This window comes from Malania oleifera, chromosome 9 (assembly GCF_029873635.1).
Source record: "Malania oleifera isolate guangnan ecotype guangnan chromosome 9, ASM2987363v1, whole genome shotgun sequence".
Classification (NCBI taxonomy): domain Eukaryota; kingdom Viridiplantae; phylum Streptophyta; class Magnoliopsida; order Santalales; family Ximeniaceae; genus Malania; species Malania oleifera.
This window is the reverse complement of record NC_080425.1, coordinates 35031508-35097617: the sequence shown is the minus strand read 5'-3', so window position 1 is coordinate 35097617 and position 66110 is coordinate 35031508. Positions and strand designations below refer to the sequence as shown.

At 37.3% G+C, this 66110-nt stretch overlaps 2 protein-coding genes across 2 annotated transcripts; one reads left to right on the top strand and one right to left on the bottom strand.

The window, feature by feature from the left end:
• The first annotated feature begins 14069 nt into the window (after positions 1 to 14069).
• Positions 14070 to 15327, top strand: LOC131163423 (3-ketoacyl-CoA synthase 7). Its single transcript, XM_058120010.1, has one exon. The coding sequence runs from the start codon at positions 14260 to 14262 to the stop codon at positions 15325 to 15327; it is 1068 nt and encodes a 355-aa protein (XP_057975993.1). The 5' UTR covers positions 14070 to 14259.
• Positions 15328 to 16691: 1364 nt separating this feature from the next.
• LOC131164715 (pentatricopeptide repeat-containing protein At1g10910, chloroplastic) lies at positions 16692 to 57054 on the bottom strand. The gene is made up of 11 exons (XM_058122133.1): positions 56986 to 57054; positions 56599 to 56863; positions 51992 to 52076; positions 50280 to 50543; positions 49116 to 49418; positions 35773 to 35877; positions 34865 to 34964; positions 33970 to 34289; positions 18096 to 18272; positions 17881 to 18009; positions 16692 to 17245 (listed from the first exon to the last, which is right to left on the bottom strand). Exons 2-11 carry the CDS (start codon positions 56853 to 56855, stop codon positions 17015 to 17017), a joined length of 1971 nt encoding a protein of 656 aa, XP_057978116.1. The 5' UTR covers positions 56856 to 56863; positions 56986 to 57054; the 3' UTR covers positions 16692 to 17014.
• Positions 57055 to 66110: the final 9056 nt, after the last annotated feature.

Here is a 66110-nt window from a genome sequence, read left to right as displayed (position 1 = left end):
TTGGTCTCCTTCATGGCACTAGAAAGGACTAAGAAATTACTTATGAGAGTAATGGCCAAAATAAGGTAGAGAAAGAGAGACATAAAGCAAGAGATATAAGTAAAGAGAAGTTTCCCATACTGACCTTGGGCCAACCTTGGAGGTCTCAAAATAACTGGTTCCACTTCATACTATTTTTAGAGAATAAATGGGGAGAAAACACGAAGAAAAGCATGGGAGTATAGAAGAAGGAAGAGGAAAATGAAGAAAGATGAGAGGAGAAAAATGAGAGAAGCTAGAGAAACTGATCATGGGATAACTCTGGATGGCCCTAGCCACGTTACTACACTGCATATTGCCTCTCCATAGTGAAACAGAGAGAATTTAGAACATAAAGAAAAGGCCAAAAAGGATGAAAACAGAGGAAGATAGAGAAGAAGAGATAATTAAAAAAGAGATAGATCTCTCAATACAAACTCAAGGTTGATCCCAAGCAACTAAATCACCTTGATTCACCTTCAATCATTATCAAAGGACTAAAAGAGAACAAAAAATGAACGAGTTATGAGAAAAATATGAGACATAAAGGAGAGTTCATGGAAACTGAGGTTTCTTAGGAATGATTCCAAGTACTCATATGGAAGTATTCCTCAACATGAAATTTAGAATCCACTAATTGAAAGATCTTAAATTAAGCTTTGGACCCTATGGCAATTGTTGTGGGATAAAAATGGTGATGATCTGCGACATTGCTCTCCGACTTTCAATGACCTAAAAAGGATGAAAACAAAGCAGGCTTAGAGGACCCGGGGTGTACTCTGCGGGATCACTCTGATGCCTAAGTAAGGGAACACTTTGAAGAGGTTGAATGCAACAGTAAGATTGAATTAAAAGTAAGTTACATTTACTTGTTTTCATTACCCCTCTTTATAGTGGCGAGGTTTGACCCTTGGGGTGATCCATCATTATGATGCGGGGGCATGGATCGCTCAAGAGGTTTAAAGTGCCAGCGTGGATAACTCTAGGCGTTTAAAGTGCCAACGCGGATCTCTCCTTTCATTATTAGACTAGAGCTAATTGCTCCTACTAGAACATTTAAGCTGGATAATGATTGCTGGGTTTTGACTTCCTTTTATAAGTTGATATATTTAGGGCATATCAGTTGTCCCCCCTTAGTTTCGAATTTTCAAAACTTATTCTTGAAATTTTGAGCTGGTGTCCTATCTCCTTTTTCTTTTCTTTTTTTTAGGTTGGCTAGTCTAAGCCAATTGGATTCCCGTTCGGCTCTACCGTGCTGATTCGCATGTCGGGTTGCATTTTGTCGAGCCAATGCCACCGAGGGGGGGGGGTTCGACTGAGTTGGTTATGTCAAGCCAATGTCACTGGGGGTTCGACTAAGTTAGTTTTGCTGAGGCGATGCTAACATTTTGCTGAGTTGCTCTTGCCGAGCTGTTTTTGCCGAGCTGCTCTTCTTGGCAATTCTTACCGAGCTGCTCTTCTTGACAATTCTTGCCGAGCTGCTCTTCGTGGCCTTTATTGCCAAGCTGTTCTTTGCAAAAATTCTTCCTGAGCTATTCTTGTCGACTTGTTCTTCAAGGTAATTCTTTCCAAGCTATTATTTTCGAGCTGCTCTTCGTGGCAATTCTTGCCGAGCCGTTTTTCCCGAACTGCTCTTCATGGCAATTCTTGCCAAACTGTTTCTACCGAGCTTCTCTTTGTGGCAAATCTTGTCGAGTTGTTTCTATTGAACTGCTATTCAAGGCATTTCTTACCCAGTTGTTTCTGTCGAGCTGCTTTTCGTGGCATTTCTTACCGAGTTGTTTTTGCTGAACTACTCTTTGTGATATTTCTTGTTGAGCCATTTTTAGACGAGCTGCTCGTCGTGGCATTTCTCGTTGAGTTGTTTCTACCGAGCTACTTGTTGTGACATTTCTTACCGAACTATTTCTACCGAGCTACTATTCATGACATTTCTTGCCGAGCTGCTCATCGTGGCATTTCTTATCGAGCTTTTTCTATCGAGCTACTCTTCGTGACATTTCTTGTCAAGTTGTTTCTATCGAGTTGCTCTTCATTACATTTCTTACCAAACTGTTTCTGCCGAGCTACTCTTCGTGGCAATTATTGCCGAACTGATTCTAACAAACTGCTCTTCATGGTAATTTGTTAGGCAACCTTCTGGTCTCACGAGCTGTGCTCATCAATTTGGCCTTCTCTGCCTAATGAGTTGTGCTCATTTGTTAGGCATTCTTCTGGTCTCAAGAGTGTTGCTTGTCAGTTGGGTCATTTTTCCAAATGAGTTGTGCTCATTTTTTGAGCAATTGTGTGGCCTCACGAGTTATGCTCATCAATTGGGCCTTCTTTGCCTAATGAGTTGTGTTCATTTTTTGGGCGTTCTTCTGGCCTCACGAGCGGTGCTTGTCAATTGGGCCTATTCTTCTTTGCTTAATGAGTTGTGCTCATTTATTGGGCAACCTTCTGGCCTCGAGAGCTATGCTCGTCAGTTGGGTTGCTCTGATATGATGTTGGTGTCCATTCATTACATTCACTGCCCCTACGAAATGTAAGAGTCTCTTGTTAATTGTGTCGTACCTTTGGAGAATCAAGATTCATTGGAATTGACGCCATGTCAGCGTCTCACAGGGATTTGATCTTTTTTCCTCGAGTCACACACAAGGATTGATGAGTTCCCGCCTTCTCAAGATGCTAACTTTTTTGGGGATTCGTGTGGGCTTCTCTATAAAGTATGCGAGCTTACTCATTTGTTCCTTGTCTCAACCAAGGAGTCCCTTTCCCTCTACTAGGTACGCTCTCCTTCCACCCTTGTCTTTGTTTCTTTATTCTGCTTGTCTTTGGCATTGTATGTTTGTTTTTTCTTTGTTTTTCATGTTCTTCAATGTTCTTGTGAAAATTTTGCCCCTATTGATCCAATTTGTATAGTAGCGCATGTTGTTTATCTTGTTTTTCTTGCACTTGATTTTCTTATGGAGTCCTCGATGCCTCAGGCCAAGCACAACCCTACTAGCAGGGCTTTATATTCGACATAATTGTTGGTCATCGCGAACTCTAACTTCAGTGCGTATAACGTCTCTCAATTGTCTGGTGCCGTGAGGATTAGTCCTGCTCCCCCTTTGACTGCATTAAACGACCCATTCACATGTCATGTCCACACCTTTGTGTTCTCTGTTATTTCATAGGATTGTTCCACCATGAAGTCAGCCAGTACCTGAGCTTTGATAGCAAGCTTTGGCTGGTATTGTATGAAAAACTCCCCTAGCTCAATTGACCACCTCATCATTCTCCCTGAGCTCTCTGGCCGCTAGAGGATGTATCTTAGTGGTAAGTTTGTCAGGACGATTATCTTAGTGCCTGAAAATATGGTCTTAACTTTCGAGCTACACAGATAATGGAGAAGGCTGCCTTTTCCGTTGTGCTGTAATTCATCTCAGCTTCGCTTAGCACTTTGCTGATGTAGTAGATGGGTTTGAGCTGCCTTTCTTCTTCTCTAACCAAGACTGAGCTGACCGCATGTGGAGTCGAGGCCATGTATAGGTAGAGGCCTTCTCCTGCTTTCGCCTTTGTTAACAGTGGGGGGGAATGAAGGTACTGTTTGAGCTGATCGAAGGCCTTACTTTGCTCCTCCCCCCATTCAAATCCCCATTTCTTTCATAGCGCCTTGAAGCAAGGTAGACATTTATCTCCCAAATAGAATACAAACTTGCTGAGCGAGGCAATTCTTCCTGTCCAGACCTGGATCTCCTTCTTTGTTCGTGGGGCTTTCAACTCCAGCGGCACCCTTATCTTGTCAGGGTTGGCTTCTATGTTCCTGTGCGTCACCATGAAGCTTAAAAACTTCCCTGCAGAGACCCCAAACACGCATTTGGAAGGATTTAATTTCATTTAATACCTGCGCAGCAATTCAAATATTTCCTTCAAATCCTTACAATGCTTTCCTACTTTCAGGGTTTTCTCCAGCATGTCATCTACATACGTCTCCATTGTTTTTCTGAGCTGGTATTTAAATATCTTGTTCACCAACCTCTGATATGTTGCACCCGCATTCTTCAGCCTGAAGGGCATCACTTGGTAGCAATAGAGTCCTCTTTCTATGATGAATGATGTTTTCTATTCGTCCCCTTAGTGCATCAAGATATGGTTGTATCTCGAATACGCATCCATAAAACTCAGGAGCTCATGTCTAGATGTCGAGTCTACCAGCTGATCGATTCAAGGAAGGGGGAAGCTATCTTTTGGACACGCCTTGTTCAAGTCCATGAAATCGATACACGTCTGCCACTTTCCATTTGGTTTGTTACCAAAACCACATTGCTTAGTCATTCCAGATAGTTGACCTCTCTGACGAATTTGGCCTGTACCAGTTTTGTCACTTCCTAATCTATCACCTTGATCCGCTCCAATGCAAAGCTCATCTTCTTCTACTTTGCAGGTTTATGGTTAGGGTTTACCTACAACCTGTGTTCCACAATTACAGGGTCAATCCCCGGCATATCTTCGGCCAACCAGGAAAAAACATTCGCGAACTCTTTTAGTAGTTTACTCAGTTCTGTTTTCAAAGGGTCATACAAGCAACTCCTGATTTGTACACACTTCTCCTAATTACCATTTATGGGTATGCGTGTAAGGTCATCATCCAGCATGCTAATTAGTGGGTACTCTCCCCTCACCTCCAGGTCTTCAACGGTTAAGGTTTCCCTTGCTTTACTCTTGCCTTTGCTTGATCTCCCTTGATCATCCCTGTCCCGTGTGGAGTAGGGAATTTCATCTTGAGGTGATAAGTGGACGTTATGGCTCGAGCCACATTGAGCGATGGGCGGCCTAGTATGATGATGTATACTGATGGCCAATCAATCACTAGGAATTCCGTCAATGAGGTGATTTGTTGTGGGGATGACCCCATTGTCACCGGGAGTGTAATTGTTCCCACTGGATGTACTATGTCTCCTCCAAATCCGACCAATGGGGTGGAGATTGATTTAAGGCGTTCCTTACTGATCTTCATTCCTTCAAGCACCAACCAGAATATTATATTGGCCAAGCCCCCTGTTGTTTATTAGCATGCGCCTTACTTTGTAGTTGGTCACCAAAAGGGATACTACTAGGGCGTCATCATGGGGTAGTTTTACTCCTTCATCTTCGCTACTGAAGGTGATAGTATCTTCCTACTTTTGTCTTTTACATTTGGCTCCCTTTTCTCCATTAAGAGCACCTGCTTGGCATACCTCTTTCGAGCTCCTCTGCTATCTCCGCCACTAGTGGGTCCGCCAAAGATCAAAACAATTTCTCCAACGATTTGTTCCTCTTTCTTATCTTCGTTTCGCCTTTTCTACTTACGAGTTTCCCCTCGACAATCCCCTTTCTTTATGAACCTCGACAAATGACCTTTTTTTTTTTTTATCAAGGCCTCAATTTCATTTTTTAGTTCAGCACACTCCTCAGTATCTTGCCCGTGATCCCTATGGAACTAACAGAACCATGACATGTTCTGTTTATATGAAGGTGCTCGCATAAAATTAAGCCACAAAACATACTCCTTCTTTCTTATATGCATCAACACATCGGTTCGCGGTGCGTTTAACAGAGTACAAGTTTGAAACAAACTGGTGTGCCCCATCGCCCTAGAGCTGGCCTGCAACTTGCTATTCTCCTGTCTCTTCCCAGCTCTGGAAGATTCTCCGACCTCTCTATTACCCTTTCTTTTCAACTCAATGTGGTTTCCTTTTGTATCCACCATCTCCTCCATGTTGACATACTTTTGAGCTTTGGCCATCAATTCTCCCATATCAGTTGGTGGCTTCTTCCCCAATGAGTACAAGAAACTTCCTGGATGAAGGCTTGTGGCCAGGGCTGCTAATGCCACTCCAATGTCCAGGTTGCGGATCTCCAGGGTTGCAATGACGAAGTGGTGTATGAAATTTTTCAATGTCTCTTATTCTCCTTAGACCAAGTTCATCAGATGAGCTAAAGTTTTGATGATTCTTTGGTTGCTGATGAAATGGCTGGTAAACTGCTGCTCCATCTCAAAGAAGGAGCCAATTGACCCAGGTTGTAGGGTTTAGTACCAATCCCTAACACTACCTTTAAAAGTGGCTGCAAATTCCCAGCACATGATGGCATCAGGTGCGCCCTGCAATTGCATCAACACCTTGAAGGTATCCAGATGATCGAACGTGTAACACCCCGAACCCATTAACCCGGGTCTGGTGTGTTATACCTAATAATATCCTAATAAATCATAATTCATAACATACGCAGCGGAAAACATAATCATAATCTCCATAAACATAATTCTATAATACCAACATTCCATAATACCAGAGTTTGCTATTTCCTATCTAGAAATCCATTAAATTTATCCATCACCTGCATTTTCGATAGATACATACATCTCCAACACATTTCAGTATATTCACAACCATTACTTACTCATTATCCTTAAAACATAAAGACATAAAACATAAACATTTACATCCCCAAAATAGTATCTACATATACCCGGTTTCTTAATATTCCTCAAAACTAAGTACCCTCGAGCTCCCTAAGACCGACCTCGAGGATGTCCTGAAAAAGAAACAATTATATTTGGGTGGGACACATCTCAGAGGGAAGAAATACACATATTAAAACAGCGTGTGGCTCAGATGAGGTATATAGATATCATTTTAATACATTTGCAAATCATTAACATAACTCTAAAATCATTTTCTAAACCTAATCAAACACATGCAGAGATTTAGCCCACGAGATTACCCAAGGATATGGGTGATTACCCGCCCATACAAGTAGCACCCCTCTGCTCTGATACTTAGGTAATTTTAAGGCCACAACTACAGCAAACCAGGGCACTCACCTTACTCAGTAAGCCCACAAGTGTTAACTTGATTTCGTACTCACGCATTCAACAATAGTTTACTAGCAAAGGCCCTAAGGATAGGAAAATCTACCCGCCCATACAAATAGGTTCCCTCTGCCCTAATACGTTATGCAGCTACTGCCACATCTGAAGCTACTAGTGCACTCGCCTTTCTCATCAAGCCCTCAGGCAAAGAGTTCGCTTTGCCTAATCGTAACATGTTCTACATACATAAATACTTCTATTAACATAATACTTTATTCCTTTCTATCATTATTCATGCATACACATCTGTTCAAGTTCATAGCTTTAAACATTGCATTTCATTTCACTTTAAGTGACTCTTTCCCATTTGTATCGTTCACATTTGTCATTTCATTCCATGGTCATTTCATTTTCGTTTCATTCATTCGTACTACAACTGCTCTTTAGCCATCATTTGTTAGTCCACATAGAAATGCGCTAAAATTTGTTACAGTTAGTTCACATAGAAATGTGCTAGAATCTACTAACATAACTGTCTTTCAGTTGCCTTACATTTACATGGTTGCATTTAACATACACAAGCAACATAGTATGTTTCATATTTTATTCTCAATGTTTTACTTACTTAGCCTGCATCTTATACATTTAACATATATTTGTACAGAATTCTCATGTCACACAATTTAACAGTAAAATTCATAGATGTTCTTGTAAAATAGGTCAACCCACATTTAACATTTATATGCTGAAAATACATTTTATTTCTTACATAATTCCTCAGAAAATACCTTTCACTTTCATTCATTTACTTTCACATATACATAACTATATAAACATTCATAAGCTCAGAAAACATAGTTCTACATGGTTGACATTTTATACCCATTTAAAAACATATATACATAAATAACACATAATCCATTTTAATTCTTGAAAACCCGATTTAATACATAAATTTCCCCTTGCCTGACTTTTGAACTACGCTGATAGGATCCCCAAACTGATACCCACAGTGTTTACTTGGACCCTGAATCCAAAAATCCTATTTAATTAAATAAATTCTAATTAACTCAAATCTTAAGAAAAACATCTATTTATTACTTCCTAGGCTCCAAATAATATTATTCCTTAAGAAAATCTCAAAATAACTTACTTACCCTAATTTTGGAATTTTCCCAAACCTCTAAAACCAACGATCAGCTCCTATAGCCTTATAGAGAATGATCCTACGAACCTCATGGTGGTTTCGGATTGTCAAACCGGGTCAAATCCGGCTTGAAATTGAAAAGAGAAGGTTGGAAACCATTTTAGAGAGAGAGTTCGCGAATTCTCGCTGAAAAATGAAGAAAACTCTATTTATAGGTAGGGCTTCATCGACGAGACACGTGGATTCGTCGATGAGGCACTGTAGAGATTTTGTCGACGAGAAGATACCTTCGTCGACGAAATTCAGAATTCCAAAATATACTCTCTCAGGATTCCTTCGTTGACGAGGAACTAATGTTTGTCAACAAGCTTTAGAAGGACACTCGTTGATGAGGACAGGACATTCGTCGATGAGGCCTGTTGTTCCTCTTCTAATTTCTTTCCTTTTTCCTTATTACCCATTAATCCATTTCATTTATTGTATTTCCTAATTATTTTAAATTCCGAGTCATTACAGACCGGGTCAATCAAGCCCTCGTACCTTTCAAAAGTTGGAATTTTGAACTTGCTAAGCAGCAGGACTTCCATCACTTCTTTATTGAACGCCGGTTCTGAGGATTTTAAAGAGGTTTCCTCATAAGAGGGGTTGGTTTGACCATCTTTCATAATTTTCTCTATTTGATCTATCTTTGTTGACTTTTGGAGTCCAATCTCTAGTTTTGATGCTAACGAAACACAAGGATCTTATGAGTGTATCTAGTTTGTGAGCAGGTTTACAATACAACACAAACATGAGAGTGGATTTATGGAAACCTTAGGAACTTAAATATCCACTCCTAACATATTCAATGGGAAAATGAAGAGCAAAATAAGAAGACTTGTTTGTGCTTCATTTGTAAATACATTTATTATATTTGGGCCTATAATAATTTATATTGATTTGTAATAATTAATGCATGGCATGCATGGCAAGAGTATAAGCTCAACATGACCGTAGATTGACCATAAGGAAACAAATGACCATAGAAAGACTTCGGTCGACCGATGCCAGGTTTTTAGGCTTAATTGAAAACTTTAGACCGTAGACTGACCCTAGGTTCTTGCACAAGAATTTAGGACAGTCTCCACTATCAACTATGCAATCAGGGCTAACTCATGATTTAAAATAGGACTTAGAATCTAAAATGAAAGGACTTCGGGCGACCGAATGTATGCATTGAAAATGCCTCGATCGACCAAACATTTGATAAGTCAAAATGTTGACTTGACTTCGGGTGACCGAACTGAAGTGAACTTAGTGTTTTCAATCGATCGAACTTATAATAAGGACTTTTCTAACTATCTGGGCACGCGAACTTCACGTTGATTTTGACCTAGAGTGACCAAAAGTTGAAGTTCGACAAACCGAACTTAGGATTAGGCGACCGAACCTCGAACAGTTTGGAAAATCACCAAGACCAGCCAACCAAACTTGTCACTAGGCACTCGAACATCAAAAATACACTTTTTCTCATGTGTTTGTTTGGACGACCGAACCCAAGGTTTAGTTGACTGAAACTCTCAGGTTGAAATAATTTTAACCGCGGTAACATAGGGTTATTTGGGTTAAATTGGTTAAAATTTTTTTTTTAATTATTCCCACCATATCCCAACGGTCAAAATTTTATGTGAGGCAATATATATGAGCTCATTTGCAAAAATTAAGAGAGGATTAGAGATTTTGATTAATAAAATTCCTCTAAAATTTTAAGTGATCTTTTCTCACATACAAGCCAAAACTCTCATCCTTTGCTCATTCCTTTGCAAAATCCTTTTGAGTGAGAGTATTCTAAGTGATCCTACACTTCATATAATAGCTCAAACTCTCATTTCTTTGATTGCATAATTGATTTTTGATTGAGAGTTTAGCCAGAAAAATTTCCCATTGATTTAATCCATAAATTCATTCGTGGGGGAAATTTTGTGAGCTAGTGAGTCTTTGCACTATTATTGCAACTCATTAAGCTTCTCTTGTGATTGTGAAGCAAAATCTTTTTGACAAGCTTGGTTTGCTATTGTCTCTTGTGCTCATAATTTTGAGAAAATTATTTTGAGATATTTAGATTACAATCTTTGAAAATCTTTGAAACCCTACTTGAGATTGATATATATTTATAAATTGTTTCAAATATAGATTGATTATACACTCTTGCGTTTGATTGCTTAGTGACATTACCTTGAGTGTTATTGCACATTTTTGCACTGAGCTTATAGTTCTTATATGTGTGAAGTGCATTGGTTATACTGGTACATATCTGCTTATATTAAAAGCATTTGTTTGTATATAAATTGTTATATTTGTTGTAGTCCCGACGTGTGGTCGGAAGAGGGAGACTTACCCTATGAAAAGTCCCGGACTTGCTCAGACCCCATTAGGAGAGCACCAGACTAGTTCAGACCCGATTAAGAGAACTAGGTACACCATCCTGTAAGGTGTTGTATAAGGTGCCGCTCCACCCGTTAAGCGGGCCATAGTGGAATCCTCCTGCTTATTAGCTTAAGGCAGGGATGTAGGCAGTATTGGCCGAACCCCGATAACATATCTGGTGTCAATTTTATTTTCTGCAAATTACTTTCTGCACATGTATGTTAATATTTATTGCTGTGAATGTTTGACATACTGAGATTGCTTTAATTGCTTACATATTCGCTTAGTAGTTTATTTGTTGAATTGGTACGTGCTTTCAGACCCTAGGTTGCATAATACTGCTGTCATCTAGTTTAACCTTGGAGAAATTTTTAAATACCCAATACACCCCCCTTTTGGGAATACACCAATTCCGACAATCTTCTTTATCCTCTCCTCTAACTCATTCGATCTTTGCTCGTTGACTCCTACGCTATTTTCGTCTTCTACCTTCTTAGTGAGACTAGTTTTTCCCTCACTGTCCTTTAAGTTCTCTGCTTTCTTAGGTGAGTCGGGGCTAACCTGTTGTTAGCGGGAGACATGTTCTTCCTGACCCTTTTGCTACAAGAGTAGGTTGAACATATCCTTTATCTTCTTCTGGGAGGCTTTCATTCTCCTTTGGAAGGTGAGAAATTCCTCCCTAGTGACCCCCGAACGATCTTCGAGCGTCGAGTGAACGGACTAGGGTGATTCTTCACCAGCGGCAGGGCTGGAGCTTGAGCCATGGTTTGTTGTCATTATTCGAGAATCGCATGTCGGAAGTAAGATGAGGACCTTTCAAAAGTGTTTCTCACAGATGGCGCCAACTGTTGCGAGATAAAAATGGTGATGACCTGCGACGTTGCTCTCCGACTTTTGGTGACTTGAAAAGGATGAAAACAAAGCAGGCTTGGAGGACCCAGGTTGTAGTACTCTGGGAGATCACTCTGATGCCTAAGTAAGGGAATGTTTCGAAGAGGTTGAATGCAATAGTAAGATTGGGTTAAGAGTGAGTTACCTTTGCTTGTTTGCATCACCCCTCTTTATAGTGGCAAGATTTGACCATTGGGGTGATCCATCATTTTGACGCGAGGGCGTGGATCGCTCCGGAGGTTTAAAGTGTCATCATGGATCACTCTAGGCATTTAAAACGCCAGCACAGATTTCTCCCTTCATTATTAGATTAGAGCTAATTGCTCCTGCCAAAACATTTGATTTTGATAATGATTGCTGGGTTTTGACTTTCTTTTATAAGCTGATATATTTAGGGCATATCAGCAATTTTTAGCTTTATATGTAATAATGTGCAATAATAACAATCAATCCTTATTGTGCATTTGAAAACTTGAATTTTAGATCTTAGAGGTGGATTTTTGAATTGAGTAAAATGAAATGCAATTTTATGACATATCTAAATTTAAAGTCTAAAACTCACTCCCTATGGAAAATTTAAATTCAACAAATTCACATTTTTATGTTTGATTATCAAGAAAAGTGAGAAAGAAAATAAAAAAAATAAAAAAAAAAAAAGAAAAGTATACTCACGCCTCCTAAATTATACCATGTACTACAAATGCCCCTTGAACTTATAAGAGTAACACTTATACTTCCCAAATGATAGGAAAAAAACTTATTACATTAACAAACAATGTTAAACTTGACGGATCAACTATTGCAACTTATATGTCACATGAAGGGTCAACAATGCTTTGGGATAAAATTACCTTCATAAGTTGAAGGAATATTATCGTTAATAAAATTTACCATATGACTGGTAAAGATGCTTGTAAAGGGGAAAAAATTATTCTATGCTCGAAAGACAAAAAAAAAAAAACAAAACAAAACAAAAACAAAAACAATAGAAGTAACATGTGCAAACATAGAAAAAAAAATTAACTAGATTGCAAGAATAAAAAAAGAGGTAAAATTTTGAGAAATTAAATAATTAATTCAACAAAATAAAAGTGTATAATATCTGCATTGCATGGGTAGTATAGCATACATTAATAAAATAACACATGTTTTATATTACAGTTTTTATCTACTCACATAACACATGTCTAATGAAATTACATTTTACTACCTCAAAAAACTAAATAAAAAGAAATAATTTTTTAAAAAATTTTTTAAATCAAATATTAATGTATTTCATACATATACAGTGTTTATGCATGATATCAAAACTTCACAATAGACGTTCTATCATAGAATTATAAATTAATAACAGTGGTTATGAATTTTAAAATCATTGATTTTATTTTCAAAACTAGTTAAAGTAATACACTTTTATTTTCAACACTAACATAATTTTTTAAATTATTTTAGTTAATAGAGGTCAACTCAATTGCCCCCTTCAATAGTTGAGGGAGCATAAATGTGGCTTTTAAAAGTTTAAGGGAACAGTCATAACGGATGAGTTTATGGGGTGAATGAATTTTTCTCTAAAGATATACCAAATTCATGAATAAAATTTTAATTTTACACATCATTAATATTTAAATTTTTTAAAATTTTTTATCAAAACTAAATAAACTTTCATTTTTAATACTATTTAATATAAAAGAAAAATATAATAGAAAATAAATTTTCTTATTGTTTTTTAAAAATCCTTTTTCTAAGTAAAATCATTGATCCACACTGACCATTCTTTCATTATATTTTCACTCTATATTAAATATAATTAAAATAAAATTTTATTATAATATAATTAAAAATTAAGAAAAATAAAATGTTAATAATGTATTAAATTAAATTTTTGTTCTGATTTGGTTTTTTTTTTTTTTTTTTTCTCGACAACCGAACAAGAAAAATGAATCCTTCAAATTTTCTCTAGTATTTTTCAAGTTCGCATTTGCTACATGAATCCTCTTTTGATCATTCCACATGACCTGAGGCAATGTCCCACCTCCTCAATACTTAAACCCGTCGCTTATTAAAATCTGGAAATAACACACGAGAAGGCAAGGATAACACGGATAATTCAAGTCAAATCTTCACAGCGAGAATTATTGAAACAAAAGATTTTACTAGTCTCTGAATTTGTAAATACTGAAATATCAAATCCAGGCATATACCAACATCACCACTTTTTATCCAAACTCGCTCACTGCTGAGTTTCAGTCAAGTTTGAATGCTCCCTGGACTTTAATGTTGGTGATCTATGAATTTACAAGTGGGCAGTACCCTCTCATTTCTGTAAAGCCAGACTCTAACCAAGAGCCTAGCAATTTGAAGCTTAAACCACAAATGATGTAAGATCTGTAAAACCATAATAATAGTAATAATAATAGCAACAACATTTTATGGCAAAAGTAAGCAGACAAATAAAAAAAAAAAGGTGGTTGGACATGCAAATTTTGTGATTAAACAAATGCAGCTTCCCTTTCCTGTGGAACACAAACATCTACATGAGAAGAAAACAAAATAATTGGAAAATATAGGAAACAAGAAGGATTTAAAATGCTGACTAACCCCTTCAAAACTTCTTTTTTGCCCTGCTTACTTAACAGACACCAAAACAAACTCCTTGCCATCTGATCTAAAGCTTTTGACGATGATGATGCAGTTCTTCAGACATTCCTCCCTGACAAACCCGTCCACCATCATAGAGGCCCTCACCCAACTAAACCTCTTAGCAGCAGCAACAGCCTTAATTGTAGCAGCTTTCTGCTTTCATTTCCGGTCTAGTTATGTTTACCTCATTGACTTCACCTGTTACCTGCCGCCGGATCACTTGAGAGTCCCAATTTCCCATTTGATCGAACACTTTGAAATATGCAGAAGATTCACCAGTGAGAGTAAAAGCTTCCTGGAAAGGGCCGGCAAAAGATCAGGCATTGGCAGTGAAGCTTGTATGCCTACTGCTTTGCATCAGGTCCCACCCGCTACCTCTTTGAAACTTGCTAGAGACGAAATTGAAACAGTTCTTTTCACAGCTGTGGGAGATCTTCTTTCCAGACACCGCATAAATCCTAAAAACATTGACATTCTAGTGTCAAATTGCAGCCTCTTCTGCCCAACACCATCCATCACTGCTGCAATCATAAACAAGTTTGGATTCCGAAGCAATGTCAAAAGCATCAGCTTGAGTGGAATGGGTTGCAGTGCAGGAATCCTTTCTATAAATTTGGCAAAAGATCTTCTGAAAGTCCACAAGAACTCATTAGCATTGGTTCTTAGTATGGAAGCGGTAAATCCCAATGGCTACTGTGGGCAGGTCAAGTCCATGCTCTTAGCCAATGTTCTATTCAGGATGGGAGGAGCTGCCATTCTATTATCCAACAGGAATCAAGACAAATGGACCGCCAAATATAAGCTTCAACACTTAGTCCGAACCCACATGGGATCTGATGATGAATCGTACCTGTCTGTTATCCAAGAACAGGATGAAGATGGGTTAGTTGGGGTGTCACTGTCGAGGGATCTGTTAAAGGTGGCAGCCAATGCCTTGAGAACCAACATATCAGTACTAGGTCCACACGTCCTGCCATACTCTGAACAGTTCAGCTATGGATGGTCAGTGTTATGCCGGAGTATTTGGCCTCCATCAAGACTGAAGGGAATATACGTGCCAGATTTCAGAAGGGCTTTCGAGCACTTCTGCATACATGCGGGAGGAAGGGCCGTCATTGATGCTGTGGAGGAAAATCTCAGGCTGCAGAAGGAAGATGGAGAAGCTTCGAGGATGACATTATATAGATTTGGTAACACATCATCTTCATCAGTTTGGTATGAACTTTGCTATCTGGAAGCAAAAGGGAAGGTGAAGAAGGGAGACAGAATATGGCAGATTGCATTTGGCAGCGGCTTTAAGTGCAACAGCGCAGTTTGGAAGTGCATTACAGATCTTAAAACAACCAAAATAAATGCCTGGTCCGATAGGATCCATTTGTACCCCGTGGAAGTCCCAAAAGAGTTCTAATGATTAAAAGCAGTAGAGATTGTAGATGCTGCGAAGATATTTGGATGCTTCTACAGTCTTGTACTACAGACAGACACACAGAAATATATATATATTCTTTTTAGGCTCATGTATAATTTTACATACATGCTATCATTGCCCCATTTCATTCACTTCAAATCAGCCTTCGACCTGATTGCATACATTGTCACCCCAAAAAAAAAAAAGCACCTGCAGATTCAGCACTGTAAAAGCAAGTAGTTCTCAAAGGATGGTGATGAAGAGCTTTATTTTTGGATCAATTTAAACTTGCAAAAATGTTTGTCTTTTAAAAAATAATAATAATAAAATAAAATAAAAGTTCCTGCATTGCAGCAATTTCTTTCATTGTAACAGCAGTCACCCATTCATGCAAAAGGAAGCAGCGCAGTTCTGCCTAAATTTGTGTGATTGGGCACCTGACAAATTTAAGTTCCCATTTCTTCCCCACTCCTTCAAGAAAATCAGACAACATTGTCCAGAGATCATTTTCCATTTGTTTTATGCCGTTGGATTGAAGAAAACTGGTCATTGGACAATGTTTTTGTCAGGGAAAAATGGATTCTGCAGAAAGAAAAGGAAAACATTTTCTACCACTCATCTAAAATACTAACCAAGGATGCAGCCCACCGAGTCTGTCAACAGCTTTAGAGGAAAGGAGAAAAATTGCACTGCTGGTGAAACACACGGAAATCCAAAATTTATAATCATTATACTTTGAATTTTGCCTGCCTGAAGCCAAAACACTGCAGCTTCTGGTAATCCAAAATCCCTTTGCTATGTGCCAGATATCAGAAACACTGCCCTCAGAACACTGTCCTACCATCCTATATCCCACTTACACTGCATGATTATATGTTAGCATATAGTAAGTGACGATGCCCAGATACGACCTTAGCTTTGGTTACTAAAAATGGAATCGGTATGGTCCAATACTAAACGGGAAACACATGTCTATGGCTCTATTCCGCATAGAGACCAGCAGAGAGAAATATGCATTTCAACAAATACTCCTAGCATTGAACACCCAAGATATTGCACAGAAGATGTGCACACATGAAAAGTTGTAATGAAAACAGTACAAATTATACTTTAATCACAGAGCAGAGTCTGAAGATATATTTTCATGCTCACCCAACCTTTTTTTCTCCCACATAGAGCACTCTAAACGCATTTTCAGGGAACTTTTTAGCAAATATGGTGCCATGTATTCAAGGCAAGGTAATCCACTCGTGCATGTGCCCACCCATAAACATTCACAAGGTTAAACATCACAATAAGGATCATGCATAAGCTGCCAAACAGATTAACCAATCTCAGTCAGAACCACTATAAAGCTGCATCACTGTTAAAAACTGTGGCTTCATTTATAAATCATATGATCAGTATCACTTACAAAATGCATACACATGTTTTTTAGAGGAGCATTTTTAATCACATTATATGCATCATACTCCAAATCATCCAATCCTCCGGCTGCCCATTTGAATCAGTTTACTGAAACCTGATAAAAGATAGGGTTTTAATAACAATAAATTCTAACATTACAGAAGCGAAACTGAGACAGACCAGTTTCATTGTCAGTGTCATGCTTGGAATTCAATAAGCATCAAACCACTCTTTATCTTACAAGAAAATGGCTTCACTGGCAACTTTTTTGCTTCCAATTTCATTGACCCTTCATCTGATGAGATCTCAATGCTTTTGATATCTTATGTTGTTTGGATAATACCTCAGCAACGAGTTGGCGACCAAATAAGTGCGAGTTCTTGAGGATTAGGTTTCTTGTGGATGAATCAACAAGATAGCCTTGGCCAGGCATCCACTGCAGCAACTGGAGAAGCAATTCCTTCTTTTCAGGGTGTGCAATATAACGTGTTGTGGCCATCTGAAATGGTTTCTGAAATATAAAATGAAGAAAAAGGTTTATCTTTAACATTCTGCAAGGCAAAGCTGTAACACAAAAGGATGAAGTTCATGCTTTCTCTCTCTTCAACCAAATGCAAGAACTGAAGTGAAGCTATTAGTATGGATGGTAAGACAGTTTAATGTGTCAGATGTTGTGTACTAAAATTCATTATAAAAAAAAGAAAAAAAGGGTCATGGTATTGCCTCAAGCAAACTTGCAAGCTCATACCAGAGTACACTACCTAGAAAACCCTCCTAAATGCAACTATTGCCTTCAGAAAATCGCAGGTTGCCAAATTTTTGCGTGAGCATGTATTTTTTTGGGAGCCACCAGGAGTTGGTTGCTGGCACATGAACTGCACTAGTATATACCTTTAAGAGGAGTTGAATCCCCCGTGCCCAGATTGGACCATCAGTCATACGATGCTACAACATAAGTCAATTCAGAGAAAAACACACTTTATTGTCCAGTGCTGAAATTTAGAGTATTAAGAGCACCAGAATTTCACTTTTCAGATATTCTGTCATGGCACTGAGAACCCATACTTAGGCTTCAAATTCGTGCTAGTTGCCTAACTAAATTAAGATTAATTTACACATTCTGAAACAAGTCATTGAATCCTCTACCTGATCAATTTTATAGCCAGAACTGTGGACAGCCTTAATTACATCATTTATCAAATTAATATTGCCAAACTTTACAAATGCAGTAACAAACTTCTTGATAGCAGCCAGAGAGATCAACCCTGCATTGTCCTGAACATAAAATAATGATGAGAAACCTATCATTCATAAAAAAGGAAAAGAAGAAGTTCAAAAATCTGAGAAGCAATAATGTATACTTTGACTACAACATATGCATCTTTGAGAAGCCTCCCTGCTATAAGAATGTGTAGAATCTTCTCATGGAGAGCCTTACACATTGTTCTCTTGCTGTATCTCAACATATTGTAAACAGAAAATGCTTCAGAATGAGAGCCACTTTTACCAAGATGAAAAATTAAGGAGGAACAAAGTTCCTGCAAAATAATAACAATCCAAAGAATAAAGGAATTTGTTTTTTATTGTTAACCCATATGACAAGGAATAAATTCATAAATACAAAAGAAATAAAGTGTCCAAAACTTTGCATCATCTTTACAGAGCTCCAGCTGTCTTACTCTGAAAAAAATGTCATGGTGGATAACCAAACAAAAATAACAAATCCATAAAGAAGAATTCAATTAAAAATTTCATAAAATGCAACCGCCAGTGCACAAAGCTCACATGCTATATCAAGATTCTGAGGGCATGGAATACACATCCTTACCTCCAAATGATTTAAGTTTGCATTCAGAGAAACAGAGAAAAAAAATAATAATAAGGTCAAAACAACAATGTAAGGCTTTGTGTGGACAATTGCATATCTGCTAATACAGCTTCCAAGTAGCATCTTCCCTCTAAGGGCTGGAGAAAATCAATCTCATTCTAAGAATTTCACATAACACAGAAAATTTCATTTTCCAAAAAATATAACACGTGTGGTTAATAGCATATCAGCCTGTAATGCGTCCAACTAGAACATGACCAATGATCAGCATACATGGTGTCTTCTATATAAGGTCAAGCAAAAACCAGTCTTCAGTGAATGTAAATAAGAGTAAAATTGAAATCTTGGACAATGAGACATTTAAAAGCAATGTGTATAGGAGCAGAAAATCAGAAACAGAGAGAAATAGAGATTTAAGGGAGAGAAATAGAAAGAAGAAAAGAAGAGGGCAGAAGAAGAGGAACTGCTGGACAGAACAGGGAGTTCAAGACAAAACAGTGACAGCACTGAATTGTATCCAGGCTAACCCTGGACACCATTTTGAAAAACCGACACAGGTCAAGCCTTAGTTTTCCCCTCTCTTTGCCCAATTTTTGTCATTTCGAGCATTTTTGCCCCTTTTCAGCCATTTCTGGTAAATTCAGTGGTGTCTGGACTGGTTCAGACTAGTCAAGGGAGGAACTGGGCTTTGTGCATGAAAATCGAGAAATCTTCTATCTAGTTAAGGACCTGTTCAGTATTGTTGCTATTTGTGTTTTCTGTTTTCTGTTTCTGCATAGTAAACAAAAAATTATAAAAATGCATTTGTTTATATGTTGCCAGTTTCTATTTTTGTTGTCAGATTTCAATTGCTTGAGAAAAAATAGAAAACCACTTATTGCCGAAAATTTTAATAACTAGAAATAGTTCTTTTGGATTAAATTAATCATTTTAGACACTTAGATTAAAATTAAAATAATATGATCATATGAATTAAATTATAATAAAAATATACATAAATTTCAGAAAATAATAATAAATTTTATCACAAAATATTTTACTATTTTTCAATTGTCATGTCCAATTAAATTTTTAATTGTAAAGTAGATTTTGAAAGTGTAACAATTAAGTAAAATAATTATAATAATATTTATTTTTATTATAATATTTTTTAATGTTTATCATTTTGCAATTTTATTATTTTAATAATATTTTTATAATATTATTTGATTTATGAGAATTTTTAATTAATTTTTTAATTTGTTTTAGTTTTATAAATATTAACTAAACATGTTGCCAATTCTTGGTTTTTAATTTCTATTTTTGGTTTCGTTTCTAGTTTTCGTTTCTGTAATTTTTAACAATGATACCAAATAGCCCCTTAGGTTTTCCTCTTTTTCTTGCAATTTTTAGCCTCTGGATTTTTTTTTGAAAATTTTGGGTATTTTCAACAGGCTCCATTTGTGATTTTATAAATATTGAAATTTTTTTTAAATGGCACTTGGAGCCATGAGGGTGGTAGACCAAACGATGTCATTTTGAAATGCGCCATGGAAGCATGCACCAGAGCATGGAACCCATGTGCGGACGTGTGCTTCCACTTATTGGTTTTGAAATTAAAAAATGTCTTCTTCCTCTTCTCGCATGACTCGCCAATCAGTCACACTGGCCTTTCTCCAACAACCTTACTTGAATTTCGTAGATAGTCCTAGTAAGTTCATCCATCACTTCAAAAATGAAAATGGTTCAAAGTAGATCCTTGATTTACACATCGTGATCAAAAACTCCCTAGACTCTCCACTCTAGTCTGCTAGTCATTACTCTTAAAACCATATGCAAGTCCCTCTTCTTTTTTTCCTTTCCATAGGTCTCCTATTGAAGGGGAGCTTAGGCGCAAATGATAAGGTTGTCGCCGTGTGACCTGGAGGTCACGGGTTCGAGGTGTGGAAACAGCCTCTTACAAAAATGCAAGGTAAGGCTGTGTACTATAGACCCATTGTGGTATGCCCCTTCACCGGACCCCGCATACGTGGGAGCTTTGTGCACCCAGCTGCCCCCTTTTTTTTTTAGGTCTCCTATTATATTTATAGATATATTTCATGTACACCAAAGGACAATAGTACCCTCACTAACATACGTAACCTGTCACACTCCCCAGCCTACTTTGCGACAAATGAATTCCACATCTATGCACCCCCCAAGGACGTAGTAAACAAATCAACCAATCATTACTTTTGAATTTGCAATAAGCTTCTACACGAGTTCTTCATTAGCAAATGACAAACTGACAAACAACTCCGACGGATTGGGAGAACTATGAATGGCAGCTTGATTATCACATATTAACTTTATAACCTAAAAATGCAGAAAACCAAGCTCTTCCAACATACCTTCTAACCAAACCAATCACAAGTAGTCTGAACCATGGCTTTATAGTTATACTATAAGCAACCATAGGTTGTTTCTTACTCTTCCAATACACCATGTTGTCATCAACAAACACACAATACCCACCACGGATCTTCTGTCAAAGGATAATATGGCCCAATCTACATGTACATACCTCGAAGATGAGTATGAGCTCTACCCTAACACAAGAGACTTCTTCAAACCACACATTTAAGATATCTCAAGATACGAATAAAAGCATCCCCTTGACTCATTTGGGTAGAATCAAGGAACTAACTCACAACCCTAGTTGCAAAAGATAAATCTGACTAAATGACTATGAGGTAACTATTAAAGCTTGATATATATTGTTGGACCACAACCTAACAGCTTAAACTTTTAGGTAAAGTGGTAATCTAACATGGTATCTGAGCTGGTTACCAGGAGGTCCTGGGTTCTAGTCTTGTTGCTTGCGTTTACTATGTGGTATTTTAAAAAAACAAATTAGTGTGTTCCCTATCATGGGTGCTATTTATCGCATGTTTATTTCTCTCTATGTTGTCGTGTTGCATGTGTAGGGGACTGTTAAAGCCTGTTATACATTGTTGACCCACAATCTAACAGCTTAAGCTTTTAGGTAAAGTGGTAATCTAACAGTAACTTTTAACAAGTCTCTAGTAGCATCCGAAATCAATCTACAATTCATCTCCATCTGGCAATATAATGTACTCTTAGGATCCATGGGTGCATCAATAGCTTTGGATCCTAATAGCCATATCCCATCTACCAAGGGCAAAAAAATATTTGCTCTGTGACAACACAGTCCTCACATGAGATCTAGATACAACAATACCCAAGAAGTACTTACAATGGTCATGAATCTTTACTCTAGAATTTTGTTAGCAACAACTACTTTAAATTTCATGTACCCTATCATCACATATGATTACAATGTCATTTACATACATAATCCATAAAATTTTAACTGCAGCAGTACATAGTGTTAAGCAGATCTCTGAAGGCCAAACTCAATCACCACTATATCAAATATACCAATCCATGCTCCATGAGATTGTTGCAAGCTATTTTTGAAATCTCCAACCCTCACTCCGTGTCACGGTCCGCCTTTTTCACACCGTTGTGAAGGGCCGTGCGGCGCTAGCTAAAGCACTCTTGCTTAACTAGCCAGCCTTTTGTTTACCAACATTCGTCCACGAAGCACTTTCATTAACATTCAATCAGATAGCAGCGGAAATAATAATCAATTCATGAAAGCCGTGGCAACCAAGCAGTAAATATTGAAGTAAACGTAATTCATTAACAAATCCTCCGTTGACATGTTGTACTTAGCGAGGGAGGCAAGTAGGCTAAGCACGTTGACAATTGCTAGTGAGTTTTACAATGATTGATGAACACTCACCCTCCCCTAAAGAGCTTTCTAGGCCATTCTCACTCTAGCACTAGGAAACATCAAAGTGACCGAGAAGTCATACTGCCTTATTTGGCTTACAATGAAATAAATACTAGAAAATAACCCTACACTAGTATTTACATGATGGAAACCCATCCCAAACACACGAGATAAGCGGTCATAGGCAAGCATAATGCCCTGAACAAGCTTAGCCCGTGACATTCTCCCCCACTTATGCGGTCGACGGCCTCGTAGACTTTTGGTGATAGGTACACTTCAACTTTGTCCACGAATGGCTTCAAATCTTCCACTGAAATCCAGCTGATTTCTTTGTCATTAAGGCATTTCCACTCCACTAGGAACTTCTGCCTCTTCTTCCTTGAGGATATGAACATTCTGTTTGCAAGGATCTCTTCAACATCATGTCTATCAGGTGGCACTGTCTTCAACTCTACGCTGTTTGACTGACTCCTGCTCAGGTTGTTGGTGTTGGCGTTGAATGGCTTGAGGAAGTTGACATGAAACTGCGGTCTTCTCTCCTGTTCTGCCCATTTCTTCATCTTCTTAGAAGCTTTCTCCATATAGGCTTGGGCAAAGTATGCATTCTGTCTCCCTTCACTGGTGAAGATGTACGCCTTAGGACTCTTTCGTCTGTACGGCTCGCCCACTGTGTGAGGTAACAGCGGCAGCTGGTCTATAACAAGCTCAATAGGGCTCTTGTTGATAGTTGAGCGCCTTTGGGCGTTGCCACAGAACAGAGCCACATCAAGTAGTTGCACGCCATTCTTCTGGTTGTCATTGACACAATGGCGCAAGTACTCATCTAGTAGCTCTCTGAATCTCTTCATCTGTTCGTCTGTCTGTCGATGATAACTCGAAGAGATGTCAAGGTGTGACCTGAATATCCTGAAAAACTCTGTTAAGAAGTTGTCAGTGAACATTAAATCTTGGTCACAAATAATAACTTGGGGAACACCCCAATATCTCACAAAAGTCACAAGGAACAATTGTGTCGTCCCCTCTACCGAACAATACTTTGGTGCGGCCATGAAAGTACCATACTTCTTCCGCTTCCCCTTGTCTTGTTGGCAAGTGAGACAAATTTTGGTATAATCAACCACATCATCCCGCGTGTGCGGCCAATAATACCTCCCCAGTAGTCCTGTCATTGGAGTCATTCTCCGCGAATACCCCTTAACGAACTTCCTGCAGTATCCAGTAAGGTCAAGAAAGGAACGCAACTCCTTCACTGTCGTGGGGATCTTCCGTTCTTGAATCATCCTTACCTTCTCCATACCCCTCCGAATACGACCTTGTTCAATGACTTGACCAAGGAATTTGTTGCTCCGCCAAGCGAAAGAGAAATTCTCCTTCTTCAAATTCAGACTGTTTCCCTTCAGCCTGTCGAACACCTTCCGTAGATGCTCTTCATGTTTCCTCTGAAACGACACCGATGCTCCCAACGGTGTTTTGGAAGGGCGAACACATCCCGCTTCCACTTCATCAAGCTGTTTCCCCAACTCTACTATCTCTCTAGGCGCAATCCAACATGGCCTTTTAGCAGCTGGTTTCATTCCTGATAACAACTTGATCTCTTGCTCCACAGTCCGTCGTGAAGGAAAATTGTGAGGCAGCTTATCCGGCAACACCTCCTTATCCTCATCCAACACCGCTTGGATGGTCGTAGGCTCCAGCTCTTGGCCTACTTCTTTGTCTACCACCACCGTGGCTAGACGTGTCTGCTCACCCTGACCCAATCCTTCATTGAGTTGTATGGCTGAAAGGGACTTCCCTTCGTCTCCTTTCGTTGCAACGACTTGCACCATGCACGAGTGATCTCCCATCAGACACAGGGAACCAGCCGAAGGCATCAGCACTGCCCTCGTCCCCATTAGGAACTCCATTCCTAGAATGACTGGATAGTCATCCAATGGCACCGCTGTGAAATTCGCATGACCTTCCCACTGTCCAAGCTTTATAGCCACTTGCTTGGCTACTCCCAGAGTAGGCTGGGCTACAGAGTTAACTGCTTTCACGCGTCCTGTATCCTTCTCTAAGGATAAGTTGAGTCTTCCTGCTTCCAACTGCGAAACAAAATTATGAGTAGCTCCCGTATCCACCATAGCGCGAGTACTCTTCCCATTTATCCTCAAGTCCACAAACATTAACCCTTTTGCTCGTGTAACTTTCGGTATTTTTGCCTGCTTTTCCAATGCGTTCACTAACCGCACTGAACCCACCCTTGGGGCTTCATCCTCTTCCCCATCGTCTTCCACTGCCTGTTCTACAATGGAAGCCTGTAAGGCATTAAGTGATGCTTTGTGAGGGCACTCAAAAACTCTATGAGGACCCCGACACAAGAAACACTCAATTTTACTCTTCCCCTTTCCATTGGGTGTGTTGAACCCTTGAGACAACGAAGCTTCCTGTGAGGTTGATGATTTAGGGTCGGCTCCCCCACTCTTGGGTTTGCCATTCTTGAAAGACTTTCCACTGTTTCCCTCTCTGCCAAACCGTTTGGACGAAGCGGTCTCATCACCAGCGTAGTCTGTCAAGCACTCTGTAGCCGCTTGTGCAGTTGACAAGTCTTGAAACCTTTGCCTATGAAGTTCAGTTCTTGCCCACGGTTTCATCCCCTCTAGAAAATAGAACAACTTGTCCTTCTCCGACATATCCCGAATATCCAACATTAAAGCAGAAAATTGTTTCACATATTCACTGATTGACCCCGTATGCTTGAGATCTCTCAGTTTTCTCCTTGCATTATACTCAACGTTCTCAGGAAAGAATTGGGCCTTGAGCTCTCTCCTCAAGTCTGCCCAACTATCAATCACACAGTTTCCATTTTCAATTTCTCGGTACTTGGTACGCCACCACAGTTTGGCATCACCAACCAAGTACATGGTCGCAGTATCCACCTTTGCCTGTTCTGAGGCCATCCTCACAACGCGAAAGTACTGCTCCACATCAAACAAGAAGTTCTCTAACTCCTTGGCATCTTGGGCACCCCCATACGTCCTGGGTTCTGGCACCTTGGTTTTGCTAACTCCCGGAGTGTTGGAGTTCCCCATAGCAAGAACCATCACATTTACCTTTGCATCCAGATCTGCCATCCGGGCTTGCAAAGTTTCCACAGTGTGGCGAAAGTCCTCTGACATGTCGCCTATCAAACCTGCTTGATGTTTTTGTGATCCCCTCACTTCATCAACAAGTTCTCTCATCTGGGCCACCTCCGCAGCCATAGTGTTGGTTGACTCTTCAACCTGTGCTTCCAGCACGCTGATCCTCTCAGCATTGTTTGGTGTCATGGTCACTTACCAAAGCTTCCCAAATCCAACAACGAAGGCAATCGAATTCACGTAGCAACTCAACCTTGGGCTCTCACCAAGTGTCACCGACTTGGGCTCTGATACCAAATGTCACGGTCCGCCTTTTTCACACCGTTGTGAAGGGCCGTGTGGCGCTAGCTAAAGCACTCTTGCTTAACTAGCCAGCCTTTTGTTTACCAACATTCATCCACGAAGCACTTTCATTAACATTCAATCAGATAGCAGCGGAAATAATAATCAATTCATGAAAGCCATGGCAACCAAGTAGTAAATATTGAAGCAAACGTAATTCATTAACAAATCCTCCGTTGACATGTTGTACTTAGCGAGGGAGGCAAGTAGGCTAAGCACGTTGACAATTGCTAGTGAGTTTTACAATGATTGATGAACACTCACCCTCCCCTAAAGAGCTTTCTAGGCCATTCTCACTCTAGCACTAGGAAACATCAAAGTGACCGAGGAGTCATACTGCCTTATTTGGCTTACAATGAAATAAATACTAGAAAATAACCCTACACTAGTATTTACATGATGGAAACCCATCCCAAACACACGAGATAAGCGGTCATAGGCAAGCATAATGCCCTGAACAAGCTTAGCCCGTGACACTCCGCCAAGCAACAAACCTAGGAGGTTGCACCCTATAAACATCCTCCTAAAGATAACATTGAAGAATGTACATTTTCACATCCAACTGGTGTAGGGACGAATGACATGCTAGCTAAAGAGAGAAGGGATACACTAATGTAAGCTTAGCTACCAGAGTGAGTTAGGGGTAAGCAAATGGTCGGTTCGGCCAATTTCGGTTAATTAGCCAAATTAACCGAAATTTTCAGTTAAAGAACACTATTAACCGAACCGACCAAACTGTTGAGCCTCACCAAACCAAACCCGACCAAATTTCTTTTCAGGTAATTCGGTTAACTGAATTTAACCGAAATTAACAATGCAGACCAAGAGGAGGCAGGTGCAGTATCAGAATAGCAGACATTGACAGAATTCTTGTCTTCCAAGTTGGTGGGTTCTTTCATTTGGGACCCAAAATTTGAATTGAGCTCGTTGAGTTGCATGCACAACTGGAGTGAAGAAGGCTTCAGGACCCCACCGGTGGACGACGATCTCATGTCAAGGAATTGTTTGGGCACAGCAGCAGAGGAACCATTGTTGGGCACTGTGTTTTCATTTAAATTTTTTTATTTTGTCTAAAAAACAATTGGCACTTGGCAGGTGAAGGGAGATGATTGTGTGTACACAATGTTTATAAGAACAAGGGACATCATGGGGGCTAGCACGACGCCAAAAGCAGCTTGGCGTTCTTCGACGGTAATGGCACGACGGTGGAGATGTCAGATTTGGAGGTGTGGGGCGGGCTGATGGGCCTAAACCACGACTACTTTGAGCGCAGCAACCTCAACATCTTCAGCGGGAGAGGGGATTGCCTCACCAGACTGGCTTGCAAGATGCGCCTGACGTTGGACGGCTCTGGCCTGCTTCCAGATTGGTATTGCAGTCACTTAGAGGTAACTACCACAGGGAGCAACATCAAGTCATCAACGTCGCGGAGGCAACATTCTATTTCATCATGGGGATGAAATTCTGCTTGTTGCTGGAGGCGGTGATGGCATTTTGGCGCAGAAGAACGCCTAGAGGCAGAGCGATGTGGTCCACCAGCTCCGCCTTTTTTCCCTATCCCGCCTACGCCTTTAACGAATTAACATGTACTAATTTATATTTAAAATTTAATTAATTATTAAATCCGTTAATCGGTTAACCGAATTAATATTTTCTATCCACCGAACCGAAACCCGATTCACCGAAATGTTGGAAGGCATAACCGAACCGACCGAATCAATTTTTTTAACCGAACCGAACTGACCAATTTGGGCCGGTTAATTCGATTAATTCCGTTTTCCCCGAATTATGCTCACCCCTAGAGTGAGTGTTTGAATAACCATACATCTAAATGTACCCTTTAGCTATGACTCATGCCTTCACACAGGCAACAAAATCATATGGATTTATCTTCACAATATACGCCCAACATCACCCAACCGTAGACTTATAAGTGACACAAGTTCCCAAGTATCATTCACCTATAAAGTATGCATCTATTCATCCACAATAACTCTCCACCCGAAGTAGGACAACACTTAACAATCAAGATACAAACTTGGGGGAGATACTAAGAATAAAAAAGGTAATAAAACAATAATAAGAGTCTAAGACCCAGAGTGCATTTGTGGGGGGAAGACAGATTGTGGATGCAATCCTAATTGCGAATGGAACTGTTGAGGATATTAGGAGGAGGAGGAAGAAGGGGCTTGTTTTTAAGTTGGATTTTGAAAAAAGCTTACAATAGAGTGAGTTGGAACTTTATGGATAAGATTCTTGTGAGGAAGGGGTTTGGAGATCGATGGTAGATGGACGAAAGATTGTATATCTAATGTGAGTTTTGCGGCGGTCATGAATAGTGAGCCAGAATCTTGGTTTAGGGCCACAAGGTGGATTAGACAAGGGGATCCTCTTTCTCCGTTTTTATTTGCTTTAGTGGCTTATGTTTTGAGTAGAATGGTGGATAGGGTGGTGGATAGATTTAGTGAAAGGTCTAAAAGTGGGTAAGGAGGAGATCACGACATCACACCTTCAGTTTGCAGATGATACTATCTTTATGGAGGGTCATAACCCTTCTTTCCTAATATTTGGGGCTTCTTCAAATTTTTTAAAAGGTATCAAGGCTTACAATTAATATGGAAAAGAGTGATATTGCAACTATTAATGTTCCCGAAGAGTGTGTTAGGGAATTAGCCTTCAAAATTGGGTGTGCCAAGTTGGGTGAAACGTTGTTCTATCTAGGGGTTCCTTTAGGGGGTAATCCTAGAATAGCTAGTTTTCAGGATCTAGTGGTGGAGAGAGTGTGTCCAAGCATTTAGATGGGTGGAAGGGAACCCTTTTTTCTTCGGGAGGGAGGATTACTCTAATTTAGGCTTGTCTTTCTAGTTTTTAGTTGTATTTTCTTTCTATCTTTAAAATTCCAATGGTAGTCCATAAGATTGAGAGAATTATGAGAGATTTTTTGGTCAAGGGTAGGGGGCTCTAGGGATCATTTGGTGAGTTGGTGGTTTTTAGGACCAAGAGGGAGGATGGATTGGGTCTTGAAAATTGGTTTCTAAAAACACAACTCTTCTAGCTAAATGGCTTCGTTGGTTCCTACTGGAGGTTTCTTCATTGCGGCATAGAGTTTTCAAAAGTAAATTTGGACTTGATGGAAATGGATGGGATACAAATTTGGGTTCTAGATGTTCTTCGAAAAGTCTGTGAAGAGTTATTTCCCTATTTTACCCTCTCTTTATTCCCCATACAAAATTTGTTTTGGGTAAAGGATGTAATATCCGTTTTTGGAAAGACCTATGGATGGGGAATGTTGTTCAGTCCACCTCTTTTCCTTGCCCATTCCGATTAAGCTCAGGGCAAAATGATCCCATTTCTTCTTTTACTATAGACTCAATTGGTCCTTTACCTTCTTGGGATTTTCACTTCAAGAGAGCCTTCAAAGTTAAGGAAATGTTGGTTATGTTGAATAATTGTAGGGTAACTATTGAGTTACCTTCTCTATTGGTTATGTTGAATAATTGTAGGGTAACTATTGAGTTACCTTCTCTGTTGGTTATGTTGAATAATTGTAGGGTATCTTTTGAAAATGATAGTCCATCTCGGTTGTTGGATTCTTTGGGTGTTTATTCTTGTAAATCTTTCTATGACTCGTACCAATTTCTCCTTTCCACTCTGAAGTTATTTGGAAGGTCAAAATTCCCCTTAAATTCAAAGTGATTTTTCGGTTGATTGTGCTTAATAGGATAAATACGAATGACTTGTTGCAGATGAGAAGACCCTTAAAGGCGCTCTCTCTTGATATATGTATGCTTTGTTTTGATTTTTCAGAATCTGTTTCATATCTTTTCTTGCATTACAATTCTGTATGGAAGGTTTGGAACAGGATATTTGATTACTTTGAAGAAAGCTGGGTTTCTCCTAGAACAGTAAAGGAGTTCTCGAAAATATCTTTTGTGAGGTTTGGGAGGAAGAAGGAACTGGATTATGGAATTGTGCTTATTTGCAGTGTTCTGGGGCTTGTGGAAGGAACCTAACTTGCGTACATTTTCAGGGAAGAAGTTATCATATTGGTTGGTGTGAGAAAAGGTTCTTTTTATGGCTTCTCTATGGTGAGTGGGGTGGGCAATGGAAATTTCAAGGGAACATGTATTACAGATGTTCAGCACAATTGGTAGTTTCTTCTTAGGGCGTGTTGATTTTCTTTTGCTATCTTTTACTCTTTGTGTTTTTCTTTCTCTGGTTTTCCTGGGGATTCCCAGATTTTGTTAAGGAGATATCTTCTCTCCTGATTGTACATTCTTTTTATATCTAATGAATTTCTTTTTCTATAAAAAATAAAAAAAGGTTACAAAAAGTCATAGCACACAATTAGAGGTGGGATGCTAGGTATAGGAGCACTTACCTCTGAGCAATAGAAAGATCCAAATCATGAGAAATAGAATCAATAAACAAGGAAGCCCAAAGGCACAACACTAGATTCTAGAGGGGTCACAGCTACCTTGAGTCACTCTTGTTCATACAAGTGCAAATTAGGACAATCAGAAGGGACTCAATAGCAATGATGGCTTAGGAGAATGATTAAGGAGGACAATAAGCACAAATCAAGAAAATTAGGTAGTGGAAAGGAATCATCAAGAAATGTGGGGCTCAAAGAGTCCAAGTATTAGGGAGTAGACTCGAAGAAGATAATGCTGATACCTTTTTTGAGTACAAGAATACCCCATAAAACACACTTAGAAGCACGAGGACCCAACTTATCAACATACAGAGTTAACTGAACAAGAACACAACCAAATTTATGGGGATGTAAAAAGGAGGATTTTACCACCAAGGAAGATGATGACATTCTATTCGTAAGAAAGCAAGCAGTATAGGTGGCATCAGTCCATAAAATTTGGTGATATTCATCTGATAAAATAGGGAGGAGTGACTTCAAGAATAAGTTTGTTTTTTTCTTTTCAGCAACTTCATCTTGTTCTAGGGTGTCATCACAAGAGAATTGGGGAATCATCATATAAGAAGTAAATTGGATGCTATAATATTCTTTAGAATTTGCTCACAATGAAGAATTCAAAAAGGCACATTAAACCAAGTTTTGATTTCAAAACAGAAAGGATAAAGTCAAGTCATCCTTGATTAGTCATCAGCAAGGTAACAGAATACCAAAAACCAAACTTTGAAAGAACACGATTAGGACCCAAAAATCATAATGGACTGACACAAAAGAGCTGATGGTCCCTTTATTGAGTCAGGAAGTAGAAGGAACATGATGACGTTTTCCCAACTGATAAAACTCACACTCCAAACTAGACACAATACACGAACTAGGGATGACTAAGACAATGACAAATTTGAAGCAATGTAGCCGCAGCAGTGCAGGCAGTGGAAGGCGATAGCAATTTAAAATAGTAAAGTCCTCCATCTACATGTCCTCTCTCAATTGTCTTCTCATCTTCACATCCTCAATAAGAACAGAATTGAGAAAGACAGTAATTGAATAATTCAGTGATATTGAAATTCTGCTAACAGGTGGGAAAATCTAGGAATATGCAGAAGTTAAGTTAGGGAGACAGAGGAGCTAGGGTTTACTGTCCCTGTTTCCATAGTGGATCCACTGGTATGCTAACATGTAGTGAAGCCATCAGATGGAGTGAAGAAAAGAGACTGGTAATGCCTGTCATTTGATCAGTGGCAACAGAATCTATGACCTAAGGTCTAGAAGAAGAGGTACTGAATGAAAACAAGGAGGGGGGTTACCTATCTAAGCAAAGGATGCAACAGTAATAGATGCCTTCTAAAATGCCAAATACTTAAGAAACTTGGAATATGCCTCCTCTGATACTAACACAGCCTGTTGCTCTCCAACATGTTAAGGAATAGAGTCAAGTCAGTTGTAGCATTAGCAACCTTAGAGGCCTGTTTAGTTGCAGAAAATAGTTTTCGTTTTCCATTTTAGTATTCCAAAGAATAAAAAAGGGTTGCCTAATTTTTAAATTTACAATATTTGTGTAAAAAAAATGAAAAACAATAAAAAAAATTTGGCACTTTTCACTTGTGAAAATAGTTTTAGTTTTTGTTTCTAATTTTTTTAGTAATAGCAAAAATGGCACACTGTTTTCCAATTTTCTAAATTTATATAGGAAAGCTGGAAAACATCTTTTCATTGGTTTCTAGATTTCTGATTTTTTACCTTGGATTTGGGAGCATGGTATTCAAATCTTGGATTTGGACAAAATATAGTATAAAATTGTATTGAGTTTCTTTCAAGTTCACACAAATCTAAATCCAAGCCCCAAAATTCATGATCCCAAAAATTACCTAATACGATTTTTGGAAATTGAAAAACAAGTTGCCTTTTTTGTAATTATTTTAAAAAAGAAAATGAAAAACTCTTTTGCACAACTAAATGAATCCTTTATTTCTACATTCCAAGCATGAATCTGAGAAAACTAAAAAATAAGCTGGAATTTCTATAATTATTTGGAAGACCCAAAATGGAAAATGGAAACTGTTTTCCACAACTAAATGGGCCCCAGGGGACTGCCATGAACATCCCACATAGGTCAATTATCAATACAGAATCACCAGTGCCCAAAGTCAGGGTGTTGGAGGAGGCATGAAACACATGAGAATAAGCTTTTGCAAAGGATGATAATTTAGCACTTCCCAAATCCTGTGATCGGACTGATTCAAACTCAGGTTTCATATTTGTCAGGACTCAAAGAAGTGTCATCCGTGCCCTCTGTTTCTGCCTTTCATGAGCATTAGATGAAATTTTTTTAATCTAGTGATCCAGTAATTTAACAAAATCCAGTATATCCTTAGCTTATCAATTCACATACACATTATAGAAATCCAAGATTCCATAGAATTCCACAACAAAAAACCAGAGGAGCATCTTCGGTTCAAACCTCCTTCTAATCATAATAAGGATCTGACTGAAGAACATGTTCAAGCTTACCTAGGCCAGTCAAACAGATCTTGATTGCCTTAGGCCAGTGCAAGTAGTTGTTACCATTCAGATTTTCAGTGGTAATTTGTCGCAACATGGAAGGAACAAGACTCTTTGGATTCACATTCCATCACGTAATGAATAGCACCACACATATGTTCCACGACTAAAAATCACATGACCAAAAAATGACTGGTGGGGACAAAGAACTCATACTAGCCGACAGTTTCAGATAAACCTGTTGTGAGCAAACATAAACCTACAAGATCTAAACTCCAGAAGAAAAAAAAAAGCCAAGGATACCATGAACTAAATGAATTGAAAAAAATACTCTATTGGTCCACTCTTTGGATTTATAGATTCCACCAATACATGCTTTCCATGACTAACAATCACACAACCAAAAAATGACTGGCAGGGACAAAGAATTCATACCAGCACAAAGGTTCATGTAAACCTGTTGTGAGCAAACATAAGCCTACAAGATCTACACTCCAGACAAAATCAGAGAAATCCAGGAGCTATATGAATTGAAAAACATACTCTATAGGTCCAGATGAGCGGAATGAACCAAACTGGAGTGAAAAAGATGGCCAGAGGGAGCCTGACACAGCCAGCACATATCATGGACCAGTCAAATGATGATCAGCACATATGCCGGTGGCTGGGGTTGACATTTTGACAGCTGGCAGATCGGAACCCTCTGAATACTCCTGAGATGTGATGTTGGTATGAAGAGAGGAGATATTGAACTACCTCTGATTAGAGATGTGGTAATGAGATGGGCCTTTCTAGTGCAAGTGCAGCAATGTTAAGACTGAGGGTTGTGATGTTGTTTAGGGTTAGTGTCAGAGAAATATTGTGCATGATGACTTCAGCTTTAGGGTTTTAGGATCTTTGCTCTGATATCATGATTGAAAAAGAGAAATGAGAAGGATTTGTTGTTACTTGAGAATCTAAGCAAACATTAAGTCTCCCATTCTATTTCTAAGCACATCTCATGCACACCGAAAGAACAAGAGTTCGCTCACTAACATACAGCAAAGTAACATAACACATTGTATCCTGTTATACATAAATCCTCCAATTATATCTTGAAGCTAACTACTAGGGAACAACAAACAGCACCTTAAATGGGTTGCATTTCTATGTCAACATTTGAAAGGGGTTAAATGAAGTATAGAAAACCATTTTCAATACTTTTTTGGTAAAAGATGATGAAATACATGCAGAATACCTCCTCTAGTTGGTGCCCTTTACTGTGCATGTCAGCCAAGGTCTGATAAGCAAGTAGGTACAACTTCTCCTTGCAGAAATACTTAGCTAGAATATGGAAGGTTTTCCTATCAGGAGTAATTGCCAACTCATCCATTTTCCTCAGCGTTCGCATCACACACTCCATCTCACCTGCTCTGCAGAAGGCACAGAGCATTGTATTCAATGTAACCACATCATATTTGTAATACATGGTTTCAAATTCCTCAGCCAATTGTTTTGCCTCCTCAAAGAGCTTCCCTCGGCAAAATGCTGAAATCATGATACAATGGGAATAGCCATCTGCAGCAATAGGGAGACAAAATCAAATAGTTATAACAAAGAATATTGGAACTTCTGCTTAAGAACCATGATTTCAGAAAACAGACAAGAAACTTGGATAACACAACGCAGACATGAACATAAAAATCATATCATCAATACTCTAAATTTTAAGAATAAAGATGTGCACTCAAGATAAAAGGTAGAAATATATGGCACACCTCCTAGAAAAGGAAATTTACAAGGGTCATGTTCCTTTCAACCTGGGAATTCTTGAACTTGCTGATATAAATATAAATTTTGAGAAAAAATAGAATAAAAACATTTATTAAGAACTTTTCACACATTTGAAGGCGATTTAATTTCAGGACCAAAAACCTATAAAATAAGAAAAAGAAGCATGTCAAAGGTCAAAACTATATATCTGAAACCATGCAGTTTCTATTCATGAATAAGAAAATTGATTCAACAAAAAGATAGCATTTCTAGCCTGATACAAAATTTACATATGAATTGCACTGCACCATAATATAAGGCCATGTGAGCTTGACATTTACAATAAATAAATAAACTCTATAATGCATAGAAACACATACCCGATTTCACATGTTTTTGCTTCATTTCATAAAAAATTGATTTAGCTTCATGTACATGCCCAGCCTTAGAAAGGCCATCCATCAATAAACAGTATGGCATCTACAAAGTAATTTGCATTCAATGAGCCTACAAATTATTCTCCCAAAAAGGATAAAGCGAGAAGAACTACAGAAATACAGCCACAACATGTAGATAGATAATAACTAGAGACAGTAGCTAAGGCATAAATAGATGGGATGTGAGAGCAACAAAAAGTCAGCTGAATTTTAACTGCTATAATATGTGAAAGACTTCTTGGAAGGAAGCTAAATAGCAATTAAAATTGCTTAAAAATGCTGCAACATTTAACATGACATTCTATTTAGCTATTACTTTGTCATACTCAGAATGTATAAGATGTGATTTTACACAAGGTAGCACTACCCTATACTGAGTAAAAAATGTGATTTATGTTAAAAGGTATTATTGCTTTATACACAAATTCACTAAAATATATAACAGGGCACAAGGCTCTGGAGAAGGCATGATATCAGTGTTACCTCCACATTTAAAGATCCTCAAAATAAGATTGTTTATATATAAACCAAAGGTATCATGTCTTATCCTTTGAGATCAAGGCATAAGACCTCATTGAGAGAAAGAAAGTTGTAAAGAACTAATGAACCCTTATAATTACAATATATAAAAATATATTTAATTCTGAAGATATAAAGCCCAATCCCAAGTGCGGATAGATTTCATAGAATTGAACATAGATTCCAAAAGTCCAAATGAGCTTATTAGATTACTGTGTTACATATCAAGCACTTTAGAGGATCAATCAAGCAACACCAACTAGCAGTAGAGAACATTCAGCAAGGATAATAAGAACCTCAACTGTGTCAAACAAGAAAATTTTTAAGTTTACCTCTTCTTCAGCATAGCCCAAAGTTTCCAGTTCAGTTAATAGCTTTCTTGATTTTTCAAACAAACCCCCTCTAACATATACCTTCAATAATGTTGTCAAAATAACCTGCAAAATTTTTGAGGCATGAAATTGAGAGAACACTATCATAAATGTTTGACTTCTACATAAATATAGGCATCTGCTTGCATGTACCAGATGAAAAAATGTTGAAGGGAAGCAAATAGCAGTAGCAAACACAAACCAAAAAACTCAACAAGGCTGTATATTAAAAAAAAGGAAAAGGTGAAAAGGTGAAGAATTGAACAACGTACATATGTTATATGTAGCATTTTTTCTTCTTTCTTGTGAGTGCGCACACACGCACGTGTGCATATGAGATATGTTTTAGCTATGTTTTTTTATCAAACTACTTCCAAAACAGTGACAATGGTATTATTTTAATCAAATTTAACAATTACTGTCATTGCTGGTAGCATTGATGGAACTCACCCCTGGATGTAGCATTGTGCAAAAGCACACAACATAGCCATACCCCATAGGTCCAATTCAATGCATTAAGCACACAGCTGTTGTTTAGCCAAGGAGGCAATTGTATCCCAGCAGCTTAACAAATTTGACACTGAATTATGGTGTGCTAACAAAGAAGCTACTCAAGATGGGATGGAGTCTTGTTTACACATTGGTTGGTTTGCTTGTGAAACTAATATCATTTTACCAGTTGTTTCAGTGATCATTGAATGAGCATTTTCTACACTCTGCAATGAAAATTGTGAAAAAGCAATTGCAAAATAATCTTGCTCACATATGCATGTAATAGCACTAAGAATGTTTAGGTTATGCAAGGCTTCCAACCAAGTACAATTGTTAATATATATTTTTCATAAATAAAAAATATATATTAATAAGATAGAAAAGAGAATATACAAAAATAAAGAACAAGGCATCTTCCAAAGACAATAAAAAAAAGAAAAAATGAAAGCCTGGATAACTAGTGAAGAACATCAGGTTAGTCCCTTTTCAAATTGGTCAAAGGTATTCCTCTAAAACAACCATTCGTTGAAGTCCACAATGATGCCAAGAACACCAGATTGCAGCATAAAAACTCTTTATCATTGTACTCCAACCAAATACACCTAACCACTGCATACATAGTACTTTGCCAAAGCAAATTCCTCTCCTTCTCTTTCTACCAAAACCACTAAACAAAAGAGAACACAATTCCTCCAAAGATGAAGGGAAAACCCACTGCTCTCCAAAACACCAAATAAAATGTTCCAAATTCGCCACAGAAAAGGAACAATGCAAAAACAGATGAGGCAGTCTCACCATTCTGACAAGTGACAACAGAGTACCCACAAATTATAAAACACAACTTTAAAGGGGAGCCCAGTGCACAAAGCTCCCGCGTATGTGGGGTCTGGGGAAGAGACGAACTACAATGGGTCTATAGTACACAGCCTTACCTTGCATTTTGCAAGAGGCTGTTTCCATGCCTTGAACCCATGACCTCCAAGTCACACGGTGATAACTTTACCATTGTGCCTAAGCTCCCCTTCATGAGACGGAACTTTATAGTAGTAAAATATATCTATTTGTCTTATAAGGATTATAGTGAAAATATGTTTGTCCCAATTTCTATTTTAATTGCCTAAGAATTATTGCGAAATTTATGTTGCCATGGTCTATTATGATCAACAATGCCATCAAATATTTGACGTTACAGGGGAAAAAAAAAGGAATTGGAACAATTGTTTGCAGCCACTGATTAAAATCCTGCCTGCATCATTCGTCATGAACCGAGCTTGTTCAGAGCATTACTTCATGCTTATGACCGCATGTCTCATGCATATGTGATGGATTTTCATCATGTAAATACTAGTGTGAGGTTATTTTTTAGAGATAATTTTTCCCTAGGCTAAAAAGGGGAATATGACTCGATCATATTGATGTTTCCTATTGCCAAAGTGAGAATAGCATAGAAAGCTCTTTAGGAGAGGATGAGTGTTCATCAATCTGTAAAACTCACTAGCTATTGTCAATGTGTTTAGCCTACTTGCTTCCCTCACTAGACACACATTGTTAACAAAGATGTTGATAATGACTTACATTGCTTCAATGTTTACTACTTAAGTGTCATTGCTTTCGTAAGTTGCTTATTGCTTCTGCTTATTTTTGCTTGAATGACAACGAAAGTGTTTCGTTGATGAATTGTAGTAAATGCTAGGTTGGCTAGTTAAACAAGAGGGCTTTAGCTAGCGCCGCACAGTCCTTACACAAAAGTGTGAAATATTCGGCGTGTGGCACCTGGTATTAGAGTTCGATTAGTTACTACACGAATTCGGTTGCCTTCGTTGTGGAATTGGTAAAGTTTTTGGTAAATGACCATGCCAACCAATGCCCAGAGAATTAATGTGCTGGAAGCACAGGCTGAGACGCAAGCCAACAATGTGGCTATAAAGATGGCCAGACTAACGAAACGTGTTGATGAATTAGAGGGATCACAAAAGCATCAACAAAGACCTTGCAAGCTCAAATAGCTGATCTGACTGCAAAGATGAATGTGATGGTTCTTGCTATGGGAAACTCTTAACACTCTGGGGTTTAACAAGACCAAGGTACCAGAACCTAGGACGTATGGGGGTGCTTGTGATTCCAAGGAATTGGAGAACTTCTTGTTTGATATGGAGCAGTATTTTCGCACCTCGAGGATGGACTCAAAACAGGTGAAAGTGGATACTGCGACTATGTACTTGGTTGGTGATGTCAAACTGTGGTAGCGTACTAAGTACAGTGAAATTTAGAATGGACATCATGTAGAAGATTTTTGGGCAGATTTGAAGAGAAAGCTCAAGGCCTAATTCCTTCTTGAGAATGTTGAGTACAATGCTAGGAGGAAGTTGAGAGACCTCGAGAATATAGGGTCAATTAGGGAATACATGACACAATTTTCTACTTTGATGTTAGATATTAGGGACATATCGGAAAATGACAAGCTGTTCAATTTTCTTGAGGAGTTGAAACCTTGGGCAAGGACAAAGCTTCATAGCCAAAGAGTTCAAGACTTGTCTACTGCACAAGCTGTCGCGGAATGCTTGACTGACTACGCTAGTGATAATACTGCCTCGTCCAAAGAGAGTGGTGTAGGTGGAAACAACAAAAAGTCTTTAAAGAAAGGAAAATCCAAAAGTGGGGGAGCCGATAGTAAGGCGTCAACTTCAAAAGAAGCTTCCTTGTTTTAAGGGTTCAACACACCCAATGGAAAGGGTAAAATTTCATGTTACTTATGTTGAGGCCCTCACGGAGTTTCTAAGTGCCTTTATTAGTCATCACTCAATGCTTTACAAGATTCCATTGCGTAGGGGGCATTGGAAAGTGATGAGGAAGAGGAGGATACCTTGAGGATAGGTGCAATGCGGCTAGTGAACACATTGGAAAAGCAGGCAAAAGCACCAAAAGTTACACAGCCGAAAGGAGTGATGTTTGTCAACTTAAGGATCAATAGGAAGAGTACCCATGCTATTGTGGATACTAGAGCTACCCATGATTTTGTTTCACAGGCAAAAGCATGGAGACTCAACTTGTCCTTGGAAAAGGATTCAGGACGCATGAAAGTAGGGAATTCTGTAGCCTAGCCTACTTTGGGAGTAGCCAAGCAAGTGACTGTGAAGCTTGGGCAATAGGCAAGCCTTTCCATTTTTTTCTTGTATATGTCTGCGCACATGCAAATGTGTTGTTAGATTAATTTTAATATTTTTGGTATATATATGCAAGCTTTGCTTTGCTTTGCTCTTAAATAAATGCACTTAATACTTTTTGAACTTTTTAGTATACAAATGCACTTACTATCTATGCCAATACGATGCGTAGCTTCAGGGAGACAACTAAACCCACCCTTGCTCATTTTTCATTACATTAGAGTGGTATAAGCGCAACACATCATTGTCCTTTGTACCTCGTTGAATAATCGGTAAGGACTCATTTCATATAGATTTGACAAGTTTTTATGCTGGCTATCAATTACCTAACACAACCTCCTCCTTTACAGTTTATCCCAAGCCTGGTAAATAAGGAGGGTTGCATTAGGTAGTTGACAGCTAGCATAAACTTGTCAGATCTATATGATATGAATCCTTAACAATTATTTGATGGAACATCCCCTATGAGCGATGCATTGCACTTATACAACACTAGTATAGCGAAAAATGGGCAAGGGTGGGCAAGGTTTTAGTGCCAAAGCAACACGCCATGTCGCCACCTAGATATGTAAGGGTTCCTGCATCATTCTAGGCTTGGGCGGGTAAAGAAGATAGTTTTAGAGACTAGGGCTAGATTAGCAAATTGAAACATAGGGACACTGACATATAAAAGGATGGAAATAGTTGGCACAATGATTGGAAGAAATATTAACATCTTCCTTTCAAGAAACTAGGTGGTTAGGAGAGAAAGCTAAAGAAACTAAAAAAATCACGATTTTACTATGTTGCACTAGAAAAGAAAAAATATAGGCTAGGAATCATTGTAGTCGAAGACCTAAAAGATAGTGTGATTGATGTTAAAAGAGCAAGGGTGAGTCACAAAAATCAAGATGGTCTAAGGTCAAGAAATAATTAACATCATTAGTGCCTATGCACCTTAAATAAGCTTAGTGTTAGGGGTTGACAGTGTGACCTCAGTTAAATGGGGAGGAGAGATGTCTTCACATGCCCTCGCCAGGGATTTTTATACTAGATGTTGAATTACTCGGATGATGGCTTGTGTGGTTGTCTTGTTGATTGAATATAACAACTAGTTCCACATGTCATTGAGTATGAAGGTCGTTTGTCTTCATGAATACATTATTGTTGGAACTGATATTTCATGCCTCTGATGGCTTCAAAAACCTCTCGAGTGTTCATGACAACCAGATTGAATGTGTAGTTGTTGGCTGACTCTGTCGAGGGAGAGGCTCGACGAGTGCCGCACGGCCTGTTAATTGAGTTTAAATTGGCGGTTTGTGACAGTTAGTATCAGAGCACGGTGAACATGAGCCCAGTGGGCGTGAACACTATGAGTTGGAAAATGAGAATTTAAAATTTTGTAAAACAGAACAATGTGGAGGTATGTAAGGCAAGGGATGAGTCAAATGAAAGGCGTGCCAATAGAATTTGAGGCCGCCAAAGAGAATCGATTTTGAAAATAGAATTGTGGAACTTGAGTAAGTCACTCCATGTATGAAAATCCCTAGTATAGAGTAGTTGGAAGCCTCAAAAATCGGTTGAAATACATTGAGGGCATGATGCCATCTCCCATCTCATGAAGGAGAAAGTCAAACAGAGCTTGTGGTATTCGAAAGGAGGATTGAGCAGTCGGAACCTTATCAAGGGCATGCCATCCATCATCCCAAGGGGTAGTGCCAATGGAGCTTGAGGCCTCCCTACGGAAAGCAGACCAATAGAGCTTGAGGAGAGCTTAAGGTCTGCCAGAGAATATTGAGTTATTGGAAGCCTTGAGTAGGCTGGATCATATCGAGGGCGTGATGCCATTCATTGTCCCAAAGGGTAGAAGCAATAGAGCTTGAGGCCTCCCTGCAGGAAACAAACCAATAGAGCTTGAGGTTTGTCAGAGAATATTGAACTGATAGAAGCCTTGAATTGGCTAAAAGACATTGAGGTCAGATGCAATCTAGAATTCCATGGGTTTGGGCCAATAGAGCTTGAGGCCGCCCTCTATGGAAGTTAATTGAGATCGTTGCTATATTGCGCGTACAGAGGATGGGAAAAGAATCCATGACAATTTGATGGGTAAGTGAGCAGAGGACTTCTAGTAAGACTACAGAGAGAAGATAATGGTTCACACCAAACACCCAAGAAAGTAGGCAAGGTGCCACACAAAAGTGCAAAAGGGAAGGCAATGTGAACGTTGCATGCTCCGTAAGTCAACATGGTAGAGAAAGGGTAATGGTTCACACCAAGTGCCTAGGAAAGTAGGTAGGGTGTCACACCAAGCGCGAAAGGGTTGGTAGGGTAAAAGATGCATGCTTCAGTTGGTATGGCAAAGATAGAATAATGGTTCCCGCCAAGTACCTAGGAAAGTAAGCAGTGTGACACGCTAAACGCACGAAAAGTGGTAGGCAGGGTGAATGCTGCACACTCTGACCAAGTTAAGATAGATAATTGCAAGCCTCTGACGACTTGAACGATGCTACAATGAGAGTTTCGGTAGATTTCAATACCCAAAGGACAACCAACTGGAATGGATGAGTCGTATATCTTTTCGGTTCTTTACCTGTCATTTGTCGTAGTTACCTCACATAGCCGATGAGTTGTATCCTTTTTCAGATCCTAACCTGTTAGTTGTCGTCATTATCCCACATAGTTGATGAGTTGTACCCCTATTTAGCTCTTTACCAATCAGTAGTAGCAATTAACTCAGATAGTGGATGATTCGTTTATCTCTTCAGCTCTTTGCAAGTCAAGAGTCATCGTAATCTCATAGAGTGGATGAGTTTGTGTCCCTTTTCAGCTCTTTACAAGTAAGTATTCATGGTTCCCTCATATCGTGGATGAGTCATATAGAGTAGATACTAAATATGCAGAGTATAACCTTGTAGATATGTAGTCAATGGAGAAGGTCATTAACAACAAGAGTGTGAAGCCTTTTTGCAAATACATCGACAAGGTTGTTAATAGAGTGAGTGGGGGAGAATGTTAGGGGTTGACAGTGTGACATCGATTAAATGGGGAGGAGAGATGTCTTCACATGCCCTCGCCAAGGATTTTTATAGTAGATGTTGAATTACTCGGATGATGGCTTGTGTGATTGTCTTGTTGATTGAACATAACAACTAGTTCCACGTGTCATTGAGTATGAAGATCTTTGTCTTCATGAATTCATTATTGTTGAAATTGATATTTCATGCCTATGATGGCTTCGAAAACCTCTCGAGTGTTCATGACGGCCGGATTGAATGTGTAGTTGTTGGCTGACTCTGTCGAGAGAGAGCCTCGATGAGTGCAGCGCGGCCCATCAATTGAGTTTAAATTGGCGGTCCAAGACACTTAGCAAAAAACATGAAAAGACAATTTTCGAAAGATATGGATAATATTGTATAAGGGATATCAAATATTGAGATTATTCATTGGAGTTGATTTGAATGGACACATTGGAAAGGACAATAAAGATTATCAGAGGATCTATGGAGAACATGGATAAGGAGATAAAGATGAGTCTGATGATGATCTTATGCTTTGCCATGTCATATGATCTTATTATAATGCATACATGCTTTAGAAAGAGAGAAGATCACCTAATAACCTTCAAGAGTGAACAAGGTAAAAAACAAATAGATTTTTTCTTAACTAGGAGGGTAGATTATTTAAGTTTATAATTATATTAATATTTTTTTGATAGCAAAAGAAGATGACTTTATTAAGGAAAAAAAAAATGTGCAAGAAAGGGAACAAAATCCTCCAAAACAAACGAAAGGAAAAAATGGAAAATTAAAAAAAATTATTGAAAAAAAATTCAAACATTCAAACTAACAAAGCCAACCAATCCCATTCAATATCCAAAGACCTTGCTCCTTTAAAATAACCAACAGAACCACACCAAACCAGGCCAAATAATGAGCTTCTCCTATAACAAAGAGTCATTCAATTTTTATTTTCCATAAATATACAAGCATTTCTTTCAATCCATAACCCCAACAGAACTGTGAATAGTATCCTTCCTTTTACCAAAACCAGCAAAAGAAGTGGCCAACAAATCCTTCACTTACTTCGGACAAACCCAATTTCCTCCCAAATGACCAAAAAGCTTATTCCATATATTTCAAGCAAACAAGCAGTGCAAAAACAAAATGAGACGTTGTTTCCGACCTATCATGACAAAAAAAACCTATATTAGGAGTAAGTTTCTTTAAAGGTCTCCTACTCTACAATCGATTGTTGTCGTTAACTCTATTAAGAACAACCAACCAAATAAAAACCTTGATCTTTCGTGTAAGGATTGTAAAGTTATTTTGAGTGAAAGTTTGATTAGAAAACATAGAATTTTAGTGTTATATGTATGCATTAAAATATGGAAGAAAAAGAGTAACATATATCAATGTAAAATAAGTAGGTGGTGGGAGCTAAAGGAAAAAAATATAATAAAATTTAAAGGTAAAATTATCAAAGATGGTTATCAGACAATAGAGGATAGTGTAGATGCAAACACTTTGCGAAGTAGAATAGCTAGCTCTATTAGAAACATAAGAGAAGAGATTTTGAGTGAATCTAAAAGAAGATTTTTCTCGTCCAATAAAGAAAGTTGGTGGTGAGGTCAAGATGTCCAAAAAACCATTAAAAATGAAAGAATTTGGACTAAAACATGGCAAAATATAGAAACGTGAAAAACTTTAATAAGCATAAAGAGGTGGGAAAAAATGCAAAAAAAAAAAAAAAAAAGGCTGTTTGTGAAGCTAAATGTAGAGCACATAATAATTTATACACTAGAATAAATACAAAAAAGGGGAAAGAGACATATTTAATCCTGCTAGAGCCAAAAAAGAAAAAGCAAGAACTTAGGAAATGTAATATACAAAAAAATGAGGATGATAGTGTCTTGGTCAAAGAAGACACCATGAAAGAAAGATGGCAAAGTTACTTTACAAGTTGTTTAATGAAAACCAACTAGAGGACTTAAACTTAGAATTGACAAAGGAAGAAAAGGAATTTGAGAGTAATTCACAAAATTAGAATTAATGAAGTTAAGTTTACTTCAAAAAATGATGAAAAATGGAAAAGCTATAGGACCCGATGATATCCCAATTGAAGTTTGGAAATGCCTAAGTGAAAACAGAATTATATGGTCAACTAGTTTATTTAACACAACCATAAAAACTAAGAAGATGCTATAGATGAATGTACGAAAGGCACTTTAATACCAATATAAAATAAAAATAAAAATAAAAATAAAGGAGATATTCAAAATTGTAATAACTATCACATAATTAAAAACTTATGAGAAACCCTAGGAAAGGGTAATTAAACAAAGACTAAGGATAGAAACGAGGGAATCAAGAAATCAATTCAGTTTTATGTCTAGGAGATTGACTACAAAATCTATTAAATCTTTTAAGAAGATTAACAGAAAATTTTGGAGAAAAGAATAGGGACTTGTATATGGATTTTATTGACTTAGAGAAAGCCTATAACAGGGTAACTAGGGAAGTTCTATGGTGGGTTTTAGGAAAAAAAAAAAAGTATACAGTAGGCATACCGATGTCATAATGGATATATAAGATAGAGTAAGGAATGTAGAGTCTAGGGAATTTCCAATCAAAATAGGTTTACATCAAGGATCTGCTATGAGCCCTTATCCTTTCACATTAATGATGGATGAACTTACTAAAAGTATCCAAAATGAGGTTCCATGGTATATGTTGTTTGCAAATGATATTGTCTTGATTGATGAAACTAAGGGTAGAGTAGAATCTAAGTTAGAATTATGAAAAGAAGCTTTAGAATCTAGAGGTTTTAGGATAAGTAGAAATAGGAGAAAATATAAGAAATTCAGTCATGGTAGGAGGAGTATTGGAGAAAATATTAAACTTGATAGTCAAGAAATTAATGGCAGTAGTAGATTTCAATACCTTGGATATATTATGCAAGGTGAAAGAGAAATCAAAGAAGATGTAATACATAGAGTTGGATGGGTAAAATGGAGAAGTGCTTCAGGCATGGTGTGTGATTGTAGAATACCCTTAAAAGGGAAGTTCTATAGGATAGTTATAAAACCCAAATTCTTAAATTTTGATTTCAACTCAAATTTCGAAGCTCCAAAAGTACGAAAATTTCAATGGAAATTTCGATTTCGATGTCAAATTCGATTTCAATTTGAAAAAACACCAGAAATCAATAGTAAAGCACGGAATTCTTTTATGAAACTTTAGAATGGTTAATAGGCATAATAATATAAGTTTTAGTACTAATATATTACAATTTAAATACATCTCATTTATGTATGAGGTGGAAAAGTTGTAATATAATATGTGTATCAAACATATTTGTAAGATAATGCGTGTTAAACATATTTAGTTAATACAAATGAATTCATATATAATTTAAAATTTATTTACTATACAAACAATGATAATTTAGACATGATTGGTTAAATAAAATGTTATTGAACATTTATATGAATTTAAATATTGTTTATTATACAAGTAATGATAATTTAGACATGCATGGTTAAATAAAATGTTGTTGTAAGTTTATTTTTTTCATATAATTTCAAATGCTTTCATAATAATCTTTTGTTTTGATAAAAAAATAACAAAATAAATTAAACAAGAAATTTCACTTCACTCCTAAATCTCTTATTTGAATTTCGAGGAAATTTCATTCTATAGTTAAAATTTCAACAAGTTTCTCTAAAATTTCGAGATTTCAATAAATTTCAAATGATTCATTGAGATTTTGACGGAAATTATGTACGACAGAAATTGACTGCATTTTGATTTTAAAGGTGACGGAAACCGGAAATTTCGACAATTTTGTGGAAATTTAAGACCATGATGAAACCATCCATGCATAATGCTGGGCAACTAAGAAACAACATATCCAAAGGTAAAAGTTTCCATCTTGCCGAAATGAGAATGCTAAGGTGGATGAGTGGTATAAGATTAAAAAATAAATTAAAAAATGAACATGTAAGGCATTTCACTTGTAGAAGAAAAGAAAAGGGAGGGGCAGCTCAAATGGTTTGGGCATGTGCAACATAGCCCAAATAGTGCATTATTTACTATCAGAGGTAGTAAAAGTGGTACAAGTAGACCTAAAATACTTGGAATGAGATAGTAAGGATTTAATAGCACTTAATTTGCCTGAGGAAATTGCCCGGCTTGGCTTGTTGATGCTGTTGTACTACTTTTTTAGAATTTACTTTTTTCTCCATGACCTGTATCAGTTTCATAAATTTTGAGAAGGACAAAAAAAATAAAACAAAGTGGAATGAAATAGATCTGCACATGTTGATGAGCCATGCTATCAATGGAAAAGATTGTGCATACCCCAAAGAAAAGCACCACAAAAACATTTATGAAGCACCTGATGATGAGAAGTTTAGGAAGGTACCAAAGAAGGGTGTTAAAGTTACAAGATGATAAGATCAGAGAATGGGGGGTGCCTGATGATGAAGCCAATGAGGAAGGAAAGCTGCTGATCATATTTAGTTTTGGTTCTCATGGTCAAAAAGTACTCAATAATTTAGACTTAAAGAGCTGAACTTTTCCATGAGATCCAAATGCATGAAGAAAATTGCAGCAATCCATTATTTTTTGAGGCATCCTTCATCTTCCCCCTCAGCAACAAGTGAACATTCCTACTCATTTTTCATCCACATAAGATAAAGCCCAGAGCATTCGCTATGTCTGAGTTATAGCACAAATTCAAGGAGAATTCAGACACTCCCAAATCTTAGCAGTAAAATGCAGCAGGAGTAGACAGATAGTCATTGTGAACTTGAAAATTCCCAAATTTGATTAGCGCTAGGGCACTTCTAGAGAGGCCGTGCCTTGGTGCGATGGCCAGTGCCTCCGCCTCGGAACGGGTGGTCTCGGGTTCAAGACTTGGGAGCGGCCTCTCCAAAAATGGGGGTAAGGCTTGCCGACATCCACCTCTCCCAGACCCCACTCAAAGTGGGAGCCTTGTGCACTGGGTACGGCCTTTTTTCCCTAGGGCACTTCTAGAATTGAAAAAGTGAAAACAACCAATTAGTTATGCACCCAAAACTGGCAAGCTAAAAGCTACTCCTAGAAAATTGCTGAGTTCCACTTTCAACCCAAGTTCATTCCCAACTATCAATGAATTTGTGCTTCGTAATAGAGAGCTTCTCCAGCAATCTCACTTCTATATTTAGAATTTGAAAGTGAACTTTGAGAAACAAATGAAACACTTAAATGGAGAACAAAGGGAAGAAGTGAAAAATCAGCGCCTATGTACTTTGCTGCACCAAAAAGGGAAAAATTTAAGACCCGATCCTATCAAGTCACTGAGTTTGGTTTTCAGGACTACTTATTTTAGGGATTATGCAACTGATGCAAAATCTTCCACCAACAGGACTATTTCTAGGCAATTATGGCCACAGCTTGTGAGATTTTTCGCTATAGGTGACTGGATTTGAGTAGTTTATTGAGCTGACAGCAAGCTGCAGAGAATAATAGGAGAAACATAAACATGAAAGGAAGAGAAAGATATTGGCCTAAGCAATCATACCTCAGGTCCAAGCAACATTTAGGAAGAAGGAAAAATTCCACCCTCTAGGAATGGCAAAAAGCTGGAACTTCTCAAACTCATTTTATTACTAAAGAGATCCATACACCCCATGGAGTCCTTTCCTTTGTGACCAAGGAGACTTTGTGAACAAGTGAACTTGGACCCCAAGAAGTCAACCAAGATTTGGATCTATCTAGAACTTCTAGACTTGATAAAACAACCCAAAATAATAGAGAGAGAAAAAAAAATCCATACACCATTGGTCCACTGTTACAAATCCATGACTCAAAATTACCAAAATATCTCTGGCCTTAAAAATTAAAACTTAACCAAAGAAATGTTTGGTCACCTTAGGCAAGTTCTAACTCTGAATCTTACTTAAAAACAACATTTCTCGGGGAATTTAGTTTTCCTCTACTCTTGTAATATTTTCCAAATTTTCCTGGTATGCAATTTGTGTTAGTAATGCATAAATAAGAGCCCGCCTGTGCCCTTTTAATTAGACAGATAATCGCCTCATGAATATAATAAAGTAGGGTCACAAAGGTTACTTTTTCAAAAAGATGCATGATTTAAGGTACCATGATTTAAGGTACCCATGTCCTGCCACTGTTCATAAAACAGTTTATAGTGAGACAAAACAGTGCCATCACATCTATTGTGCTCTATTACGAATCATATGAAAAAATATATTCAGACAATATGTATGAATGGAGCAAAAATGGAAAAATTATCTACATCTTCAATATGATTGATAAAAACAGGAAACCAAAATCCTAAAATGTAGAATCCAAAGAATTAAGAAAAATTCATTCAAGCTTTGATTTCATTTGCCTACAAATATTAGGCATTGGTAGTGTGACTAGGCACTTATTGTATTAAGCCAAAGAATTGATTCCCTGTCTTGAATTCTCTCCCTTACTTTCCTTCTCCCCTAAAGTTTCTCCCTCTTTTCTCATCTTCCTTCTTTATTCTTCTGTTCTCTTCCCTCTTCTCTATACCTTTCCCATTCTGTTATCTCTCTGTTTCTCCATTCTATATCACACCATCTAACCAAAAAAAGATAAGAGAAATGTACAATTACTAGATGCACAAAAATGCACAAACCTTATTTGGTACTAACCCCTCAGATTTCATTTCTTCAATCAATGCTTCAGCTTTTCTGTAGTTTCCATCTGTAGAGTAAGCATTGAGCAAAGAGCTGTAGTGGAAAACATTAGGAGTGTGACCCTCATCCTTCATTTGTTGAAAGTAGCACTCTGCCTCCTTTGATCGATTATTTGAAGCACAAACGGCTAAAAGAGTGCCATATATCACACTATCCATGCGCAGCCCATTATATTCCAGCTCCTGAACCAGCTCTAGTGCCTTAGAGTATCCATGTTCGACTTTCATGCAGCCTGCAAGTAGCTAAACATAATAGAAGCAATAGTTAATTAAACCACCACCAGAAGCAAACAGCATAATTTACAACAATAACTCAAATTTCCAACAAATTAAGGCAGTGCTCAAGTGCCAAAATATAGTGAGATTGTTCCATTTTATTTCTAGAGTGTTAAAAAAAAGTTGTATTTGTGTGATTGTAAAATACCCATAAAATTAAAAGGGAATTTTTATATGATGACTATAAGGCTGGCTATGCTTTATGGTTCAGAATGTTAGGCAACCAAAAAACATGTACAAAAAGTAAAAGTTGTCGAAATGTAAATTTTAAGGTGGATAAATGGGATAACATTGAAATACAAACTAAGGAACGAGCATATACGCAATAATTTAAACATAGCACTGGTCAAAGACAAGATAAGGGAGGGGTTTACTTAGATGGTTTGGGCATTTGAAACACAAGCCTAATAGAACACTTTAAGGAGTGAGTTAGTTATTGTCTTTGGCATGAAAAGGGATAGGGGTAAGCCTAAATAACTTGGAATGAGGTAGTAAGGAAAGATTTAATAGCCCTTAATCTAATAGAGGAAAATGCTCTCAATCAGGTGAATAGGAGAAAAAGAATTCATGTAGCTGACCCCACCTAGTGGGTCTTAAGGCTTGTTGTTGTTGTTGTTGTCGTTCTTGTTGTAACAGGCTTTTAGTTATTATCAGCGAAGTAAATTGAATCAACGCTGAGTATTCATATAAGCAACCCTATATCAATCCTTTTAACGTCATTTATTAACTTTGCTGATTCTTATAACAATGTTAATTTGCGCAACCACCGAGTGTTAAGATGTTAAGAGTAATCATAATCAAAATTAAAATGAGATGAAATTGCAATACCGTACTGTACGTAACAGCATCTGGTCTTATACCACTCCGCTTCATTTGATTAAATAATTTGATGCCGCTCTCAAACTTGTTATTCTTGATCAAACAACCGAGAACAGAATTGCAGACGATGACATTATTTCTGATTGATTTATCTTCTATGCTATTGTAAATTTCTAAGGCCTTAGCTGGATTGATGCTTTTCCCCATTAACTTTATGTAACTGCTATAAGAGGCGATGCTTATCTTTCCATGCCTTTCCATCCACTCAAAGAGCTGCAATAATCACAACCAAAATGCCAGTAACCATCAGTGATGACAGATGATGGAACTTTAAAACAAAACAAGTAAATTAGGTTCAGAAATCTGTGGAGAAAAATCCATGGGGAAAGAAGAGAAAGCTGTCAATGCAGTTAAAATACAAAAATACACAGAAAATAACACACAAAACTTGTAGCGCAAGAGATTACAACAACTTTTTTTGCCCTCATGGAGGATGAGTAAAAATTGTCAAAGATACATTGACCTATATTTTCCTGCAATAGAATCTCCTTGCATTGGAATGGCAAATACTCTTCAATGAATGATCTATTTTTGCAACACTTTATCATATCCCTATGCAATCTGCCAAACCTAAATTTTCTCCATTTTTTTTTTCACTTTATCGTTGTTGAAGGTGTTAGGAAGGTAGAGAAGGAAACAGTTGGAATTGATTTCTTGACAAATTAGTCCAATACTTCCCATACTCAACCAGAAGTTTAATACATTATAATAAGGTCTAATGAACTGCAAAATCACAATTTCACAATTTAAAGAAAGATATAACAAACCCTTCATTTCGCTTTTCAGCATCCTAACAAATCATTCATTTCAGTAAAGCAGTCAAGTAGGCCAAGGCCCATCTGGAAATGCTTTGAAACCAAAGTGAGACAATTCAAAATTACTTATTAGTTACCAGCCACTCACTTGATGGGAAGTTACCTTTGACCCAAAATAAAGTTTTGGAGGAATCTTTAACAACCCAACATACCTCTTAAGAGTGATTTTAAGTTCAAGATTACTTCTCAACTCCAAGAATGTAATCACCAACTAAATATTCGAAGCTAATTTATTTATACTAAAAAAATGCTTTCAATTCAAAGCTATTATAAATAAGATCTTAGTAAATTTACCACATTTTTATTCATCATACATGTTTGCTCATCAAACACATGGTAATTCAATTTCAAAGGCTCCCTCCAACTCAAAATTTCATTTCTGTTTTAGCTTTCTTTTTGGTTCATGGTGCCTAGGCCTTAAAGAGTGTGGATAAGAAAAAGATTATTTAAGCACTCATAACCCTGCAATTGCATTAAAATTCTCTTTAATGATAAACAATTCAACAATAATTGTCTAACCAAGACCAATTCTCTCCCAATAAGTTCCTTCAAAAGTCGAATTTTGCATTAAGAATAGGTTCATACATCTATACCCAAACAAATATGGCCAAGGAAATGAATAGAAATTTTTAAGCAAGATTTCGAAGGTTTTTTCTGTACACAATTACATTCCTAGAATGTTGCAAAACATTCTTTATTGTAAATTGTTGCTCTGCATTTATATATGGATGTGAGGTTAATATGAAAGAACAATCCAATTCTTCAAATAGAAAAAACAGACTTAACAAATACAAGTATCGACGATAGCACATTGAATTAAAACACTGAATGGATTGAGTTGCGGACCTGAGAAAGATCCTGCCATCTGTCTAATTTCCCATAATGGCGCAAAAGAGCATTCAAATCTTGCACCTTCAGCATCCTTCCTGACCTGTAAAACAATAAATTTTCCAGTTATCTCAACCTAACAAGATTAGAACATTAGATCTCATAATGTAATACAGATTTCAACAGAGAAGACCCAAATAAACATATCATTCTTGTATTGCAAACAAAAGAAAAAAAAAATTAGATTGAATTACGTAGATATTGTGACCAAGAATCACCAACCAATCTAATCTTCAGAAAGCCACTAATTTTTCAGATTTTCAGAACCAAATAATTTTATATAACGAATTGCTAATCTATTTTCCTTTTTCTTACAAGCAATGAGAGAATTCATTGAAAGATCTTCATGGGAGTGCCACCAAGTACAAGAAAAAGAGATTAACAGGTACAAAAAAGTGTGAAATCAATTGCTTGCCAAGGTACTTACAAAAATCAAGAATTGTGTAGGTGTCCAGCATATACAACCTGCTAAATGAGCAAGAGTTATAAGCTATCTATCCTTGAGATTTGTGAGAGACGTACCCATTCCATCAAAGGATCTTGAGTTTCTCTCTCCACACCACCAAAGAATAGTGAGAGGGATCAAGGATAAGGGTTTTTTTTCCTTTTCCTGTGTGTAGGAATACCCCTCCAGGCCCCTATCTCCTTTCCCACCATGATATAGCCCAGTGCTGGCTGGCCAGAACAGTCCAGTGACAGTGAAGCAAATGATGCAGATTGCAGTATCATCTTTCCATAAAAGGCACCTAACAACCAAAGTTATTCCCCTTCTTCTAAAGGTTATTGATAGTGAATTTCTTCCCCAGAGTCGCCTCCTAAGAAACAAAACAACTTTGATTGGGGCTGGAAGTTTCTTGAATAGCCTTCTAGTGGAGGTTAATCCTGGGTTCAGCAGGGTTGTCCAGCTTCTTATAAAAGGATATAACCGTAAAGTTGCCCCTTTTGTTGAGCCCCCACCTAGGCACATTCAGGTTGGACGATGAGGGACTTTACTGCATAAGCAGCCATAAAAATCAGCAAGAGTCCCAATCATAGGAATTTCTCACAAAGGGTATGTCCCAAGCTGAACCATTTTCCGATTGATAAGCATACACACTCTCTAAAAGATCTTTATTGCAGGATAAATTGAAAATGGCAGGAAATTGAGTACCAAGTGAGATGAATGACACCAAGTGTTGTGCCAAAAGAAGACATTGTAACCATTTCCAACATTGAATTGGATGACACTTGAAAGTGAAGAAATCTTCCCAACCTTTTCTAATCCTTTTCTAGACACCTACCCGCCGTACTTCGTTACCTCTTTGGATGTGAACCAATAGTGATCAAGGTCATACTTTGAAGCAATAATCTTTCCCTTGAAAAGTCTCGCTCACTCATGAGTCTCCATAGCCATTTTCCAAGGATGGCATCATTGGAAAACGAGAAAGATTGAAGACCAAAACCACCTCTTTCAATAGGCTTCCAAACAATTCCCCATTTAACTAATTGAATTTGACACACTTTCCCACACTTTCCCAAAGAAATCTTTTCTAAATGTCTTCCAATCTTAAGGCTACAAAGCAAGGGGTAATTTTGTTTCCAACTTTTTTTTTTTTCAAATCTCCTAGCAATAGGCTACCAGACACACTTTTCCTTGAACTTTGCACCAAGGGGTAGCCGTAAGTAGTTCAAAGGTAAGGTCCACCAGTTTGCAGCCCATGATACCACATACCAGTGATGAAGAAACCATTATTCACATCCCCTATGCGAATAAGCTCGCTTTTTCCCAAGTTAACTTTCAACTTGGAAATTGCTTCAATGCATGATCTTAAATTTCCCTATAGAATGAATAAAAGTGACATTCAAAACAAGAACTGATATCTCTCTCTTCTTTTGATAACAAAAGAAATGTAACACGAGAAGTATGTCTCTTAATGTATCTTCTTTTATATTGAAAGGGATCTGAATAACTTTCATATTTTGAAAAACATTCAACATTAAATTATCATATTTGAATTATTTACAAATTTCTTTACATATGATTATTATATTAGAATTATTGCACCTGATATGTTGTATACCTGTCCTTGGTGTATTTTATTTATAATATCTTAATTTAAATCTTGCATTATTATTTCTAGTAATAGTTTCCAAAGTCTCATAAAGAATTCCATGCTTCACTTTATATTTCCATCATTTTTTAAAGTCAAATTTGAAATTGACATCGACATCCAAATTTCCATAATTTTCAAGCCTCTAAATTTTAGTCAAAATCAAAATTTTATAACTTGCTTTGAAGCAAAGAAGGATGCACCTCAAGTTAAGGATTTGATGAGCCTCTCTGCCTCACAAAAGATTATGGTGTCATCCACAAACAGAAGCTGAAATGCTTCGAGCTCCCTGCCATTTCCTTTTACTAAAAACCGCTTCAGAAGCCTTTCCATAGAGGCATTTTCCAGGAGGAGGCTGAGAACCTCCATTACTACAATAAAAAGCAAAGAATACAAGGGTCTCCTCGCCACAAAACCATGGAAGAACTGAAAAAGATCAAAGGAAGACCATTAACTAGAGTTGGGAAGAACAGCATGGTAATACATTGTCCAATCAATTTGCACTACAAATTCCCAAAGCCCATTTTTGAGGACATAGAGAAGAAAGTCCCAACAAACATGGTAAAAAGTTTTTCCATGTCAGGTTTGCAAATAACTCTCTTTCCAGCTCTGGAATGACAATCCACAATTTCAAAAGTGATACGGGCAGTGTCCATGATTTTCCTCCCTCCAACGAAGGAATGTTGGTACTGTATGATAACTTCCTGTATTGCTTTTTTGAGTCTTGAATGCAAGCACTTCAGATAAAAGATTATAAACATATTCCACCAAGCTTGTTGGAAAAAAAAACATTATTTTAACAGCCCCAGTGGCCAGTATTCTTAGGGACCATAGAAACTGTTAGATTACCACTTTACCTAAAAGCTTAAGCTATTAGGTTGTGGGCCAACAATGTATATCAAGCTTTAACACTCCCCCGCACGCGTAGCCCAACAGCACGTGGAGAGATACACACGCGATAGATAACACCCATTACAGGGAATATAATAATATTTTTTAAAACACACATGGTAAATGCGGGCAATAAGACTAGAACCACGGCCTCCTGGTAACCAACTCTAATACCATGTTAGATTACCACTTTACCTAAAAGCTTAAGCAATTAGGTTGTGAGCCAACAATGTATATCAAGCTTTAACAGAAACAAAGGAAGAGCTTATGTTGTCCACAAATATGCCCAAAGTATGAAAATCACCAAAATGTTTCCCATATTAGATTTAAAAGATCCTAATTAGCTTGGAAAAAAGACATGGTAAAACCATCTAGGCTTGGAGCTTTATCCCCATTACAATTTTTAAAGGAGGAAGAAATGTTTCAAATTACAAAATTGCCATTAAATTTGTTGACATTTACAATTATGCCACCACCTCTTTACAGTGGCACTTAAAAGTGGCCAAAAAGCAATCTTTGATTGCTTCTTCAAAATCCCTTAAAAATCACTTATATAAGTGGTTGTACAGTACCACCTTTTCAATAAGTGCTTATTAAAATGTAAGCCAAACAACACTTTTTTTTAATAAGTACTTATTTTAAGTGTTAAGTACTATAAGAACTTTTTTTTAGTGCTCTCTTATTGGGGTCAATCCATACTACATAGCAAGTTTATAGCATCTCATAGAACTTTTCTTTCAATTTTAAGAGTATTCTACAATCACACAACATGCCTGAAGCACTTCTCATTCATCCTACTTAACTCTATTTACTATATCTTCTTCAATTTCTTCTTTGACTTGCATGATAGATCCAAGCAGCAAAATCTATTAGTGACATTAATTTCTTGACCATTAGGTTTAATCTTTTCAACATTCCTCTTAACATGACTAAAATTACATTTCAAATACTTCGTCCTATTTTTAATTATTTTAAAACCTCTATATTCTAACCTCTCTCCAAATTCTAACCTGTATCTACCCTACTAGTTCCTCATGCCCCCTGCCCTTCCCTCTACCTCCCCAAAAAAAAAAAAAAACACTCTAAAAGTGATCAGCCGAAAGGCTTGCAAGGAGTTAGGGCATGCCCCACACTGTCGAACAAAGCCAAGAAGCTTTTTCCATAGCCATAAATCCTCGGCCACAAAGAAACATGAACTCATTTCTCCCTCAAAATGCATGACCCAGGCAAAATTTTAATTTAATATTCATGCGTCATTTGGCAAAATCCCTAAGATTGCTCAGAAAACAAAATTACAGAGTTTCATCTTCAGTTCTTCATGTAAAAAACATAAGCTGCAATCTGGGATTTCACTGAACAAGCTAAATGGCAGAGATTACAAATATAGATAGAAAATATATTTTCCCGGTTCTGGCAGATTATAAAATCCACTTGATATTCCAGTTTCCCATTCATGTTTAACCAATTAGACTCGTTAAATGTCTTGATAAAGTGACAATGGCAACAATTGCGCACCAACCACATAAAAAAAATGAAAATAGAAAAAAGCAGAACACCAGTGTGTGGGTGTGTGAGAAAGAGAACCTGGAAAGAGCAGAATCCAAGTCGGAAGACTGTTGAATTTCAATAACAATGGCTTGTCTTCTTGCGTAGGAAATTGGGTGAAAGTTGTGGGACGCGGTAGAAACGTTGGAAGGTTCAGCGCGAGACTCTGAGAGAGCAGTAGTTGCAGAGATGAGAAGAGAGTTCTTGAGTCTGGTCGGATAAGAAGGTGGATAAGCAATGGGCGACGGAGGGATAAGGACATGGATAAACCCACTCCCGAATGCACAAACCTCCATTTATCTTCCTGCTCCAACACCCAACCCACCCGGCACCCCACACTTCACACGTGAGAGAGAGAGAGAGAGAGAGAGAGAGAGAGAGAGAGAGAGAGGGCGGGAAGAGAGAGGAGACGTCTTTCCTTCTTACCAAGTCCGAATGGATTCCGGGTGCTTACGCTGGCTTTGCTCACCTGGTTCAAAGCAAATTATAGAGCCTCTCTGGCTTTAAATTATTCTTATCTTTATTAATATTTAAAAATTTATTTTTAATAAATATATAATTTATAAAATAGAAACACCGACATGTGTAGTCTAAATTCAACAAAAATTTATTTCTTCTATTGATTCTAATATGAATTAGGCATGTGCATACGTAATATATGTGCTCCGTCGCTTTCTATTATATTAATAGTATAAAAATATTTTGAAAAGTTATAAATAAATATAGGGATATTTTGAAATAATTATGGAAATTTTTTGAAATAATTGAAAGTAATTAAAAGAGTGAGTATTGTAAAATAATTATTAGTAGTAATTTTATATTTTTGACAAAAAATATCAAAGGAAGAATCTCCTTTGCATTATTAGAGATTATAGATTATAGAAAATAGGGGCATTTTGAAAAGTAAACAAAGATTAAAGCGGAAGGAAAAGTATTTTTAAACTTTTTAGGAATGGTTAAAAGTGAATTGTAATGTTTTTTTTATATTATACCCTTAAGTGTTCATTTTTTTAACAAATGAAAAAATACATTTTTATGAGGTTAATTTTGGGTTTTAGAAAGAAAACACCAAATAGGGAAATCCTTTTTTTAGTAGTATAGATGTCCATGGTCATGCATGTCTTTTCTCAAATTTTATATATATATTTTTTGAGAAAATAAGTAAAAGTTAAACAAAATTTAAATTTTTTTAAAAAAGGATAATTATGATAAATTGTAAGAGCATTAGAGAATAGCGAGGGATAGTTATAGGAGTATTTAAGTAAATTTGAATAGTCTCATGTTTTTAAGGAATTTTTTTTTTTTACATTTATATCCTCAATTATTAATTTTTGAAAATAATAAAAGATAAATATAGCGATAAAATTTGACATATTTGACATAAAACAAAAAATAAAAACAAAGGAGAAATCTCTTTTAAGGTGCATTTCTACAAAATTTTCCAAGATTTTTGGAAATGCTATCCATGATATCTCATTACTATATTTGTTTTGAGCATGAGAATCTAATTTCACAATCATATTCACATTCGTAGGAATGTATGTATTCGCATGAAACATCAACATCCTATTTCCATCTTATCTATGCATAAGTTTCGTGGGAATTATATTCCCATGAGAATCAAATATGATAATAATATTCGCATTCCTCGAAATATAATTACTAATAAAGTAAAAAATTTTAAAATAGCATGAATATTATATTTTAATTAGAAACATTGGCATGGAAATTTTGTGCATATTTATGAGATTCTTATAATGCAAAACAAATAAAAATATTTCCGTACGACTTTCAAGAATGAAATTCTCCCAAACGTCATTTTATGAGAACTAAAGGGGCTATTTTCATGCCAATAGTCAAAGAAGATAAAGTTAGTATCCCTTGCCAATGGATGCTTAATACTAAGGTATGCAAGTGGCATACTCGTGAGGATTTTTTTTTTTTCCGAAGTCCAAGCACTTCCCCACGGAATTTCTTGTTGAAAACTTGTGTAGCTTAATTTATATAATTAATAATATATAAAATAAATGAAAAAAAAAACAAAAGAAAAGTATTCAAGTAGTCGTGAGTCATGAATTAAGTCATTGTTCTAAAAGGTAGGCAAATCCCTTTGTGCGAGTGATATTGGCAAAATCCCCTTCAAAATAAAATCTAACCTCATAGTGAACCTCTTACTATCGACACGATGACAATAATATGATCAATAGTATGATTGATTTTCCTAAATAATATATAAATATATATATATATATATATATAAAAAGAGAATAGGAGAGAGAGAGAGAGAGAGAGAGAGAGAGAGAGTTTTAGCCTAATATTCTTGTGGCGATGGAGTATCCTATTTACAGATAAATTAATGCATATTTGAATGGGGTTAAAGAAGGGATGTATCCCTTGTCAAAGTGTCTCTTCATTTAAAAAACTTTTTAACAAAAAACAAAAACAAAAGGTTGGGATAAGTTTTAAAACTTCTTTAGCAATTTTAACTATCCATATATTGGTTCTGTTGAGTTTGTGTCTGTGAATCCATATGACCCGTAAAAAGGCTTTTGAAGTGCAAAGGTGTCAAAGAAGCTTTAGAACAGTAATGTCAATTCATTTTGATAACAATTTGATCCCCAAGCACCCTTCATCCTTTGGTTTACACACCGCTCCATTTTACCTTGTGCTTGCTCTACTCTAATAGTCTAGAGTAATGAATTATGTTTCAATATTGTCATATGACAAATAAAAGGCAGGATGTAGTTAATAATGACGGTTAAGTCTTTGTCACTTTTTGGAAAGATCAAGACATTATTTTGCAAAGTAAAGGTTAGTCAAGGACAAAAATGAGAATTTGTTCAATCAAGTTTTTGATTTGTATTAATAATTAATGAATATCAACATAAACAAGTTTCTACTTTTTGGTGTTTTGTTTTTTGTTTCTAGTTTTTAGTCTTCTGTTTTTGCTTTTTATTTGCATAATTTTTGACACTAATACCACACATGCCCTAGTTATTTTAAGTTGTTTTGGTAATGTGCTACCATAATACTTCAATATCAAGAGTTAACTTTTGTAGATAATTCATTTTATACATACAATTTACATTAAAATAAAATGACCATGCGAATTTAAAACTAATTAAAATAAAAATACTTGTAAATTTTCTTTAAATATTTAAAAATAAAAACAGTAATTCATAAAAGAATTTTTTCCTAATTTTCATTTGTCATGAACAATAAGACTATTTTCTGCCCTAAAAAGTAAAATTCTAATAATTAAGTAAAATAATATGATATTTCTTATTTTATGACTATGTTTTTGTAAATTTGTAATTTTATTATTTTAATTATATCTTTCAATTGTTACTTGATTAAAGGTTAAAAAATGAGCATCTATTCAACTAGATTTTAAATTTGTTTCAAATTTGAAAATATAAATGAAACCGGCTGTTGAAGGATTTGTCTCAGAGTTAAGTTGGTTAGCACAATCACCTTGTTCGCCTGAAAGCACGGTCTTAACTTTCGGGCTGCACAGATGATGGCAAAGGTTGGCTTCTCCACTGTTGTATAGTTAGCCTTTGCTCTGCTTCACTTAGCACTTTGCATATGTAATAGATGGGCTTGTGTTGCCTGCCTTCTTCTCTGATTAGGACTATACTGACTGCGTGTGGAGTAGAGGTCAGGTACAAGTAAAGGTCCTCTCCGATTTTTACTTTTGTCAACAAGAGTGGGGAACCAAGGTACTGCTTAAGTTGTTTGAAAGTTTTACCTTATTCCTCTCCCCGTTCGAATCCTCTCGTCTTCCGCAATGCTTTAAAGAATGGTAAGCTTTTATCTTCCAAACATGAGACGAATTTGTTGAGCGAAGCAATCCTCCCAACCAAGACCTAAACCTCTTTTTTCGTTCGAGGAGTTTTCATTTCCATCAACGCTCATATTTTGTCAAGATAGGCCTCTATCCCCCTGTGAGTCACCGTGAACCCTAGAAACTTTCCTGCAGAGAAACCAAATACATATTTAGCAGGATTTAACCTCATTTTGTACCTACACAGTAGCTCGAATGCCCCTTTCAAATCCCTACAATGCTCCTCCACCTTTAAGCCTTTTACTAGCATATCATCAAGATATGCCTTCATGGTTTTCCCTAGTAAATCTTTAAATATTCTATTCACCAGCCTCTGGTATGTTGCTCCTGCATTCTTTAATCCAAAGGGCATCACCCTGTAGTAGTAGAGCCCCCTTTCGGTAGTCTTCTCCTCATCTTCAGGGTGTATATAGATTTGGTTGTACCCTAAGTATGCATCCATGAAACTTAGAAGCTCGTGTTCGGACATGAAGTCCACTAGATGGTTGATCCGTGGAAGGGGGAAACTATCCTTAGGGCACGCTTTGTTCAAGTCTATGAAGTCGATGCAGGTCCACCATTTTCCATTTGGATTTTTCACTAAAACAAGATTGCTAAGCCACTCTGGATAATTGACTTCCCTGACAAAGTTAGCTTTCAAAAGTTTTGTTACCTCATCGTTGATTACCTTGACCCGCTCTAAAGCAAAGCTTGTTAGCCTTGGTGTATTTCCAAGAGGGGGGGGGTGAATTGGAATTTTAAAAACTTATTCTCAAGTTAAACCAGATGTTAGAAGAATATCACAACCTAGAATCTTTCTATACAATCCCAAATGTGCAGATAAATATAATATGCGGAAATTCAAATCATGTGCATCATTCACACTATAACATACACATGCGGTAAATATAAAGTGTAGAAATATGAACAAACACACAATATGTTATCGGGTTTGGGCAACTGTGCCTACATCCCTGCCTCTAGCTCGCAAGCCCGAGGATTCCACTAATGCTTACTTAACGGGTGGAGTGGCACCTAATACAATTAGGTCAATTAGCACAGGGCTGACCTCAACCTTTACAAACTCTCCTTGCGGGGGCAAAGAAGACCCTAAGTCAAATTCACAAGGCTGACCCCAACCTTTACACAATCCTTACTGGACTAGATTACAGCCCCCTCAGGCCACACCTGGAAATACAACAATATGCTCACTCAAATGGTACAGTGATTATGCTTTCATGTAAAGTAGATATGTACCCAATATGCGCAATCACGTACATATCAACAATGTAAGTCGTGTAAGCTCAGTGATGCAAATAGTTGTGCTGACAACACTCAATATGGTATAATCAGTAATATGCTCAAGAGTGTTCAAAACAAGCAGTATCTTGGAATCTAAACAAAGCACAGTTCAATAGCAAATCAATATTCCAAATATATGAATATGATAATCAAACTAGTTCAAGAAGATTTTCCTCAATGAATTAAGCACAATACTAATTTGAAAATATTTTGCTTGTTTGAAAAATCTTTGTACAACAAAAAACCAAGCTATTGGACACTTGCAATAATAATGCAAATATCCTAAGCTTGCTAGTTTATCCCAACACAAAATTTATAATATTGAAATTAGTGGGATAAAATTAAGCCAAACTCCCCAAAAAATAATATCACAATCAACCAATCAAATGGGAGTATTAGCACTATCTAATAAACACAAGATCACTTAATAAACTCTCACAATATCAAGATGTATCAAGGGAATAAATATTTGAGAGTATTTTGGGCAAAATGGGATTTTGAAATAAAGAGGATTTTTGCTAATTATTTTGGCTAATCTCACCATAATATTCACAAATGAACCCATATTTATAGGCATGGGTAAAATTATAACCATTTGGGACTTGTTGGGAATTATTAGAAAAGATTCAAAATTTTTAAGCACACTTAACCCAACTTAACCCAATTTTACTGCAGTTAAAACAATTTTAACCTGCCGAGGTTGGGGTGGTTGAACCGTGGTTCGATCGCCCAAACAGACACAACTTTAAAAGATATTCAAATAAGTTTGGTCGCCCGTGTCATGCTTCGGTGGCCCGAATCAAAGTTAGTAGCCTTTGTTCGTAACTTTGGGTGCCCGATCATAGGGTCAGTCACCCAAACTCATGTGTTCGATCACCTGGGGCTCTTTTTGAACTAAATGGATCGGTCTCCCGAGTCGGTGGAATGTCCCTTTCAAAGGGTTCGGGAACCCGTGGACGGTACGCACAAAATGGTTTGGTCGCTTGAGAGCCCAAGTCAACTGCTGACTTCTCAACAGTTCAGGCGCCCGAGGAGTTTTGAACTTCTGTGGTTTGGTCGCTCAAGCTCTCAAAATTTACTTAATAATGTTCAATTTTAAGCTTATTTTCAAACACTCTTATATTTTGTATGATATGTGTGAGTGTTGGGACCTAAAGTCTTACTACAGTTTTACTGAGGCCATTTTGAGATAGTCCCAAAAATTCGGTGTCGGTTGGCTGAAAGTCGACCGAAGGGTGCCTTAATGACATTCGGTACACTAAGGTCAGTCTATGTTTATGTTGAGCTTACAAAAACCTACATGCATGACATGTAGAGATTATTACAAACCATATATCTAATTACTATTACAGACCCGTACTACAACCATTGATTTGACAATAAAAATTCAAATCTTTAGGGTCTTCATGCTTTGCTTTTCATGTGCCATCAATTGGTTTGCTAATATAAACCTGCACACAAACTAGATAAACATTAAATATCAGAGTATTTGTCATAATCAAAACAGGGCATGACCCATAGAGTTAACAAAGCTCCTTTTTTATGTTTCACGACCCAATGGTTTGGGTCCACCTATAATTTATGCTCCATGATCGTGGGGTCAATCCCTGATATATCATCAGTTAACCAGGCAAAGATGTCTGCATACTCGCTTAATAGTCAGCTCAACTCTTCTTTTAAGAACTCTAGTAAACGGCTTCCAATCTGGACGCACCTCTCCTAGTCGGCCTTCATTGGGATGCTCATAAGATCTTCATCTAGCGAGCTGATCTGTTGGTATTCTCCCCTTATGTGACGCACCGATTTTCATACTAATTTTTTTATATATATGAACAATAAAAAATATTCACACGTCATCAACAATATTCACAAATCGGCCATGTCAACAACCCTGTTACCACTCATATGACCCGACCCATATTGGGTACCAGGTAAATAGTCATTTCATTTATACAACCTAACAGCGGAAGACAGTATATACATAACAACCAAAATACAATGGCCAGACTATCAACATATATATACATTACCATCTCATACCCAAAAACAATACAACCCTATGGGAATTACACCTCTGTAGTCCAATAACTCACTCTATATATCAGGATCTCAGCTCCATACTGTCTTGGAGCTCTATCACCTGACCTATCTCTATTTCCTAAAAAGTTTAGATAGTTTGGGTGAGACACATCTCTGTAAGAAGGAATAAATTATTTATAGTGTGTGCTAATATGAGTTAAGTTATAACAAACTTTACTTTTCAAATCATCATTTCATCTGAGAAAATACACTGATATACATATTCTCGTAATCATATAGATATACAAAACAAGCTTTTATAAGCTTTAAAACCATTTTTCAATTTCATTCATTTTCAACACATATTTACCCGCGAAGTTCTTGAGAATAGGGAAGATTACCCGCCCATATGGATAGCTTTCCTCTGCCTTAACACGTTATACAGTCAAGTATGGCCATATCTGATACCTATCAGGGCACTCACCTTACTCAGTAAGCCTTTAGGCGGAGAGTTTCACTTCGCCTCAATTATTTATATTATTAACTCACAAGAATCCATTTCTCAATTTTATCATTCTCTATTTCTCATTTTCCATTATTTCTTTCATTTCTCATTTTAACCCATTTTTATCATTCTTTCAATTTCCAACTAGCAATTCTCAACAAAACTGCTATAATTTATTCCCCTTACCTGGCTTACTGAGAGTCTCATTAAAACCCAAATTCTACACCCCTAGCGCCCAAAACTCAAATCCTGCAATTCGCGTTTTCCTTAGATTAATTAACTCATTTCCCAAAATAATACCCATATAACCTTCCCTAGGCTCCATACACTCCAAATTAATATTTAAACTAACATTTAACACTCTTACCTGGTTTTCCTGAACTATGCCTGCAACGTCCCGAAATTACACCTGTGACGCTTACCCGAATCCTGAATTCAATAACCCAAATTCAACTTCAGAATGTTCAATATTTTAGCATTTTTAAATCTACATTTATTAAATAATACTTAGCCCCTTAACAACCCCCTTATCCTAATTTTGGGGTTATGCCTACAATGACTCCACAAGATATCTGCTCCTCTAGACTTGTGGAAAATCATCCCTAGATTCTTGTGGTAGTGTCCGATCGTCAATTAGGCTTAAGATTTATGAGAAATTGAGATAAGAGTGGGAATTTAGCTTACCCTAGGAGATATGCCTATGCCGCTCCTATGATAAATCTGCTCCAGTAGAAATGACGGTGGCAGAAAATGGAGTCCAACGATATTTTCTGATTTTCAATCGGGTGAAAATCAATCGAAAACTTGAAGGAAATGGGAGAGAGAACGGAGAGAGATGAGAAAGAACCTGAGAAATACCAGGGGGGGGCACTCTGCTTGCCTTTAGAATTTTGAAATCAAGAAGTTTCAGGTAAACATATATATATATATATATATATATATATTGTAATGCCCCGACCCGCCACGTGGGGCCCGAAGTGCTACTTTAGTGACGTATGTGTACCTGATACCAAACTCATTAGATAAAATGCATCGAAAATAAAAGATACAATCTCCAAAAATCCATTACCAGAGTTCTATACTACCTTTATATACAAAAAGGTTCCAAAATCCTTATTACAAACCAACGTACTATACTTGTACAAAAACCGGTTCAAACTACACTCACCACATACAAAAAACTATAATACTGTCCTAGCCCCTCTAGCTTGCTAAGAACGTTTCCTAGAATTTCCTAAAAAGATAGTTTGTAAAGTAGGGGTGAGGCACAACTCAGTAAGGGAAAGACCAAGTTCATGTCAATGTGTGGCCAACATGCATTTAGTGTACAGAAAATAGCTAGTTCACTAAGTAGATAAACACATTTATGAAATCATTCTTATTTTACACACACACACACACACACACAATTAGCCGAGAATAGGGAAGATTACCTGCCCATACAAGTAGCTTCCCCTTACTCTAATACCATTACTGCTATTAGGGCACTCACCTTTCTCAGCAAGCCCTCGAAATTATCTTATTAATTATTTGTATTCACATAAATTAACAAATATGCATATAAGACAATCCCTGTGACAAACACGCCATTTACTTCCCCCATGGCACAGGTTGTGCGGCTCGAAGGTTGGACTAAGCCTGGGTAATCAGCCCAAACAAAGTCAAAAAAAAAAAAACAACATCCTCTGCAAGTACCTCTACAGGCATCCACAACAAAGCTGTAGGTCTGACGCCCTTACTTCAACCTCACGCAAGCAGTCAATTGGGACCCCCTACACTTCTATCTAGAACAGTGTGGGTGCATATGGTCTAACTAACAACGGTACCGTGCTCACGATACACTGGTCCCTAAGGTTCTTAAAGCATATTATGCAATTTAGATAATAGAAATCACCATTT

Bases quoted from the DNA above. Each gene is read 5' to 3' on its own strand.
- LOC131163423 (XM_058120010.1), top strand. From the start codon at position 14,260: ATGCCTACTGCTTTGCATCAGGTCCCACCCGCTACCTCTTTGAAACTT.
- LOC131164715 (XM_058122133.1), bottom strand. From the start codon at position 56,855: ATGGAGGTTTGTGCATTCGGGAGTGGGTTTATCCATGTCCTTATCCCT. The intron at 35,878-49,115 runs GTTTGTGCATTT...AAAATTTTGCAG, and splicing joins AGGGGTTAGTACCAAATAAG to GTTATTTTGACAACATTATT. The intron at 18,010-18,095 runs GTATACATTATT...TTTTATGTTCAG, and splicing joins ATGCATATGTTGTAGTCAAA to GACAATGCAGGGTTGATCTC.